Below are 72089 nucleotides of genomic sequence, written 5' to 3' on the forward strand. Positions count from 1 at the left end.
TTGGCAACACAACTACAAAAATACAGTAATCAAGGAAGAAAGGAATAAAATATACCTGTGTATTACAAAGCTTAAAGTTCAGAATTACAACCCAATCCTATTCCACACACTTAAGAATGATCCAAAGCTCTTTTAAATCTTGGAAAAACTGTTTTAATAAACTTTTTCTCTTACTCCAAGATTAGGAGCGTAAAACCACCTTTATATAGACCAACCAAGTGGTCAAAAACATTTAATAAAGGAGCCAAGGTAGTTAGGATCATTTAAAGAATATTCAAAACCACTTAACAGAATTCTGTTAAGGTTTTCAGAAAAACAATCGGTTGTTTTTTCGAAACAATCGATTGATTTGGTTTGACAGCAAAGTCAACCAAGTCAAACAACTTTCAACCTTTCTCAAAAACCTCTAAGAGCAAAACAATATGTTGTTTCGAAAAACAACCTGTTGAAATTTTGACAGCTTTTTAGAAAACACATCTTTTTAAAAGGTTAAAGATTCAAATGAACTTGGATCATCTTAAGGAGTGAATTAACAAGTTTCAAATAACTAGACAATACACACACACACCCAACAACAAGGTCTTCAAGCTTTCCTGATATGAATCCAATAGCAAAGAAGAGATGATTCTTTGATATTCTATGGACTCAACTTGAGTTGGAGATAGCTTAGGCACTTATAATAGAATTGTATCAAGGTTCTATGTTTCAAGAACTCACCAAGACTTGCACCAAACACCAAACTCATATGGAGGAGCCATCTATTGTCAATTGAACCGAACAAATTGTGTAAAAATGAAATTGCACCGATTGAAACTCTTAAGAAAGCATAAGAACCGAACAGAATATGAATAGAAGCTACAGAACCGAATCAAAACAGAAACAAATGAAAACAGCCGAACATAAGTGCAAGAAAAGGAAGATGAACTGAACAAAAGAAGCTAAGACATGTTTATGCTTTTTATGATAATGGAGATGAAAGGAAGAAGAACTTATGGAGATGGATGCTTTGGTTTGATGATCACGCCACTTAGAGGATGAAGACTCCAAGATGAGTGAGCTAGTGCCGCCACTTGAGAGAACCAAATGCACTCAAGATAAGACAAGGTGAAGGAGAAGCAAGCTCTCACAAATTCTCTCTCAAATTGAGTAGAGTTTCTCTATTACTAATTTCGAATCTGAATTTTACAAGGTAAGCACCTTTATTTATAGCCTAAGAGTTACTGAAATGAAGAGCTAATTAAATTCAAAATTCCCCCGAAATGACATAAAAGTGGCGCCAATCCTAGAGCATGAGGAAGGTGTGACTTCCTCTCTTAGTTTGGCACCTCCCTATTACGCCTACACCCCTCTACTAAGCTCACACTCCCCAAGCCTCCTACTATTTTCCTAAACTAAAGACCTAAAGATGCTTTTACAAAAGAGGTTTCTTATGTTTCCCTCTAAGCACCTTCAAACAAAGATATTACAAAAAGAGAAAACAACCTCCCATTATTTCCTAATGCTTTGAATTGACTTCTTGTAAGCCTTTGAGGTGGGCTACCAACTCCATGAGCGTCTAGCACTTGATCCTCTTCCTCTTCTTGTCCTTGAGTATTGGCCTTCATTTGGTCTTGAACTTGATCTCCATCATTTCCTCTTGGATTTGGAGATATTATGAGTATATCATCAAAATAAACAACAACAAATTTACCAATGAAAGGTCTCAAAACATGATGCATGAGGCGCATGAAAGTACTTGGAGCATTAGTTAAGCCAAAGGGCATAACTAACCACTCATATAAGCCAAAGTTGGTCTTAAAAGCCGTCTTCCATTCATCACCCGATTTGATATGGATTTGATTGTAGCCGCTTTTAAGATCAATCTTTGTAAAGATTTTTGAACCATGCAATTCATCCAACAAATCATCAAGCCTAGGTATGGGATGCCTATACTTAATTGTAATGTTATTGATAGCCCTACAATCCGAACATATTCTCCATGTGCCTTCTTTCTTAGGGACAAGGATAATAGGCATAGTACAAGGGCTCATGCTATCTTGGACCTAACCTTTTTCAATCAAAGCCTCTATTTGTTTGCGAATTTCCTTGGTTTCACTTGGATTGGTTCTATAGGTCGGACGATTTGGCAAGGAAGATCCCGGAATCAAATCGATTTGGTGTTCAATCCCTCTCAAAGGTGGAAGGCCTTTTGGAGGATCTTGAAACAGATCTTGAGACTCCTTTACCAAATTATCCAAGTCATGAGAACTATCAACAAGTGGTTATAACTTAAGAGGTCTAGGGATAGCTAAGAAGATAGGATTGTGAGCCACTATTTCCCTTTGAACCTCCTGCCTAGACACAAGAAGTGTAGGCTTCAGACTTTTTTTTTAATCTTTTTCACCCTCCCTCTTTTTCTTCATAATGATTTGGTCCTCATGGACTTCTCTTGGAGAGAGAGATTTTAAAGTAACCTTGTGACCATGGAAATCAAAAGAAAGTTTGTTGGTAAAGCCATCATGAAAACTTTTCTATCATATTGCCAAGGCCTTCCCAAAAGAACATGGGTTGCTTCCATGGGCACAACATCACATAATACCTCATCTTTGTATTTTCCAATGGAGAAATGGATGAGGACTTGTTTATTCACAACTATTTCTCCTACTTCACTAAGCCATTGCAATTTGTAGCGCTTTATATGAGAGATAGTAGGCAATCCAAGTTTATCTACTACTCTTGTACTAGCCACATTAGCACAACCCCCATCCACTATTAATGAACAAATGTTGTTTTGAATAAGACATCTTGTATGAAAAATATTTTCCCTTTGACTTTCATCAAAAGGTTGTGAAACTTGTCCAAGAAGTCTTCTCACAACTAACAAATCTCCTTCAAGTGGACTCTCACTCTCATGCTCACTAGACGCCCTAGAAGGTGAAGAATGCCTAGGTGAATCTGAATCATGCTCACTCATGACAATGCCATTATGCACAAACATATTCCTTTTAGAAGGACAATTAGCCACAATGCGACCATAACCCATACACTTAAAGCATTTCTTACTAGACGATTTAGTTGGGGATTTAGGCCTAGAAGTAGAAGGCTTAGATTCCTTTAGTTTGAAAGAAGAATCTTTGGAAGGAAATTTAGAAAAAGACTTTTTGTTCTTCCAAGAATTGTTGTAGTAACCATCATTGAGAGCATTTTTTAAAGAATTTTTCTTAGCAAGTTGGGCTTCCACCTTCATTGCAAGATGAACTAAAGAACCCAATGATGAATGTTGAACCAAGTGGTGTTCAATGTTTTGAAGAATCCAAATCCTTTGAAGGATGTAGAAGCCTCTGCTTTGCTTGGTGTTGCTGTGCTGGTTTAAGCTTTGTTCTGGGGTAGTTTAATATTGTAATCCACCCTTAGATTAAATCTCAAGCAATTAGCATCTCAATCTTTATCATAGTAAAATGTTTTTCAAACTAAGTTGAAACAACCGATTGTTTTGTCGAAACAACCGATTGTTTTGTCGAAACAACCGATTGTTTTGTCGAAACAACCGATTGTTTATACTTAGGTGTTTTGAGAAAGTTTAAAAACTGTTTTTGAATGGTGAAATCTGTTAAGTAACAAAACAACCGATTGATTCGAGGAAACAATCGATTGTTTGTTTTGAAACCATAACAGAAAAACTGTTTTCTTTGACTGAGCTTTAAATGCTTTAACTGAATACGCTCCAGTCATTAAATGTTTTGACCAATCTATTTTAAATGCAATTAAGAGTTTGTTAAGATTTGATAACAAACTATATCCTTGAATATATTCTGAAAAACTGTTTTTAAGGATTAAGAATCTTGAGACAAAGTTTTTAACTAAGAGTTTTTCAAAGAGTTCTGAGATTGCTTAAGAGTTGAGAGATTGATCAAGGTGCTGGAATAGGATTCTACTTGTATTGATTTCAGATATTCATTTGTAACAAGTGTAATCTTTGTAAACTGCTGAACAATTTGTTTGTGTGTTTTGCTGAGATTGGCTGTGTGTTCTTGAGGTGTTCAAGATCAACAATCTTAGTGTTGGCCAAGGAGAGTGTGTTTCTTGAGGTTTTCAAGGTCATTCTCTTGGTTGTTGTGTAAGTGATCAAGGTGTGATTACTTAGTGGATTTCCTCAGGGTTCTGAGAAGACTGGATGTAGCTCTGGGTTTGGAGTGAACCAGTATAAACAACTGTGTACAATTTCTCTATCCCTATCTCTTTAAATTCAGTTTTGTCTTTTTGAGACTGGTATAAACAACCGATTGTTTCGCTAAAACAACCGATTGTTTTTCCAACTTTGTGCTTTTGCTGTTTGTTTTGGAAAAACTGAATCTTTAATCAAGGTTCTTCCAAAGAATTTCCATTCTAAGTTTAAAAGTTTTCAAAAATCCTCCTTAAACAATTCACCCCCCTCTCGTTTAAGGCCATATATTCGAACAATGAATACTCTTGTAACTCAACAACATCTTGAATATCCTTCCTTAGACCACTCACAAATCTAGCAATCATAGCTTCATCACTTTCTTTCAAATCAACTTTAAGCAAAAGCATTTCTAATTCCTTATAATAAGCATCCACACTTAGCGTGCCTTGTTGAAACTGTTGGAGTCTCAACATGAGGTCTTTCCTAAAGTGTGGTGGCACAAACCTACGGCGTATTTGATCCTTTAAAGAGTCCCAAGAGTCCACGGGAGGACCCTTGTGATAGATAATGTCCTTTACAACACCATGCCACCATTTCATGGCATAATCACTAAATTCTAAGGTGGCTAGCTTATATTTGTGCTCATCTAAGATCTCATGGAGGTCAAAAATCTGTTCACATTTAGTCTCCCAATCTAGATACACATTAGGATCACTATCCCCATTGAAACTAGGAATTTTCACCCAAGGTAGCTTGGCCTTTGCATCATGGTAATGGCCATCTTCACGTTTATCTTCATGAGCATAAGGTGGCCTATAGCCATGAAAGTTGGGTTGAGGTCTCCTTCTTCTATGTTCTTCTTCACGTCCATGATCATTGGAAGAGCCTCTTGATGAAGGTCTATGAGAATGCCGTGAACCATGGTGAGAATGAGACGGTCTAGCTTGCTGCACTTCAAGGCTTTGCAATCTTTCCTCCAACCGTCTAATAGCTTCATCTTTTTGTGTATTAGCTTCATCTTTTTGTGTAAGGGCTCGCTTGGCCTCCTTTAATTCACCAAGGACAGAAGCTTTGCTAGGAGAATGCTTGCTGTAATACTCATCATTGGAATAAGCAGCCATTTGGAAAAGAAAACAGCAAACAACAAAACAGCAAACAGAGTTAAGAAAACAAAGTTAGCTAAAATAATTTGGAACCAATTGCCGAAGTGAAATGGCACTGAAAAAATCACTCTCAAAGAAAGAATACTCTCTGCACCAAGCTTATCTTGAGGCCTTAGTAATCCTCAAATGAAAGATGCCAAAGCAAGAGCACACAATCTTCAAAGCACTTCACCACAAAACCAAGGAATAATGAAAGACAAGCAAGAAAAGGTATAAGCAATAAAAGGCTATAACAAAAGGAATACTAGATGTATGACAAACTCAAAGAGTAATGAACAAAAGACAAGCAAGAAAATAAGGTACTCAATGAAAAAGAAGGCACACAAAAGATACCTAAAGAAAAGTACTAGAGTAGATGAAGAAAACAAAAACAGAACTACTGGAAAATATTTTTTTTATGCAAACTGTGCTTGATGTTCACTGATTTAACTGGAACGATATAAAGCGAAATGGATTATGAAATTCTAACCACAGAAACTTCAAGATCTTAGCTCAACAATGGCACTGGAATTACTCAAAAATAGTAAGCCAATTAATTGAGATAAAGTTTACAAAATCGCTGTCAGATTACCGTATTTTTTTTTTTGGCTGAATTGCACACTTTTTGTTTTTGATTTATCATTTCTTTTGTACTTTGAATTTTGAAGTACTTCTTTTTTCTACTGTTTTATAACACTTTGAAGAACACAAATCCAGAATTTCAGAAATTTCCAGTGAGTAAATCAATTGCAATAAATCGAAACAGTAAGCACATTTTCAGAAAAAACAGAGGAATCCTAACAGGAATGAAAAACAAAATTAAGAACTAGCAAAGACATAATGGAAAATGATGTATAGGAACTTGTATAGATCTAAAATAAAAGTATGAACTCAATACTAAAACAGAAAATGCACAAAAGATCAAGTATCAAACTCAGAAAACTGTATTACACCAAAGCAAGAAACAAAAAATTCAATAAAAGTACTACAAGAAGTGATGACATTCTTTGGAAAAACATGACTATGACAAAACTTGTATGGATTCAAAAAGGAAAATACACAAACATATGATAGGCACAATTAAGAAAACAGCAATAAAACTCAAAATAAGCCTAAAAACAGAAATGTAAACAACAAGAATTATAGAGCTCTTGAATTAAAGTGCAACACAACTCAAAATTAAACAAGAACACACCTAAACTCTAGATACCACATGATATGAATCCAATAGCAAAGAAGAGATGATTCTTTGACATTCTATGGACTCAACTTGAGTTGGAGATAGCTTAGGCACTTATAATAGAATTGTATCAAGGTTCTATGTTTCAAGAACTCACCAAGACTTGCACCAAACACCAAACTCATATGGAGGAGCCATCTATTGTCAATTGAACCGAACAAATTGTGTAAAAATGCAATTGCACCGATTGAAACTCTTAAGAAAGCATAAGAACCGAACAAAATATGAATAGAAGCTACAGAACCGAATCAAAACAGAAACAAATGAAAACAGCCGAACATAAGTGCAAGAAAAGGAAGATGAACCGAACAAAAGAAGCTAAGACATGTTTATGCTTTGTATGATAATGGAGATGAAAGGAAGAAGAACTTATGGAGATGGATGCTCACGCCACTTAGAGGATGAAGACTCCAAGATGAGTGAGCTAGTGCCGCCACTTGAGAGAACCAAATGCACTCAAGATAAGACAAGGTAAAGGAGAAGCAAGCTCTCTCAAATTCTCTCTCAAATTGAGTAGAGTTTCTCTATTACTAATTTCCAATATGAATTTTACAAGGTAAGCACCTTTATTTATAGCCTAAGAGGTGTTGAAATGAAGAGCTAATTAAATTCGAAATCCCCCCCAAATGACATAAAAGTGGCGCCAATCCTAGAGCATGAGGAAGATGTGACTTCCTCTCTTAGTTTGGCACCTTCCTATTACGCCTACACCCCTCTACTAAGCTCACACTCCCCAAGCCTCCTACTATTTTCCTAAACTAAAGACCTAAAGATGCTTTTACAAAAGAGGTTTCTTATGTTTCCCTCTAAGCACCTTCAAACAAAGATATTACAAAAAGAGAGAACAACCTCCCATTATTTCCTAATGCTTTGAATTGACTTCTTGTAAGCCTTTGAGGTGGGCTACCAACTCCATGAGCGTCTAGCACTTGAGCCTCTTCCTCTTCTTGTCCTTGAGTATTGGCCTCCATTTGGTCTTGAACTTGATCTCCATCATTTCCTCTTGGATTTGGAGATATTAAAGCATCTTGTTCAACAGAACCAACCTGGTTCACTTGCACTTGATTGTTAGAACTGCTAACATTTTTCAAAAGGTCTGAGAGAATCTTATATTGATGTTGAGTGATGCGAAAATCTCCTCCACTATTCTGTTTATTCTGATCTTGATTTTTAGAACTTTCTTCTTGTATGGCAGTGGTGATGTTGTTGAATTAAGGAGCCTTACCATACTGGGACTTATATCCAGGAGGATACCCATGTTTCTTGTAGCAAATATCAATAGTATGACTAGTTCTATTGTAGTAAGTACAAAACCTTTTACCATTGCTAAAATTTGGTCCTTTGTTATCTTGGTTAGGAAAACCATTTTTTTTAAAGCAAACATTTTCGGTGTGACCCAGTTTACCACAAAATGAAAAGGTAGTGTTATTGGTGTGAGTGACAGGGGAAACATTTCTTATATTAGCAACAGGAACATTACTATTAAACCGGTGTTCTTGTTGAACAACTAGAGAAATATTTTTGGTAATATCAAGGACAAGTTCCATGAGAAGAACATGAGCTTTTATATTGTTATATTGATCATTAAGGCCACGTAAAAACTGCATTGCCTGATCCTCTCTTTTTCTTTGGGCAGTAATAGAAGGCACATTGCAAGAACATATAGGATCAGGCCTAAAGTTTAGTGAAATAGTCGGAAACAGAAAGATCACCTTGATTGAGAGAGGAGACGTTCATCTGAAGATCAGAGATACGAGATAAATCCCCTTGTGAAAAATGAGCTTTGAGATCATTCCAGATGTCTAGTTCTTTATCCATCCATAGGATGCTCTGGCGCATATGAACAGAGACCGAATGCACAAGCCAAGATGCCACCATGTTGTTGCAACGCGTCCAGGATGAGAATGAAGGATCGGTCTCTAGAGGTCGGGTAGTAGTACCATTGATGAACTCAACCTTGTTCTTTGCGCTTAATGCAGTGATGACCGAACGACTCCAAGAATGGTAATTGGTTGAATCAAGAACAAGAGACACAAGAGGAGTTGCGGGGTTTTCACTGTGATGTAGATACATGAAATTGTGGGTAGGATTTTCTCCTTGAGCATTGTTCTTGCTTTGATTAGAATTGGAAGTTCCACTTTGATTAAGGTTTTCAGCAGTCACTAAAACATGAAATCACAAACTGCGAAAGAAGAAAAAGCTGTCAAAGAAGAAAAACAGAAAAACGTAAAGTAAAGAAAATGAAAGAAAATAAATCTTGATAGAACAAATGAACGAATTCAGAGCACGCAACAGAGCTCTTCACGATGAAGAGCTCTGATACCATCTTAGAAAAACCAACAAGACTCTGTAATATTTATAGAAACAATAAGAAATGTTAAACCTTGGGTGGAGAAGAGAATCGTAAAAGGAAAAAACAATTGTGGAAGATGAAAGAACAGGAAAATATTATTGAGTAGTGAAAAAAATCATCATTTACAAAAAACCAAAAACCCAAAAACCCAGTTTTGATATAAAAGAATAAATACAATTTAAAATAAATATTTAGAATGAAAAATGTTGGTAATTTAATTTACTCATATTAGGTCAAAAATAAAATAAAGAAAAGACTGTGTTAATATCATTTAAAACAAATATTTTTTTCTTTAGTATCACAAAACAAAATACTGTGTGTTGAAAAAAAGAACATATCAAACATGTTTAAAATGGTTAAGAGTACGTATTTTTATAAATTCCAATTAAGAAAGACTTTGAGTCGAAGTCACAGACAAAATAAGTCATTCTCCTCCAATCGTGAGTTTTTCTTGGTCTTCGTATGGTTGCTTTTTCTTGTTTGCTCCTTCGCTCAACTCATTTTGATCCTCGCAAATTCTCATTTCCACGATCATCGCTTCACTCATTTCGACGTCGGTGTGAGTGCTTTCAAATCAGTATCTATTAGTCTTCTTTCTTGTTCTCATGTTTAACTGTGTTCACCGCTAAATCGGTGTTGCTGATTGTCTTTCGCTGATTGAGGGATTGGAAATTTTTGCATTAATAGCTATACTATTGCTAAATTGCTAACTTATTTGTGTTAATACTTTTCATCTGAGTAATTAATTAGTTTTAGTAGCATCCGAGTTCGTCTGCCTCACACTAATGAGAAAGTCTGAAGAATATTTTGTAATCGCTGATTGTCACTATCAGTGCTTCAAAACTAGCTACCTTCATTCTTATGATGTATTTCTTATTTAGATTAACTTAGTAAATAATTCTCTGAGCTACTATGTGAAATTCTTTGGTTTGGTCCACAAGCTAAAAGAATTTGTGATTGGCTTCTTGACCACTTATAAATTTTTTAGAATTGAGTCGTTAGGTTTCTTTTAAAACTCACAAATTATCATTTTTTGTCCTTTTGAAGCTGCCATGTATTTACTCTAGGGACCAAATTACAATAATTTTGCAGTTCATTGAAATTGTTCTGAAGGTGAGTTCATTTTCTGCGAATCACAAAAGCTTCAAGCTGTAAAAACTATTTAATCTGAATCTGAAAAGGGGATTTATTTGTGATGGTGAGTTCATTAGATAACTGTTGTCCATTTAGCCATTAAGACATGTATTGACCTTTTATGTCAATAGTTAGAAAGATATTCCCGTTTAAGATCTTTAAGTTCCCTTTAAGCTTTTGTTAGGAAGATATTCTAGTTTAATCTGAATATTTTATTCATATTCCAGCAGGTGCATACAAACCATGCTTGGGTAAGTGGTTAGAAAGATATGCACGGCTTTTTCCTCCATTCTTCTTACTTCTTTTGAATTGTAGAACTCTTTGATGGACATTTCCTCCCATCATTTGGTGTTTTAAAAATTCAAAAGAGATCTTTATACAAAATTCGCAGGTTATAGGAGAAATTCTTGTAGTGTTGGGATAATCACGTGGACGCCATTTAAGGCGCTAGCCAGTGGCAATTGGCCTGATCAATTTCTTGGCCATCTTTACTATTTGGAAATGAAGTTATGTTGGGATAATCACATGGACGCCATTTCCGGTTGTGTAACAACTAACAATAGTCATTATAGTGATTTCAATAAAAAAAATTATTTATTAATTTCTTATGTACTAGTGGCTGGTTTGCATACAATTATTTATACAAATTTAATTGCATCTCACTTTTTCATACTTGTATAGTTATACTCAAAACATCAATCAGGGTTGACAATATAAGAACTTTGTTTCAGGTTTCTAAAATTTCCAATTTTGCTTCTTGTTTGGTAATTCTTAAAACTATGTCTGCCACTCAAGTAGACGAGCAAGTTTCTTTGAAACTTCTGGTAAACAAAGAGACCAACAAAGTCATACTTGCAGAAGCAGGGAAGGACTTTGTGGATGTTCTATTTAGCTTTTTAACAATGCCTTTAGGAACTATCGCCAGACTGGTGCAGAAGTCAGATATGGGACAGGTTGGAGTTCGTTGTTTAAGCTCATTGTATGGAAGTGTGACAAATCTTCACGACAGTCTGTTGACAGTGACACACAAAGAAAAGCTGTTGCAACCTGGAAACTCATCGGAAGAATACTGTAGGAGTATAAAACTTAACATTGATGATACTGAGCCCTTGAAGCACTTCCTCTGTATGAATTTCCCTACATGCCGTAAGGACCTTTTGAGCACTTTCAAAAATGAAAGATGCAATTGTGGGAATCTTTTGGCCCGTTTAGTTTCTGTCAAAAGTGGCAAAGTCTACAATGGATTTGTGAATGAGGTTGCTACTTTTATTGTCACGGACGATCTGGTTGTCATTCCGAATGCAGTGGATACAAGCTTTGGTGTCTTGCAGAAATTTGGAGTGAAAAGCTTGAGTTCAGTACAGGAGATGTCTGTGAATGTCACGAAGAGCAAGGTTATTTGTCATTGCCATTTCTCCATTAACTGAAAGCTGGTTGATTCCTTATTATTACTAGCCCTGTACACGTAACATTTTGCCAATTTTTCTTTTTCAATTCATTTATTACTTAATTCCTCGCTACAAAGTGATTGATTGTCCCTTTTACAGGTACTGGATCTGCTAAAATGTTCATTATTGTCAAAGTCAACTTTGACAGATTTGTTCTTAGTACAGAAACCATTGCTCAATAACTCAAGTTTTTATCCTTCTATGGTTGAAAACAGTAGTACTATGACTGCAACCCAAATCAAAGTGAAAGTAGTTATGAGAAAATCAGATGGCAAGGTAATGTTTGCTCAAGGGGATGAAGAATTTGTAGACTTCCTTTTTAGTTTTCTAACTTTCCCCTTGGGAGGAGTTGTTCGGATGTTGGAAGGATATTCTTCTATAGGCAGCATTGATGGATTGTACAATAGCATTATTGGTATAAATGAAAACAAATATTTGACAGCAAAGGAAGTGAAGAACAGGCTTATTGATCCTGTCCTTGCCCCACAGTATAAATTAAGCATGCAGATGTTTCCAATTAATGAACAGGACACACAATATAAATGTGATCGTGACCGAAATCATTTCTATATAGCTAATCGAGACGAGAGTTCTGATATCAATACTGGAACTTCTAGAGTCCTTAAATTAGTACCACTCAAGTCATCTGGTGGAATTAAAGGTTATTTCAAGGGTCCAGCAATGTTTATGGCTACGGATGACTTGGTTATAGAACGAATGTCACCCACTTCAGCTGTAGATTTACTCAACCGTTTAAAGACACGTCTTAATGATGTTGAGGAAAAGGTTGTCACCATTGGCATCAAGGAGGTAAGATGCAGTTTAAAATTTTAGCTTCCCTGTTTTATTATGCCTTTGTTATCAGCTAGAGACAGCTATACTGATTTTTAATAGATTATATATGTAGCAGTTACTCATTTTACAATGTTTCCTTGGTGCAGGGTCTTGGCATATTGAAAGCATCTTTAACCTCAAGATCGGCCCTAACTAATGGTCTCAGCCACTTATTGTTGTTACCTGAACTTATGGAGCAGAAATGGTATCGATAATATGATTTTGTTGTTTATGTGAATACAGCAGAACTTATGAGGAGTTGAACTTTAATTGATACTCTACTTTCTAAGGGATTAGTCTCACGGTTTTCCACTGTGAGAATATCGCTTTCAGTAAGAAATGTTGAAAAGAATTATTTTGTTGCATTTCTTAAAATCTTGCTTTATCGTCTATTTTTTTTCTATATTCCTTTCGGTTAATATTACATTTTTTGTCTGTTATACTTAGATGAACAGAAATGATCTGCCAGAGCGTTCTGTGTTTACCTTTCTATTTTGAAGCATACTTAATCATTAGAAAATTTCTCATGTTCAAGTTGATAATTTATAGTCTTTCATCTTGCTCGGTGTTTGATGTCAAAAGAACAATTTTATATACTCCTACAACCTATTATTTCATTTATTTAATAATAAAGAATTGCGCTTACAATCTGAATACTTTTTCTTTTAACTATAACATGTATGTGAAAGTTGATTGACTTTTTATAATAATTAATTTAAAACACATTAAGTATGAACACTGATTGAATAATAATGTAATTTTTTACGTAAACAGTAAATAACAACTATTTTTTTTTTTATTGAAAAAGCGTGATTACCAAATTTAATCGAATTTCAATATTTATATACGAGACATTTCATTTAACAAATTATTGTCCCACGTCCTCAAGTTCTGGCTTTCTCCCTATCCTTGAACGAAGTTGGGGAAGATATCAAGGAAAGAAACAGCGCTCTCAGCATTTTTTTTTCCACCCTAGCCCGAACGAACTTGCATTCTCTTGAAACCAAGAAAGCTTCTTGGTATGCGGTGTTTGGTTTCTTGATCATATTTCCGGTATTTTCCTGTTGTTTTCTGACGTATGAAAATGTTATTTAATATTAAGAACCAGTTTTGGCACAATACCAATTACTTATATGTGTATGGCATGTCGTTGAACTCTAATTAAAGAACTAAGAATGAACCTTATCTTTCTCACTTTTATTTTTTCTTGTTCTTGAACTATGCTTCTTTTTTTGCTAGTTGGTACCATGTCAGACGAAGTTCCATTGCTACTTCTGGTGAACACAAAGGCCAACGAAGTCATATGTGCAGGGGCAAATAAGGAATTTATGGATGTTCTTTGTAGCTTCTTAACTATGCCTTTAGGAACCATCGCCAGGCTTGTGCAGGAGAAGTCACATCGGGGTCCAGTTCAAGTTGGTTGTCTAGACTCACTCTTGAAAAGTGTAACTAGTAACAAACAGTATTTGTGGTCAGACACATGCAAAGAAATGCTACTGAGGCCAAGGAACTCATCAGAACATCATTGCAGGAGTCTTAAACTTAACATTGATGACACTGATCCCACAAGCTGCTTTGTCTGTCCGGATTTCCATGATTGTGGAATGAACATGTTGAGTACCTTTACAGATCAGAAATGCCAATGCGGAAAGATTATGGACCATTCAGTTTTATTTAAAAGTAAAGAAGCCTACGAAGGATTTTTTTATGGTGGTATTACTTTTATCATCTCAGATCATCTGCAAATCGTTGCAAACACATTCTATGAAGACCTTGAATCCTTAGCGATTGTCTTGGAGAGTTTCTCCGATAAATTCTCAGGGATTTCGTTAGAGCTATTTTCTGTGAAAGTCAACAGGATGCAGGTTACTTTTCATTTTCTGTTTTGCATCAATTAGCTGTTGGTTGTTTATTACTAGTACTTTCTCTAGACATGTACTAGCTGTAAAATTTTCTTTTTTTATCAACTTCCTCCCTATATTATGTTATTCGCTTTTCCTTGTACAGGTAATTGATCTACTTAAGAGCCTTTTATTGTCCAAGACATGTCTGACGGATTTCTTCTATATGCATACACCACTCCAGACGATCTCAACTTTTTCTCTTCCTGAAATTGCACACACTAGTACATTCCAAATGAAAGTGAAGATAGTGTTGATAAAATCAAGTAGGAAGATATTGTATGCTGAAGGGCAAAAAGATTTTGTCGACTTCCTTTGGAGTTTTCTCACTTTACCTTTGGGAGGAGTAGTGCGTATGCTTAGAGGACATTCTTCTTTGGGGAGCGTCGATGTTTTGTACAGATCCTTAAATAGTCTAAATGAAAACAAATATTTTATATCAAGGAAAGATAAATACAAACTTGTTGATCCTGAGGTTGCCCCACTGTTCCAAACAAGCATATGCAAGAAGATGTTACCAATTTCTGAACAGGCTTCGCCATATTATTACTGTGATCCTGGTACTGAAAATATTTCGCATTTGCAATTCCAGTTGATTGAGGATCATGAAGATAGGGATGATGATGATGATAAAAATTATCAGCAGATGAAGTTAGTAGACCCAAAGTCACCATCTGCAGGACTATTAAAAACTCGTCGCAACTTTCCAGCGACGATTGTTACTGATGACTTGTTTTTGGCACCAACGTCTCGGGATCCAGGTGATTCTATGGTCGATCGTTTAGAGATACCTCATAATAACGTGATTGTAAAAGAAGTCACCATTGGCGTTCGGGAGGTAAGAAACTTCAAAACTATTGCTAATTTACTGCTTTGTCTTGCTTTTGTGTTCATGCTAGTCTGATTTTTCTGTAATATTATGTTTGTTATTCATCCTACAATGCTGCCATGGAACAACTGCAGGGTCATGGCATATTGATGGCCTCCTTAACCTCAAATTCAGCCCTCACAAATGGTCTCAGCCACTTGATAGATGATATTTTTGAGGAAAATGGTTGTTAAGCCGTGTTGTGTCACTAAGACAACTTTTAGGAAATTATATTTGTAATTGTAATAGAAGCTTTTCTTCAAGTTGTCGCAATGTCACTCAGAATTATGAATGAACTTTCACATACCTTTCCCTTTGCTATAGAAATATTATCAGCTCAACATGTATCAAAATATAATTTCTTCTGTTGTGACTGACTTGGAAATTGGGGGAAATTGCTCAAATAGGCCAATCTTACATATTTGCTAAGTGCATGCCTACCTAAATGAGATTGGTATATCAATCAAGCCAACTTTTCTGTGGTTTAAATTCTGGCTTTATTCTGTTGTATAATGAGTTCAGTGTCATGTTTATATATATACATATTTATGATAATGACTATGGACAAAATGAATAAAAAATTAAAGGAAGGATCGCAATTTTTCATGATTTTAAAATGTACTAATGTAGAAGTGACTTTTCCATGGAACACTCATAACTTTTAAAATATAAAATATGACTATATATATATTTTAAAAAAATATTAAAAATTATTTTAATTAACTTATTTTTAAAATTATTTATAAATGATAGTGTGGAGTAATCTAAGGTTTAAGTGCTAGGAAAGGATGAGTCATCCATTAGACAATGACAATGAGTGTAGTCGCCTATTAGGCGAAGAATGTTTCGGTCATAAGGTGTCACCTTTACTAAGCGTAGGGAGATTGGTGGGAATAACAATTTTGTCATCAAAATTTAGGTTACAATATATATATTTTTTTTTGGCTTGCATTACTTTTGTTCTCCACTTCAATCTCCTTATATCTGCACTTGGACACTAGTATCTCCATATCTTCATCTTTTTCGTGCTAGACACTTAAAATAAAAAAATTAATTTGTAATCTTCCAATTTTTTTTTGTTTTGAATCTATTTAAGAAACTAATTGGAAAGTATTTTTAATATGTATTAGTAAAAACAAATCAAAATATAATAAAAAAATAATTTCATTCTAGATAATGTGTAATAAGAAAACAAGGTACCACTAGCGCAGAAATGCTAATCAAATGCGGCTATTTTACATTTACAAATGCGGCCATAGAGCTGCATTTGATCAAAACGCATTCGTAAATCAGAGAGATACAAATGCAGCTATAGAGCCGCATTTGTAAATGCGATTTACGAATGCGGATATTTCAAATAGCCGCATTTGTATATTCTTCTGAATGAGTTGAGAGTTTAAGGGGTTTAAGATTTACGAATGCGGCTTTGGTAATAGCCGCATTCGTAAATCACATTTACAAATGCGGTTATTTACCAAAGCCACATTTGTAAATCTTGTTTTTTGATTTACAAATGCGGCTTTGGTAAATAACCGCATTTGTAAATAGTGTTTTTTTTTAAAGTGCAATTTGTATTGTCCCTAAACGATATAAATTAACCTGCATAATGATCAAACCCAGCCAGACAAATACAAAAATATAGAGATAAATTGAGAGAATCAAAATGTACATTTACAAGTAATCAAACATAATAAAACCTACACTATTGATTAACTATGGTAGAGTTATAAAAATTTATGAAATAGGTGGACCAAGAATCTCTGACATATGAAATGCCTTCCGAATTCATTGGTGTTTCGTCCGTGAATAACTGCATTGCAAAATATAGTTGACATAAATTAGTTTTTAGATATATATATATATATATATATATGTTCAAGAATTATAAAAATGATTTAACATATCATGTTATTACCTCTTTCCAACCAGTTTTAACACCTAGTCTTATAATGGTAATCATCCATTGTAATAGCCACACTCAAAGCTTCCTGGTTGTTTATTACACTATAATTCAATAAAAAGTAATATGTTAGTATATTGATAAACAATGATAATAGAGAAAGAAAAAAAATTACAAACCTTTATTCTTATGTAGTTCAAATTATTTGAACTGGATCGACCTTTTAGGATGTTATATCCACGACATGAACTGGTTAATACAAAAAACGTTGTTAGTAGATGGTTAATTAGTAAAATACAAAGTTAAGTTTATAGTGTACTTACGTATCAATGATATCCTTAAATTTTGTGGGAATCTTCTTGTGTAGGGAACAAAACCACACAGCAGTCTTATCAACCATTGATAAGACAAGCAACTGCCAATGATGCCTATATCATCCATAAAAGAGTTAGTAAATATTTAAAACATGAAATAGTAATAATTGATGACATATAATTAAACTTACTCATTAGTATAAGGGCATAAATAAATTTGTTTTCCCTCTTTTTCCAGGGTGTTAGTGATGTATGTTTGAGTCTCAGTGGACTTTGATCCAACAGGATTAGTATATGCAGGATCTAAGAATCCATACACATTTTTCTTCCCCTCAGTGAGACGGACTCCATGCAAAAACCTACAAGTTATTAGTTAAAGCATAATCAGTAATAATTTAACATAAAGTAAATTGAATAATAGGTAAAGATACTTACATCATAAAAAATTGAATTATACTTATATTGAGCTCCTGATTCCCAAATATAAATTCTGATAAATCTGTGTTGTACATCATTTGTGGCAATTCAGTGTTTATTTGAAAAAAGGTATCATCCCACGGAACTGGAAAAGATTCATTACCAATCTGACTAGCAATGAGACCTAATGAAGTTATAGGATTGTCAATTGGAACCTCACGCTTCTTCTTCCGACTTGGTGGTCGAAAAGGTTTATACAACATATAGAACATTTGTATTAAATTATATGTAATATATAAATATAGATAAAAAATAATATAATGAATTGAAATTATTACATGAGGTTCGGGCATAAATTGAATGAGGTCTCTGGGCCAAGCAACGAATGTCTGAAATGCATCGGCCACAGTGGTTACCTCATCTGAAGGTAGTGGAACACGAGCATCAGGAAATCGTACTTTTTCAACTGTTACCTTCGCCACATCAGGGGAGAGAGGAACGTTAAGTAAGGTGGTGGCGTCTTGATAGACTTTTTCAAGGGCCACCACCCGAGGAAGTTTGCCGTTCACTACCAGTAGCTCACAATCCTTCGTCTGCCCATTGATATCATCCCCTGATGTTGGAGGAGCCGCACAACTCCCCTTTGTGCTCTTGGGAGTGGGACTAACAAGGGGTTCAATCGGCTCAACACAAAGTTGTTGCGATAGAAACTCTTGTCGCATTCGATCATTCTCCTTTTTCATCTCTAGCCACATCAAATCGGTCTCCTTTCTAATCTCCTCCATTAATTCTTCATGTATATTAGTCTTCATTTGAGTTTCGTTCTCTTTGGAGGAGGAGGATGACTATCGTTCTGAAATAACAAAATATAGTTTAATTTTGACCCCTTGTCCAGCTGCACGAACACGACCACAGTGCTTAGGTCGTCCAATTGCTTCAACCAGGATATCGTGACGACCTTCAACAACAAATTTACCGTCGGATTCCAAGGAATCCTGCAAGAGTACACAAAAATCATATTTTAAAGAATTAATATAATTAATGCTTTAAAATAAATGAAAATAACAAAAATAGCTTACAATTTTTTCGATGATAACCCTGGATTGCTCAGAACTTGGTGCACCCGAATTTTTAATTCGACCCTCTTCCATTTTACATGGCGAAAAGGTGGTGATGGAGGAGAAGTGACCCCTGTTTCCACATTCTCAGACAACGTCCCCTGTTTAGATTGATCATTTTCCACCATCAGTGCTTGTTCAAGTTTTCGATACCCCGAACGAGACATAACGTGCGGGGTAACATTCTTCAAAGCTATCTCTTTTCAATTTATTCAATTTGTTTCTATTTAAAGTAGATTGAGAGATATGTGCAGTTCATTAGAAAAGATATTCACAAGATTTATTTGAACAAACTATTTCAAATCTTTTTTTTATCAATGTTTTAATAAATACATGAATTCAGAAGATTTCATTTAACAATTATAATCAAAACTTGTTATTCGTTCCACAATTAGTTAGACTGTCTATCCTGAATTCAATTATAAATGCTTGAAGGGTCTACTATATACTGCAACTATACAAATCATGGTTAAAACCAAGTAACACATTCAATATGGATTTGTTATGCACTAAACGAAGCTTATCACACCATCTAATGAATATATGTTATAAATGTTTAGACCATCTATGAATACTAACACTATAGAAACATTGCTCAAATGTTTCAATATTTAAGTCATTCAGTCATTTTTTGTTATGATCAAAACATAAGAACATAAGTGCACTCATCTTTTCTTTGTTAAGGGACTAGACAAATTGTCTTATGTATTCGTCTAACCATCTAGTGCACTAATTTATCGTGTAGTGCAATTGATTGACCATTTGATGAGTTGCTCTTACGAGACAACAAATTTAGTTGACTTTGATAATTTATTTTTAGGCTTAAAGTCATTGAATCTTACATAGATAACATCTTCAACGGTCATAGTTGGGCCGCCTTGAGTCAAGTTTATTTGTGCCCACCTTGGTCTGAGTCCCATTGGTTCCAAATCAGGTTGAGTCGAGTTAAGCGTATCTCAGACCATGTTGAGTCAGACCCACCTTAGGTTAAGTTTACTTAGGCCTACCTCGGCTCAAGTTGAGTCTAGCCACCTCGAGTTGAGTTGATTCAGGATCACCTCGGGTTGAGTTGACTCAAACCCACCTCAGATCAGGTTAATTAGAGCCAACCTTGGCTAGTCAAGTTTGGCCCACCTTGGACCAAGTAGAGTCGGGCACACATAAGGGCGAGTCTAGTCCGGTCCACATCGAGCCAAGTCGTGTTGGATACACAACTACTCAAGTAGAGTCAACCCTTAATTGGACCTAGTCGAGTTGGGCCACATTAGACTAAGTGAGTCACAAATCATCGAGTAGAGTAGAGTCAAGCCCACTTCAAGTTGATTCGAGTTGGGCTTATGTCGGGCATGTTAATTTAGATTGAGATAGGGCCGACCAAGGTTAAATCCATGTCAGACAATGACGGGTCAAGCCAAACCCAAGTTAGGTTGGGTTGGCCTAGTCAAACAAGTTAAATTGGACCTTAACCTTCCAATTAATTTTGAAAATAGCAAAAATTAATTTAAGGACCAATTTATAATTAATGTAAAATATTTAAAGATCAAATTTGAAATTCATAATATTTTAAGGATCATGCAATAATTGAAGTCGGGTGGTGAGTCAAACTCATTTTGGCTCTAACCTTAACCCACTTTATGTGCTTTGAGGGTTGAGTCTTTTTCAACTCACTCATTTTAATGATCCAATATAAGAAGGTTTATTTTAGGAGTGAGTTGGGGTTGGGATTGACCTATGAGTCATGGTTCAAATTAACAATTATACTAAAATTAATGTTGTGAAGCAAAGAATGCCTATATATATGTATATATATATATGTGTATATATATATGTATATATGTATATATATATATATATATATGTGTGTGTGTATATATAGAGAGAGAGAGAGCGCGCTAAAGGAGAATGAGCCAAGTTAAAGACAAAATGAAAATACAAAGTTTGATTTTTTCTCATGAAACTCACTTAAGCAAGCAATACTTCGCTTGAACGAAATGTCACTTAATTCAAGTCCAATTGGATTAAATAGAAGGCATGAGGCTTAACCCTAAACATCATTGAGAGGATATGGAGAGATAAGAAAACCCTAGAGGAGCAGCCATCACGGAGAAACACCTTGGATCTTCTTTTCTTGTTTTCTATGCTTGTAATGGTCAATATGAGTGGCTACTTCTTTTCTTTGGGATTGGGAGTAATTTGTTCAAACTCTTATGTATTGAGGTGATATTTACTTACAATATTCAGTTATTGATTGATGATTGTCATTATCATTTTATTCTCAAAAGCTTGAAACTATTCATGATTATGATCCTTAGATTTGACTGAAAAGTACTTATGAGTATCTGACCTAAATGATAATGCTTAACATATTTGAATGCTAGGAATAAATTTGAAATGTTAATTATTTTATAACATGTTTGTAATGATAAGAATTTTTTATAAATATGTGAGGAATCGATATTTAGGAGACTCTCTTAATAATTTTGTATCTAAGAAATCAATATGAATGATTTTTATATGTGCATCAATGTCAATCAAGATGGAATATTGTTATATGTTTTCATTCATTGAAGCTACAAACGAGTGAATCCTACTATTAGGATTTTAAATAATTATTCCTTATGGGTTCGATATTCGTTCTTAGGTTCAAATTATTACTTCTGACATGATACACTTGTCGTAAAAGAGTCATAAAAAATATAGACAAATTTCAATTTCTTAAACCCTATTTAATGATATTATTTCAAAATATAACTTTACTAAAAAATTAAATATTATTCCCAATAAATACGATGAAGGTAAATTAAAAAAAAAACTCTTTATTATAAAAAATAAAAATATTAAGTAAATTTAATTACTATTTTTAATAAGTAATCAAAATAGTTAGTTTCACTTAAATTGTGTATAATAATATTAGCTAATAACTTCACCTCGCGCACACTCATTTTTAGTTATTAAATTGTGTATAATAATCAAAATTAGTTTTGAATGATGATCATTTCAATAGTGAAGAAAGTAAGTGAGAGCATGAAAGTAAGAGTAATGGTGATAGTTTAAAGGAAGACGTGAAACTTTATAACGATGTTGAGAATAATGTGACGGGGTAATGATGCTAGAATGAAGTAGAAAATTCACAAGCAAATGAAGTTGAAAGAAGAAAAAGGAGGAAACTAACTTGATGGAAGGATTTGTGAGTGGTGATGAGTTGAGTGAAAAAGAAGTAAAGGTCTACGTGGTACAAGAAATTATGAGTGATGATCCCACTTTGTTTCTTGATTTGTGAAATGGTTGAAGAGTATGAACAATGAAATAAGCTCAATAGAAAATAATAAAATTTGGGAGCTCATGGATATGGCATCTAAAGCAAAATGAGTAAAATGGATTTTCAAGACAAAATTGAGTGAGTTGATGAAGTTAATAAGTATAAAGCACAATTGGTGGTCATAGGGTAATTTCAACACTATTAGAAAATTATTAAATAGAAATTAATTTTAGAGATAAAAAATAATTAGTTACTGTATTGACTAAATTAGATAATATTTTAAAGACTAAAAAAATTATTGGTATCTAAATTAGTTTTTATTATTGATAAATAATTTTTAAATTGGTATTTAATTAAGTACAAAGATTTTAGTTATCAACTTTAGAATCTAAATAATTGGTATGTGAATGGTGATTATGCAGGGAACGCCAATACCATATGTCTTTATCTAAATAATTGGTATTGTACAAGATTGTGTGACTCCTAAACCCTAAACATTTAGATGATCATCAAATTTACCACGAGAAGAAGAAACAAATAGATAATCAACCGTATTTCATAAGTGACATTATTGGGTCTAAAGAGGTTAGGATTCTTAGAAGAAAATCCAAAAGATGTATTTACGAAATCCTTGCTAAGATCAAAGGTTAAGATGATGTTTAGAGGAGGTTAATTTTTATTTTTTTTTTGAAGAAAAAGAAAGTTGAGAGGAATTATACTTTTGAATATTACTTAGAGAAGTTAGACACTGTTTGTTCTATTTTTTTTTTGATCAGCAAAGAATTAATAAATAAAAGAGGGACACTTCAGCGGTGTCCCAACCCGTATACATAAAACCAAACACCAGGGAGCACATATAGGCTCACACAAACCTGCTTAAACTAGATACTCTTCCTATAAATTTTAAAAGCTAAACCCATTTCCAGCTGAGAACCATTATGCTAGAAGACCAAAAGGCTAATGGCTTCAAAGATTGATGGAGCAGAGGGCCAATTTCTCCCATTCCAAATACCAGGAAACACCACCGATGCCAATGAGTAGAGTGAAAACAGCAGCTGACCAAGCCAAGATGTGTTGGTCAACAACACTCTTCACACTCCACTTATGAAAACTATACGCACCAAAACCAACTGCAGGTCAACTGCAGGTCGCACTCCAGGTCAACTACCTCAATGCTCAAGGCTGTCCAGTAGGCTACTGCAGATTAGGAGTCATTATTGATGTGCCTCGCTCAATTCACGCTTTGCTTCACAACACTAGCAGCGCATACTCCCAATGCCATTATACACTAGGCCAACCGAACCACAGTACCAGACTTGGCAGCAACATAAAATGTTCCACCATCAGCCCTTACCACACCAACCTACAGCAGTACCACTCAAGGCCAGACAACACCTTCACGGCTCAGAAGAGCAGGCAGATTCAAGATTGGAAACTATGGTCTTCCCCCTGGAAACAAGAACCACAGTGGCTGCCTTCCAACTGCCTCCCCTCTAAAGAGAAATCAGGTGCACTGCACACTACAGGTGGAGAAAAAACCAACAACATCAAAATTTCCCCCTTCACCTTACACCCCATTCTGGACAGATTTACTCCTCCTTGCCACTAGCTGGACCAACCTATTAGAAAACCAGTCCATACAGGGCCTCTCTACTGCTGGTTCAAAAGCCTACCAGACTCCCTCAACACCATCAAGAGCCAGAACAGTCACTTCACCATAACACCTTCCATTACCTGCAACACCTACTCCTTTAGCACACCTGCAACCTGCGTTCTCTCCAGCCCCAACACCGGTGATCCTCTTGCACCAGACAACCCCTTTGAAGGCTTTCTGCCAAGCCGCTCTTCTGCTCTTGATGACAACTCCTCTATTTTACCTCTGTTCCTGCAACACCTAAGGCCTCTCCTCAAGAAAAACCTTTCCAGCAACCCGTTACTTAAAGCTTTTGATACAGATAAGTGGATTTAGGACCCAATCAGCCATAGAATAGTTACAACGGTGACCTTTATGCTTTAACCATTGCCATGATTTGAGTTGAGCCAACAAGAAAGTCTCTTCCGCATCAACAACACCTTGTTTGAACACAACAACATTCCTATGCTCCCAAATACTCCTCACTACACATGCCCAAACTCCTTTCCACAAGAGATTTTGCTTACTACTCAATTGAGGCAAGCAGAAATTTTCAAAGTGCATCAAAGGAACATTGTGCTGCACAAACGAGATGTCAATCCATTTAAAACACAGCGTCCATACTTTCAGGGCGAAGGGACATTCTAAGAAGATATGATGGCACGATTCCTCCTTTGCTTGACATAGCTCACATAAGATTGTGTTTAACAACACTCCTCTCCTCCTCAAACCAACTCTAGTTGGGATTCTACCTAGGAGGACTCTCCAAGCTGTGGTTATTGTATTGGGGAAAGCTTTGATTCTCCACAGATACTCAAACACTTCCTGGTGCGGACTTCTGACCTGTTTAGCTAGGCATTCAAATGCAGAATGCACAGAGAAGGACCCCGATCCATCACACCCCCACGTCAGGACATCCTTTTGATCCCTTAGCAGGCTAACTCGGGATAAATGTTGGACAAGGTTATTTTCCAACGGGATTTCCCACTCAAACCTATCCCTTCTCCACCTTAAATTCCACCTCCATGCGGCACCTACCCATTCCCCAACCTCACTCACCATTAGACCCTGGTCTAAGGATAATGAGAACAGTCTAGGGAAGAGGGATTTGAGATTCATACTGCCAATCCACACATCCTCCCAGAAGTTCACTTTCTCACCTCCTCCTACCTTCCATACTAACTGATTTTGGACCCACCCTCCTCCTTCTCCCTCTGTACATACTTTCTGCAAATCTCTCCACCACCATGATTGGAATTTGACTGGACCAAGCGAACGATCGAAATTCATCCCATACTTTGAGACCAATAAGTCTTTCCACCTCCCATTTTCTTCGGACACAATCTGCCATCTCCACTTGGCTAGGAGGGCATAGTTGAACTTCTGAATATCTCTGATCCCTAACCCACCCTCCTCCTTCGGTTTGCACACATCTTCCCAGCTGACCCAAGATATCGGCTTCTTCTCCTTCCCCCATCCCCACAAAAACCTCTGTTGAATGTTGATTATGCTTTTATATATAGATTCTGGTGCTTTGAAGATGGATAGGTAGAATAGCGGGATCGCTGAGATAACCGATTTGATTAGACATATTATTCCTGCCATTGACAAAAAAACGATATTTCCAAACATTGAGTCTAGCTTTGAGTTTGGTTAACACAGGTTCCCAAAACTTCACCTTCCTTGGGTTCCCCCCCACTTCTAATCCCAAGTATTTAAACGGGACTCCCATCTGGGCACAACTCAGAGTCTTTGCATAACTTATCAAAGCGAAGCTATCCACATTTACACCTGCAATCTTTGACTTATGGAAATTTATCTTTAAACCTGATGCTAGTTCAAACCCCCTTAGAATCGCCTTCACAACAACCACGTTGCTATGAGTCGCTTCACATAGAAAGAGGGTATCATCTGCAAATTGCAAGATACTGAGCTCCTCCTCTCCTCTACCAAACTTAACACCTGATAGCAGATTGGCCTTATTTGCTTGTCTGACTAACCCAGCGAGGCCTTCTGCAACCACAATGAAGAGGAACGGAGCAAGCGGGTCACCCTGCCTCAAACCTCTTGAAGGTTTGAATTCCTCCGTTGGGCTCCCATTGACTAATACAGACATTGTGGCCGATTCCATACAACCTCGCATCCACATCACCCACTTGTTGTGAAAACTCATCTTATAGAGCATATCATACAGAAACTCCCACCTCACCGAGTCGTAAGCTTTTTCGAAGTCCACCTTCAAGCATAGCCCACTCCTCCCACTCCTTCTAAGATCTTCTACCACCTCATTGGCCATGAGCACAGTGTCCAAAATCCTTATTCCCTTTAAGAAAGCAGACTGATTTTCATCAACAATAGAGTTCAACACTTTCTTTATTCTATCAGCCAACACCTTTGCAATAACTTTGTATATAACCCCCACTAGGGAGATGGGTCGGTATTGCTCCAACGAAGAGGGATCCTTCACTTTTGGTACCAGTGCTATGAAGGACGCATTACATCCCTTAGGTATAGATCCTGTTTCATGGAATAAGGCCAAGGCCTTAACAAACTCATCTTTTATAAACTCCCAACTTTTCCTAATAAAGTTAAAGTTGAATCCATCGGGTTCAGGGCTCTTTGATCCTTCACATTGCCACACCGCTTCCTTGACTTCATCCTCCTTAAAGTCGGAGATAAGAAACAAGTTGTATTCTGGGGAGAGTGTTTTAAACTCAACTGCATCAAGCCTTACCCCAAAATCCCTCGTTGCTTTGAACCTAGTCTCAAACAATTTCTTTACTTCTGCTCGAACCGTACATGGCTCCTCACACCACTGACCCCCAACCTCCACTCCTTTCACTTCATTTCTAAGCCTTCTCCATCGTAAGGAGGAATGGAAAAATTTGGTGCACGAATCTCCATGCTTGAACCAACTAACTCTTGCTTTTTGACTAATGAGAGAATCAATCTTTCTGTCTACCTCCCCTAGCTGGTTCAGTAATTCCAATCTTACCACCCTCCCACTTTCCACCGAACCTCCATCCAAATCTTGGTTGTCAAAAGCCTCAATTTGGCACAAAATACCTCAAGTTGCCGAACACGTCTCTATTCCAAACTTTTAAATCCCCTTTGAGTAACTTCAGCTTATCCTTGATGTTCAAGATAACATTCCTTTGGGTTGAGTAGGATTGCCACTTATCCTTCACCATCCCATTAAAACCTTTCTCCATATGCCAGGCATCAATGGTTCGAAAAGGTTTAGGACCCCAGTCCTTATCCAAGGTCTTCACCACCAAAGCACAGTGATCAGACACTTCCCTCTGTTGGACATATTGTTTGCATTTTGGCCATATATTCAACCACTCCTCAGAGACAAGGATTCTATCAAGTCTGCTCTTAGCCGACCCATTTTCTTTAAACCACGTGTAAGTTTTCCCTACAATAGGAAGATCCAAGAGCATATTAGATACAATAAACCTATTGAATCCATTAATCTCGCTAGTATGGCCACTTGAAGTAACACCCCAACTACTAACACCTTTCCTTTCTCGTTTGCTTCTTACAGCATTAAAATCCCCACAGAGACACCAAACCAACTCCTGTGACGCCCCTTTAATTCCCGTAATCTCCTCCCAGAGCATCTTCTTTTCTCTTAGGCTGCAAGCTGAGTATATGTTTGCAATAACACACATTCGTGAGGACCTTAGGTGCTGACCATAGATAACTATGAACCCCTTCCCCATCACATGACTATCGTAGCGGAACATATCTTTGTGCCACATGGACAACAAGCTTCCACCTCCATTGTCACCTTCATAATGAATCCACCCGATTCTATTATTCCCCCACAAAGCAAAACACCTAGCATCACTGAACCCCTTCAGCTTCGTTTCTTGAATGCATACAAACTCTGCTCCTTCTCTTGAAATCAGATTTTTCAAATATCTGGTCTTTGTTCCTCCCCCCAATCCTCGTATATTCAAGCTAACGATTAGCATAAGAGACCTTTTATAACACCCTCTTCAATCTTCTGTGCAAATTCTACATCTCTCACTTCCATACTCTGATATTCCTGCACAACCTCTTCTTCGATCCTTCGACATACAATTCCCATATGTTTACCCAGCTCCCATAGCTTTACTGGTTCCTCCGTAACATCTGGATCCCGGAGCCTTGAGTTACAATTAATTATATCCCCATCAGAAATTGTTGCAGATAACGTTCCTGCTTTAGAGGAGGCAGATTTCCTAACCTGAGAGGACCTTGCTCTTATTCTAACTGACCTCCGTGGATGGGTACTTGGTTCACCCACTTCCCACATCCCCTTCGTTCTCAGCTTACGCCTAGGAGATGGGTTCCTGTTTCCACGACCCCCTTTTCCGGCCTCAGCGCCACGTATTTCCATGCCATTACTTTTCTCCAACTCCCGCACCTCCATAACTTCTTCTTGGTTATTCTGGTATGCGCGGGATTTTCCCCCTTCATGTTTCGACCTATCTCCCATACTTAGGGGTTCTCCAATACTTTCTTCCTCACGGACCAGCGAAAGAGACAGCCCTTTGCCATATTGGGCCGTCAGGTTTACTTCTTGACCCAGAGAGAAAATGGGCTCGAGTTGGGGCTCTCCAAAACCTTCATCCTCATGGGCCAGCAACTGGGACTGTCCTTTGCCAATTTGGGCCATCGGGTTTCCTTCTTGACCCATAGAGAATATGGGCTCGAGCTGGGTAGAACTTAATTCCTCATCCACCACTAACTTGGCCAAGTCAGCCTGATAAAAGGGATTACTGTAAAAAGCTGCAGATCCGTGATTTATGGTGTTCAGAAACACAGCTTCTTCAGTGACCTTTTGGTATACTCTTTCCACATCGGTGAAACTTTTAGCACTGATCCTCTGACAATCTGATCCCTTAAAACTAGCTTCCTCAAATACCAACCCTTTTGTCGTTTGCTCTTTGCACTCACCGTTGCCCTCCACCTCCCTTCCGATTAAGTCATCTTCTCCGTTCTCTTCGCCACCGAGCACCTCCCCTCTAGGCCACTCTCCTCCCCAACCCCGATCATTTCCTTCCTCTTCGCAACTATTCACTGAAGATGTGTCCTCTACATAGGTTTCCAACGAGGAGACGCTATCCGAGGAACCAAAGCCGCCATAGTTGCACCTGCTTGAACCTCTATTCCCACATGTTACTTCTTCTTCTATACAAATGTTGTAGATTTTATTATTGATCTTCATATCAGCCACCATCCTTACATTCTGGTTCTTTAGCATCCTGACTTGGAGACTAGCGTACTCCAAATTCTCCCACAGAAGAGTGGATTTGCCAATGGACACTATCGTTGCCTTATCTCCCACCACTTTAGAAAAGCATTCCTTGTTCCAGAGAGTAAGGGGTAGACCATAACACCTTACCCACACAATTTTATGGCTCGCTACACGATTTTCCGACCATGGTTCGATGTTGGAGAAAACACTCTCGAACCACTCCTTATTAAGCTTTATAAGGGCCTGCATACTCTCCCCTTCCCTTGGCATTAGCAAAGCTAGATTGTCTCCTAACGAGCGCAAATAAACCATGCTCAATCCACCTTTCAGGAACTCTTCACGTAACTGGTCAAAATCCAGTTTTGCACAAAACTGGCCGATAACACTTGACTCCATCCACGGTAATACCTGTTTTTGTGCTGAAAACATTGGTCCCTTCCACACCTTTTGGGGTCCTCCTTTTACTACATCAGCATATGACTCCTCCCCTTTCTTTCTCACCCAAACCTCCTTCCTCCTCTCCCTCCCTCCTTCCAGCAGTCCTTCCCCTCCCCTCCTCCTAGACCCAGAACAAGGCACCATCGGAGGGGTCTTGAAGACCCTAGGCGACACTCTGCTAGTGATAGGGTCAAGCCTCCGATATCTCAGAATATTGACAAAGAGCTTCACGTTCCCTATATATATTTGGTCTAACTCCTTCTCCAATCTTGCCATGTTTCCCACTTCGAAGAACCGGACAAAACCAAATCTCCTGCCCCTCTTGTTTAGCTTTCAAGCAATGAAAACTTCTTTCACTCCTGCCCATTTTTGGAAGATCTTGAACATGTCCAACTCACAAAATCCGTTCGGAAAATTGGAGAAAAAGAATGTTGTAAAATCGCCTGAGTCGTGCTTGATTTTGTCTAGGTTTGTTCTAATTATCTTAACAATTTTTATTTTAAACGGTTTTTTTATCTCCCTCCAATAGGATCTATTGATAAAGGTTTACACTGTATCGTGAGTACGCAGGGTCGGTATATATACCATTTAATATTAATAAAAGTGGTTTCTTTTATATTATTATTGTGTTTCTTTAATATTATTATTATAATAATAGCTGCAATCATCTCATTTTAATAGTTAAAAGGACTTATTTTAATACTAAAATTAACTTAGAAACGCATCCGAGACCATTTCCTTTTAACAAATTCTTGTACGTACTCAAGTTCTGGCTCTCCGCTCTCCGACGAAGTTGCAGAAGATATCACGAAAACGAACAGCGTTTTTGGCCTTTGTTGTGCCATTTCGGAAACTTGCATTCTCCTGCACCAAGAAACGGAGGACCTTTCTTGGTTTCTCGTGTTTGATTTCTTGATCTTTTCCGGTATTTTTACTTTTTGTTTTCTGACGTAAAAATAGTATGCAATATTAAGAACCTGCTTCTTGCACAAGAACACTTCTTATATGTGTATGCATGTCAGGTCATTGAACTCTGATGATACAACTACGAACCTTCTTATCTTTTACCTTTTTATTATCTCTAGCTCTTGAACTGTGGTTCTTGTTTTGCTAGTTGCTACAATGTCAGACGAAGTGCCATTGATACTTATGGTGGAGAAAAAGACACACAGTGTCATATGTGCAGGGGCAAATAAAGAATTTCTGGATGTTCTTTATAGCTTCTTAACCATGCCTTTAGGAACCATCGCCAGGCTAGTGCAGCAGGACTCACTTCGGGGTCCAGTTCAAGTTGGTTCTCTAAACACACTCTATGAAAGTGTCGTAAACCTTAACAAAGAGTATTTGTGTTCAGACACATGCAAAGAAATGCTAGTGAGGCCAAGGAACTCAGCAGAACATCATTGCAGGAGTCTTAAACTTAACATTGATGACACTGATCCCACAAGCTACTTTATCTGTCCGAACTTCCATGAATGTGGCATAAACATGCTGAGTACCTTTAAAAATCAAAGATGCGAATGCGGGAATATTATGGACCATATTCTTCCATTCCAAAGTCAAGAAGCCTACCAAGGATTTTTACGTGATGGTACTACTTTTATCATCACAGATAATCTGCATCTCGTTCCTAACATAATGTATGAAGACATTCAATCCTTAAGGAGTTTCTTCGACTCATTCTTAAAGAGGAATGAAGGAGATGGCGTGCTTTCATTAGAAATCATTGATATGAACGTAAACAAGAGACAGGTTATTTTTCATTTCCTGATTTGCATTACTTGGTTATTGGCCCTTTATTATCACCTGCAAAATTTTCTTTTTAAATTCATTTACTAATCATTTTCTCCTATATTATGTTACTCACTGTAATTTCTACAGATACTGGATCTACTTAAGTGTTCTTTATTGTCCAAGACAGCTCTGTCACATTTTTTCTTTGTAAACAAACCAATTTTGGAGGGTTTAAGTTATCCTGTTTCTTTCGTTGGATACCCTTGTACTCTCCAAATCAAAGTGAAGATAGTTGTGAGAAAATCAAATAGGAAGATATTATATGCTGAGGGTGCAGAAGATTTTGCCGAGTTCCTTTCGGGTATTCTCACTTTACCATTGGGAGGAGTAGTGCGATTGTTGAGAGCATATTCTTCTATTGGGTGTGTTGATAATTTATATAATAGCATAGATGGTCTAATTGAAGAGAAATTTTTCGTATCAAAGGAAGATAAATGCCGGCTTTTGTATCCTAACGTTGCCCAACACTTCCAATCAAACATATGCAAGCAGATGTTTCCAATTTGTGAACATACTTCAACATTTTATTGTGATGAAAACCATAAGATGAAGTTAGTAGACCCAAAGTCATCTTCTGAAGGATTTTTCAAAGTTCATGCCAACCTACCAGCAATGTTCATAGTTACTGATGACTTGGTTGTAGCACCAGCGTCTCTGATGTCAGGTTATGCGTTAGTCAAACGCTTAAAGATATCACTTAGGGACGTGATTGAAAAAAATGTGACCATTGGCATTAAGGAGGTAAGAAGGTTCAAAACTAAAGCTCTTGTGTTCTGCTAGTTTGATTTTTCTGACATATTAGTTATTCATTCGAGATTGTTTCCACTGTACAACTGCAGGGTTTTGGCATATTGAAAGCATCTTTAACCTCAAGATCAGCTCTCACAAATGGTCTCTGGCACTTGCTAGCTAATTTTAATGAGGAAAATGGTTTTGTTATCCCTGTGTGGTGCAAATTAAATATGTAATTGTAACAGAAGCTTTTCTTGTAGTTCTTCCAATGGCATTCTTCATGTAGTGGTTCTAGACCATTCAGAATTATGAATATTCAGATACTTTCACGTTTCCAATGCAAATATTATTGGTTCTATAGTGATTAAGCTAGCTTTTCTGTTTCAGTTTAAATTCTGGCTTTGTGTTTAAGATCTTTCAGTTTAAATTTCTGGCTATTTTGTTTTAAATTTCATTTTTATTAATAATAATTTTAATTTACTTAGACGTTTATAATTTCGTTTGTATTTATTAATTTTGATATTATAATTTCCTATGCAAATATTATTGGTTCTATAGTGATTAAGCTAGCTTTTCTGTTTCAGTTTAAATTCTGGCTTTGTGTTTAAGATCTTTCAGTTTAAATTTCTGGCTATTTTGTTTTAAATTTCATTTTTATTAATAATAATTTTAATTTACTTAGACGTTTATAATTTCGTTTGTATTTATTAATTTTGATATTATAATTTTAAATGATTGTGAAATCATTTGTTTTCTATTGTATTAAAAAAAAAATCTCTAAAAAATTATGAAATTTACTTATATGTTTAGAATTATTAGTTATAAATAACAAAATTACACGTGATTTAAAAAATAACAATTATTTTTTCACCTGCACAAATTTTAAAATAATATGGACTAATTTTATTCATAATATATAAATATATTTTTTCATTGATATTTTTTATCTATAAAATGATAAATATATAATTTTTAAATAAAAATTGTGGGTAATAATTTTATTTAAATAATACTTTATAAATAAAAATGTAATTATTTTAAAAAAATAATAAAAAAGTTATTGATCATAATATATCTATATCTAATTATCTTATCTATTAAAAAATTAAATATTTTACTAAATTGAATTATTCATTTAAAAATATTCTTATTGTTTTAATTAATATTTAATGTTTTAAAAATATTCTTATTGTTTTAAAAATATTTAATAATACTTAATATTTAATAATATTTAATAATGTTAGTAATTTTTATAATAGTTGGTATTATTAATATTATTAAGTATTATTAAATATTAATAATATTATTAAATATTAATAATATTAATAATATTATTAAATATTAATAATATTATTAAATATTATTAAATATTAATAATATTATTAAATATTATTAAATATTATTAAATATTAATAATATTATTAAATATTAATAATATTATTAAATATTAATAATATTATTAAATATTATTAAATATTAATAATATTATTAAATATTATTAATATTATTAAATATTATTAATGTTATTCCATATTATTAATATTATTAAATATTATTAATGTTATTAAATATTATTAATGTTATTCCATATTATTAATATTATTAAATATTATTAATGTTATTCCATATTATTAATATTATTAAATATTATTAAAGTTATTAAATATTATTAATGTTATTAAATATTATTAATATTAATAAATATTTTTAATATTATTAAATATTATTAATATAATACTAATTATATTATTATATTAATATTATTGATTTTATAATATTAAAATATGTTATTTTTATTAGTTATGATTATCATTTTTTATTATTATTATTATTTATGAATATTATTTATGATTTTATAATTAATTATATTTTAATAATATTATGTATATAATTATTATGATAATAGTTGGTAGGTAATAGAAATCTGTAGGTAAAATTTCGTAGGTAATAAAATCTGTGCATAATTGTTAGTAGGTAATGTTGTATTTACCTACGGATTCAGATATGTAGGTAATATTCGTAGGTAAATATGGTTTGTAGGTAATGATAAATTTACCTACGAATTAATTCATGGATAAAAATCCATAAATAATACTGATATTTTTAGTTAACTTTCTAATTTATTAAAATGGGACGTATATGGCTCCAAAGTAATGTATTCAGATCACTATAGTCTTGCTTTATATATAATCTTCTTCTCTCATGATCTCTCAAGCATGTTTTTTTCATAGTCTTTAATTTTCTTTTTTCATCCGGAATAAAATTTTGTTAACTTTCTTTTTATCTTTTAATAAGAAGAAACTCAAATTATTCATCTCCCACTATTTTAACATTAAAAAGACTAAAAAATGTGAAATCATGTTAAAAGTAATATTTTGAAACATGATTTTAAATACTTTTTGTCTTCAGTATAATTTTTTTTTTTTTTAAATTCTAGGAACACATGAGGTTGAGAACCTTCGACCTAAACACCTTAATAAAAAGTTAAGAAAGGATTAGAAATAAGATCATACACAATATAAGAACATTAATTATGAAAGTTGTGTTAATGCAGGTCATAAACATAATTCAACTCATTCCTATAAATATGTTAATCAACACCATGAAAATATACGTATTTATTAGAATTTATCACACTCAATTATCAAAAATCGAGAGTTAACTTGAACGTTGGAGGATCTTTTGCAAGTACTCTGAAATTCCAACTAACTAGAACCAAGATCCACAAGCGAACGACACCAACACGTAACAGGTTACAACTCAATTATAACGGAGTGGGAGGAGAAATTCCCGACCCAAGCAAGAAAAATTGGTGTCCACCGTGGGATCGAGAATGATAAAGAGCTTTATGGTAATTACAAGAAATATGACGAACGATTCATGAGTCAATGTAAATGACCCCATGGTCGTCCTCCTAACCTTTCAAAGGGAGATGGTTGACATGAAGCAACGAAATGAAAAAGAATTTTGGATCCTAAAGTAAGAGACTAGGAGATGAGGAGGAAGTTCATCTATGGGTCACAAGCGACACCCCGAAATGAATCCAACTACAACAACCCGAAAAATCACCATTAGGTTATGTAAATTTTTTTTCTGATATTTAGTTTTGAAGGTTATTAACTGTTTATCTGTGCGCTAACAAAATATCAGAAGTTCAATGTTTTGCTCAAAGTTATATTGTAGGAACTGCTACAGATTTAATCAGGTACAACACAAGAATCAGGGATTTGTCTTCATCAAATAGGGGGAGATTGTTGAACCAAGCGGTGTTCAAGTTTTGAAGAATCCAAACCCTTTGAAGGATGTTGAAACCTTGGTTGTGCTTGATGTTGCTGTGCTGGTTTAGCTTAGTTATGGGGTAGTTTATATGTTGTAATCCACCCTTTGATTAAATCTAAAGCATTAGCATTCTCAATCTTTGTGAAAGTAAAATGTTTTAAAACTAAGTTAAAACAACCGATTGTTTATACTTAGGTGTTTTGAGAAAAAGATTGAAAACTGTTTTTTAATGGTTGAATTGTTAAGTACCAAAACAACCGATTGATTCGAGGAAACAACCGATTGATTCGAGGAAACAACCGATTGTTTGTTTTGGGACCATAACAGAAAAATTGTTTTCTGTTTGACTGAGCTTTAAATGATTTAACTGCTTACGCTTCAGTCATTAAATGCTTTGACCAATCTTTTAATGCAATTTAAGAGTTTGTTAAGATTTGATAACAAACTACATCTTTGAATATATATTCAGAAAAACAGATTTGAGATTGATAAGTGTCTAATTTCAGTAATATTTCATATTAAAATATAGACACTTATGAGAATTTATTGCTAATTTACATATAAAATAATCCCTAATTTATGAATTTATACCTTTTTACATTTTTATGATCTTTATTTGAATAAGAGTATTTTATTCTCAAATTTGGTGTTAATTGCATATTTTTAGGGACGATTGAAGATTTGGAATAAAGGAGAATAATTTGAGCTAAAAAGATAAAGTTGGAAGGTCCCAGAATGAAAAAAGATGCAAATAAAGATTGGGCCTTTTTTATGTTTTATCACTTAGCCCATTAGTGCGACACAGCAAGCCACCTAACCCTAGAAAATTAGGATAAATAGGGGACTAAAGGTTCAACCCTAGGTGCCAGATTGAGAGGAAAATGTTGAACCTTGTGATGTTCAATGTTTTGAAGAATCCAAATCCTTTGAAGGATGTTGAAGCCTCTGTTTTGCTTGTTGTTGTTGTGCTGGTTTAAGCTTTGTTCTGGGGTAGTTTATATGTTGTAATCCACCTTTGTATTAAATCTCAAGCAATTAGCATCTCAATCTTTATAAAAGTAAAATTTTTTTCAAACTAAGTTGAAACAACCGACTGTTTTGTCGAAACAACCGATTGTTTATACTTAGATGTTTTGAGAAAGATTGAAAAATGTTTTTGAAAGGTTGAAACTGTTAAGTACCAAAACAACCGATTGATTCGAGGAAACAACCGATTGTTTGTTTTGGAACCATAACAGAAAAACTGTTTTGTGTTTGACTGAGCTTTAAATGCTTTAACTGAATACGCTCCAGTCATTAAATGATTTGACCAATCTTTTAATGCAATTTAAGAGTTTGTTAAGATTTGATAACAAACTACATCTTTGAATATATTAAGAAAAACAGATTTGAGAATTAAGATAATCTTTTGACAAAGTTTTTCAAAAGAGTTTTTCAAAGTGCTGAGATTGCTTAAGAGTTTGTGATTGATCAAGGTGCTGGAATAGGATTCTACTTGTATTGATTTCAGACATTCATCTGTAACAAGTGTAATCTTTGTAATCTGTTGAACAATTCGTTTCTGTGTTTGCTGAGATTGGTTGTGTGTTCTTGAGGTGTTCAAGATCAGCAATCTTAGTGTTGGCCAAGGAGAGTGTGTTTCTTGAGGTGTTCAAGGTCATTCTCTTGGTTGTTGTGTAAGTGATCAAGTGGTGATTGCTTAGTGGTTATCCTCAGGGTTTCTGAGAAGACTGGATGTAGCTCTGGTTTGGAGTGAACCAGTATAAACAACTGTGTACAATCTCTCTATCTCTATCTCTTTAAATTCAGTTTATTAGTTGTTTGCTGGTATAAACAACCGATTGTTTCACTAAAACAACCAATTGTTTTTTCTGGTACTACAGTTTTTGCTTGTTGTTTTGGCTAACTGAATTGCTGAATCAATTGGTTTCTGAGATAAATTCATTCTAGCTTTGAAAAGTTTGCGAAAACCCCTTTCAACAATTCACCCCTCCCCCCCCCCCCCCCCCTCTAGTTTAAAGCCATCTTTTCTAACAGAAAACACCATAGAGTGAATTGTAACCCAATTAGGAGAATGAAAGGTGTTAGAAGTATGCATGGCTAATTCTATCCTTTGGGGTTGTGAGTAATCTGCTCAAACTCTTATGTATTGAGGTGATATCTTATATATTAATATTCAGTTCTTGGTTGATTATTGGTATTGTTGTTTTACTTTTAACTTTCCGTGACATTGAGAATCTTAAATCTGACCGGGAGGTATTTTTAGGGTTCGGACCTAAACAACAATACTTAACATATTTGAGTGCTAGGAATAGACTTGAAATGTTAATTGCTATTAAACGTCTGAGCTTCGTTCTAAGTTGTTCTTATAATTATGTGAGGGATCGATAGTTAGGGGACATTCTTAAGGATTTTATATGCGAGGAATCGATATAAATGATTTTTCTACGGGCATCAATTTCAATCAAAGAACTTAATATTGACATGCTAATCAAAATACTTGAGAGTGAGAGAGATGAAACTAATCCTTATTTTTGCAATTGAAACAACTAATTCTTTGTCTGTTTTCTTATTGATCAGTGTCACCGCAATTAATTCAAAACTCTTTTAATTGTTGTTCTGTTTTTATATTTAGCGATTATTGTACTCGATAATTCACTGTTCTTTGTGGGATCGATATCCGTCCTTAGGGACAATTATTACTTTTCCTAAGAGTTTTTTGAGTTTTTCAAAGAACTTAGATTGCTAAGAGTTTGTGATTGATCAAAGTGTATGGAATAGGATTCTGCTTGTATTGATTTCAGATTATCTTCTGTAACAAGTGTAATCCTTGTACTCTGTTGAACAAGTATTCGTTTATGTGTTTTGCTGAGATTGGTTGTGTGTTCTTGAGGGGATCAAGATCAGCAATCTTAGTGTTGGTGTGTTGACCAAGGAGAGTGTGTTTCTTGAGGTGTTCAAGGTCATTCTCTTGGTTGTTGTGTAAATGATCAAGGTGTGATTTCTTAGTGGATTTCCTCAGGGTTCTGAGAAGACTGGATGTAGCTCTGGGTTTGGAGTGAACCAGTATAAACAACTGTGTACAATCTCTCTATCTCTCACTCTTTAAATTCAGTTTATTTTGTTGTTTACTAGTATAAACAACCGATTGTTTCTACGAAACAACCGATTGTTTTTCTGGTACTACAGCTTTTGCTTGCTGTTTTGGCGAACTGAATTTCTGAATCAATTGTTTCCTGAGATAAATTCATTCTAGTTTTGAAAAGTTTGCGAAAACCCTCTTTAAACAATTCACTCCCCTCTAGTTTAAAACGAACAAAAAGGTTTCCCGAGGCGTGAGTAATCACTGTCCGTAAGAACTTATCCGCGGTGTATTCCGCAAGTCCCCCAGGATACAACAGGAACTTCCCGGTAATTTCCGAGGATCAGAACTAGCAAGTTTCTCTTCTAAAAGAGTAATATCAAATAGAACCCAGAAATATTATAATATTAAAATAAAGAGGAGAGAGAAAGTGAAAAATGGAAATGGGGGAAAGGAGAAGATGGTTCGGAGGAAGAAGATGAAGAGGTGTGTGGGAGAGATGCGATTTCTGAATGAGGGAAACCCTTGCTTATATAGGGAAAAAGGTAGCAGCCCAAACGGCCACAACCCACGTTCCAGCAGCCATTGGTGGCGCGATTTCAGGTTCCAACGGCACCACTTCTTCAACCTCTGAAAAACCAGCAAAGCAGAGGCGGAACAACTTCTCCACTGCAGCAACGATTCCGAAAGACCAGGTGAAGCAGAACGTGCACTTGCAACGGTAACATTTCAGTTTTGGATTTCGCAACAAAAATCTCAATGCGTTTGATTTTAGGGTTTTCTCGCATGCCCTGTTTTTATTTGCAATATTAGGTTCTGTTTTACAACAATCCCCCACATATTGCAAAAGATAAAACATAGAGATAGAGAAAGAAAAGAATATTCTGGGTTCATCTAAGATGTAATGCATCAGATCTGGTATAGCAAGCTATATGAACCAGTCTTAGATTGATGAACGTAACACATAGTGTAGTTGGTATAGCAAGCTATATGAACCAAGACACTTAGTATGTGTTAGAGGTTTATCAGTCACAATACACCCCCACATTACTTGCTGTTATCGCTGTGTTGCGCTACTAGGCCATGCGCGTGCCCGGTATTCATGAGTGCTCTAGAGATCTTGCCAAGATCTCATGCAAGCGGCCCCACTTGACACTCATATAGGTGATTTCATCAAGTGTATGCTACAAATCATACACCACCCATAAGGGATATGAAAATCATTAGAACTTTGTAAATCGTTAAAACTCTCTTACTTCTGAATTTTAACCACAAAGTTTATCCTCTCGATAATGTAGTATCTAGCACTTTCACACACACCATAGGAATGGACAAACTTGATTTAAAATCAATATTAGTGCTAGCAGAACTAACAAGTGACTTGTTTTTACCCATATGAACCTTATTCATGGGATCTCCAATCACAAAGGTTGGGTTTCCATCTCTTGTTTGTTTGCAAGTGGCTTAAGTCTCATTCCCCTCGATGTTTCTAAAATCATTTTTCTCCCTAGGGGTTTTGTCAGAGGATCTGCCAGATTCCGTTCTGACTTGACATAGTCAATAGAAATCGTTCCACTCTTTAACAGCTGTTTCACCAAATTGTGTCTCAATTGTATATGTCTATTCTTTCCATTATAGCTTTTATTTTTAGCTATAGCTATTGCTGATTGGCAATCACAATGCATTGATACAGATGGGGTTGGTTTCATTCCTAAAGGAATGTTTGCTAAGAAGTTTTTCAACCACTCAGCTTCACTACCAGCCATTTCTAGAGCAACAAACTCAGATTCCATTGTTGATCTTGCAATAATAGTTTGTCTGGCTGATCTCCATGTAACTGCACCACCCCCAAGTGTAAATACATAACCACTAGTGGATTTTGTCTCATCTGAATCAGAGATCCAATTAGCATCACTGTACCCTTCTAGCACAGCGGGAAATCCACTATATTCAATGGCATAATCCATTGTACCTCTCAAGTATTTCATGAGTCTCGCAAGTGCTTCCCAATGATCCTGACTAGGACATTGAGTGTATCTACTCAATCTACCTACTGCATAAGCAATATCTAGTCTAGAAAAGCTCATTAAATGCAATAAGCTCCCAATTATTTGGGCATACTGAGTTTGAGAAATAGATTCTCCTTTGTTCTTCTTTAATTTAGAGTTAGCATCATAAGGGGTAATCACTGACTTAAAGTCATAGTAACCAAACTTCTTTAGAAGTTTCTCAGTGTATTTTTCTTGGGATAGTAATATACTATCTCCCTTCCTTATGATTTTAACTCCTAGAATCACACTTGCTTCACCCATGTCTTTCATCTCAAACTTAGATCCAAGAAATAATTTTGTTTTAAAAACTATATCATTGCATGTACCAAAAATTAGCATGTCATCCACATACAAACATATAATGACATATTCACCATTCTCAGATCTAGAATACACACATTTATCAGCATCATTGGTAGAAAAACCTTCACAAAGTAAAACATTATCAAGTTTTTCATGCCATTGTTTTGGTGCTTGTTTCAAACCATACAAAGATTTTAAAAGTTTGCATACTTTTTCCTTTTGACCTAGGACTACACAACCTTCAGGTTGAGTCATATAAATTTCCTCTTCTAATTCACCATTCAGAAAAGCTGTTTTAACATCCATTTGGTGAATTACTAACTTATGGATAGATGCTAAGGCTAGCAATACACGAATAGAGGAAATCCTAGTAACAGGTGCAAAAGTATCAAAGTAATCTATGTTATGTTTTTGAGTAAACCCTTTAGCAACTAATCTTGCCTTATATTTCTCTATGGATCCATCAGGATGATACTTCTTCTTAAAGATCCACTTACAACCAATGGGTTTTGCTCCTTTAGGCAGATCTACTAAGGTCCACGTATTATTTTTCTTAATTGATTCAAGCTCTGTTTTAATGGCCTTATCCCAATGTTTAGCATCAGGAGCACTAGTAGCTTGTACAAAACTTATTGGATCATTCTCAACTAGATAAGTATAAAAGTCATTTCCAAAAGATGTTTCCTTTCTCTGTCTTTTACTTCTTCTAACATCCTCACTCAAGGTATCACTAACACTATCTATAGGTTGTTCAGATGTACCACTACTCTTTAGCGGAAAGATGTGTTCAAAGAACTCAGCGTTTTTTGTCTCTACTATAGTGTTGCGTTCAATTATGTCACTATTAAGAACTAGAAACCTATAGGCAGCACTATGTTCTGCATATCCTAAGAACATACAATCAGATGTTTTAGAGCCTATTTTCCTTTTCTTAGGATCAGGTAACATCACTTTAGCTAAACTCCCCCACACTCTTAGGTATTTCAAATTAGGTTGATAACCTTTCCACAATTCATAGGGTGTTTTACCAGTTTTCCTATGTGGTATCCTATTTTGTAAAAAACACGCAGTAAGCAGAGATTCACCCCATAAGTTATCAGGAGCATTAGAACTAATAAGCATGGCATTCATCATTTCTTTAAGAGTCCTATTTTTCCTTTCAGTTACTCCATTAGACTCAGGTGAATATGGTGGGGTTACTTCATGAATAATACCTTCTTTTACACAATAGTCATTAAATAAAACATATTCACCACCTCTATCTGATCTAATTCTCTTAATTTTCTTATTAAGTTGATTTTCTACTTCCGCTTTGTAAGTTAAAAACATGTCAAAAGCTTCATCCTTATGTTTAATTAAATACACTTTCGTGTATCTAGAAAAATCATCTATAAAGGTTACAAAATAATTTTTACCACCTCTAGACATGGTTTGTTTTAAATCAGCAAGGTCGGTATGAATTAAACCAAGAATTTCAGTTTGACGTTCTACAGAGTGACATGTTTTCTTCGTTATTTTAGATTCTACGCATACATCACATTTACTACTTTCTTTGTCATGCATGTTGATTAATCCTAGTCGTTGCAATTTTATAACATACGAAGAATTCACATGTCCTAATCTAACATGCCATATATCATACGAGTCAACAATATAAGCAGAAGATGTAGATTCATTCATAATTTCATAAATGTTTAATACAAAAAGGCCTTGATCACAATATCCCTTTCCCACAAAAACATTGTTTTTTGTCATAACAATCTTATCAGATTCAAATGACACTTTAACCCCAACTTTGCTTAGTAATGCCACAGAGACCAAATTAACTCTAATTGATGGTACATGTAGCACATCATTCAAAGCTAGAGTTTTACCAGATGTGAGCTTCAGAAGAACTTTTCCTTTTCCTAGGACAGGAGTTGTCCTGGAGTCACCGAGATATACTTGTTCTTCTCCATCCCCCACACTTGTGTAGGAGGTGAACACATTTCTGTTTGCACAGATGTGTCTGGTAGCCCCAGAGTCTACCACCCATTTGCTCACATTTGTCACAAGGTTTACTTGTGAAACGACTGCCACAATAGTATCTTCCCCTTCGGCTAGATTTGCCTTAGGAGGATAGTCGTTTTTAGCCCTATGTCTGCACTGAGGTGCATGATGGCCTGGCTTTCCACAGACAAAGCAATTACCCTTTTTCTTGAAAGTGGGGTTAGTTCCACTGGGACGAGAGAATTTGTTATTAGGTTTCTTTTTGTGATCAAATTTTTTCTCGTACCTTTTTGGAGCTGGTTTGTCTTCTATCACGTTTGCTTTGGCAGACAAAGCTTTGGCCTTTGCAGCAGCGCACTCCTTCCTGTTTGTGTCTTCAATGATGATGTGGGTGATCAAATCTGATAGAGACATCTGTTTCTGTCTGTGCTTCAGTTGTTGTTTGTAATCCGTCCAAGACTGCGGAAGCTTTTCGATCAAGAGTTCAGACACGAATTCATCTGGCAATTTTATGCTTTCAGTTTTGATATCTTCAATCAGCTTGTGATATTCGTTTATTTGGATTTTGATGTCTTTGCCTTCGATCATCTCCCAGCGGTAGTATTTTGCAATTACGAACCTTTGTCTGACGATGTCTTCGGTAGTATATTTGAGGATAAGAGAATCCCAAATATCTTTCGCATTCTTATAAGAAGCATAAACATCGAACAGATCGTTAGATAACACACTGAGTAAAGTGTGACAGCATACCTTATTCGCATGGATCCAGTCGTCAACTTGTTTCGCAGCCGTGGTTGAGTCGGGTTTGGCAGTTGTAAGTGCATGAGCAACTCCGTACATGTCCAATAGGGTGGACACGCGTTCTTGCCAACGTCGGAAGTTCTGACCGGTGAAGACTTCAATTTTGGAGACGTCCGGAAAAGGTTTCGCAAAAATGGTTTGCGTTGCGGAAACAACATTTGATGTTTCCGGAGCAGTGTTGTCGTTGTTGTTCGGATTTTCAGCCATAAGTCCTTACGAGTGTAGTAATATAGGCTTTAAAACGAACAAAAAGGTTTCCCAAGGCGTGAGTAATCACTGTCCGTAAGAACTTATCCGCGGTGTATTCCGCAAGTCCCCCAGGATACAACAGGAACTTCCCGGTAATTTCCGAGGATCAGAACTAGCAAGTTTCTCTTCTAAAAGAGTAATATCAAATAGAACCCAGAAATATTATAATATTAAAATAAAGAGGAGAGAGAAAGTGAAAATTGGAAATGGGGGAAAGGAGAAGATGGTTCGGAGGAAGAAGATGAAGAGGTGTGTGGGAGAGATGCGATTTCTGAATGAGGGAAACCCTTGCTTATATAGGGAAAAAGGTAGCAGCCCAAACGGCCACAACCCACGTTCCAGCAGCCATTGGTGGCGCGATTTCAGGTTCCAACGGCACCACTTCTTCAACCTCCGAAAAACCAGCAAAGCAGAGGCGGAACGACTTCTCCACTGCAGCAACGATTCTGAAAGACCAGGTGAAGCAGAACGTGCACTTGCAACGGTAACATTTCAGTTTTGGATTTCGCAACAAAAATCTCAATGCGTTTGATTTTAGGGTTTTCTCGCATGCCCTGTTTTTATTTGCAATATTAGGTTCTGTTTTACAACAGTTTAAAGCTATCTTTTCTAACATATGGCATGGGTGAACCCGTGCATGAATAACCTTCCATCGATTAGGGTGTACTTACTTGAATTTTTCTTCACTTTTCGAGCTTCTGCAGGATCTAGTGGGAGTATTTCGTCGGTCAAATAATGCTGGTAAGTTGTCATCCAAGTTGCTCCTTCTTCGACGTGATGAACCTGTGACATTACCACTCCAACAACCGGGTACCTGCTTATTCTAGGTGTTTTCACCGTCTCCTATGTTAATGATCGGTGACTCCTCCTCATCCCTTCCGATGTGTGTACATGCTGGATCTCTACCATTTTGTCTGTGATTGTTCGAGGTGTCTTCAGGTTTTCCTGAATCACCGTCCTTTGTCGGCCCCCTTTGCCCGAACTAGCGAGTTTGGCAAGCAAGTCAACTCGGGCATTTTGCTCCCTGGGTACATGGACTAGCTCGAACACATCAAACGATTCTTTCAGTACCTGGACATATTCCAAGTATGCAGCCATTTGAGGATCTTTAGCTTGGTACGCCCCCGTGACCTGTCCTGTCACTAACAAAGAATCACTTTTCGCCAGCAATCCTCTCGCCCCCATCTCCTTTGCTAGCAGCATTCCTGCGATTAGTGCCTTGTACTCTGCTTGGTTGCTACTAGCTTTGAAAGCGAAACGGAGAGTCTGCTCGATTAGCAACCCATCCGGACCTTCCAAAATGACGCCTGCCCCACTACCTTGTTGGTTTGACGAACCATCTACAGAGAGTACCCACCTGAAATCTGCCCCTTCTTGATGGGTGACTGCGGAGGAGAGTTCTACTACGAAGTCGGCATAGATCTGGCCCTTGAGAGGGACCCTGGGTTCATAATGTATGTCAAACTCAGAGAGTTCTACCACCCAGTGTGCCATTCTTCCCGCCACATATGGTTTCTATAAGACCTTGCGGATCGAAAGGTCCGTCATTATCATGATTGTGAAACTTTGAAATTAATGACGAAGCCTTCTGGCTGAAAATACTACTGCCAAAGCCGCTTTCTCTAGGGTCTGGTATCTTACTTTGGGCCCCTGCAACACCTTACTGACGAAATAAATTGGTCTTTGTACCTGGTTCTGCTCTTGTAACAGGACCAAGCTGATAGGTTTCTCCGTGACCGTGAAATACAAGTGGAGTGGGGTACTTAGCTTGGGTTTGCACAAAACCGAAGGGCTGGCTAGGTACTTTTTCAAATTCTCAAAAGCTTCTTCACATTCGCGGGTCCACACGAACATGTTGTTCCTTCTCAGGCACTGAAAATAAGGATGACCCTTGTCTCCTCCGGCCGACACGAACCTGGACAGAGCAGCCATGCGCCCTGTTAGTTGTTGTACTTCTTTCAACGAGATGGGGCTTCTCATATTTATTATGGCAGCACACTTCTCGGGGTTTGCCTCGATTCCTCGCTCAATGAGTAGGAAACCTAGGAACTTCCCTGCCTTTACTCCAAACACCCACTTCTCTGGGTTCAATTTAACCTGTACTTCGCTATTGTAGTGAATAGCTCCTCCAAGTCGGTTGTGTGTTGTTCCTTTTTCTGGGTAGTGACCACCATGTCGTCCACATACACTTGGACCTTCCGTCCCAATATCGGAGCCAATACTCTGTCCATTAGACTTTGGTAGGTGGCCCCTACGTTCTTTAGCCCAAAAGGCATGGCTTTATAGAAATAACAGGATGATTCAGTCATAAATGTTGTCTTAGACTCGTCCCTGGGGTGCATCATGATCTGGTTGTAGCCAGAGAAGGCATCCAGGAAGTTAAGCAATCTGCACCCGGAAGCACTGTCTACTAGGGCATCGATACTGGGCAGGGGGTAAGAATCCTTTGGGGGTGTTTTGTTGAGGTCTGTGAAGTCGACACACATTCTTAAGGATTTTATATGCGAGGAATCAATTTCAATTAAAGAACTTAATATTAACATGCTAATCAAAATACATGAGAGTGAGAGAGATGAAACTTAATCCCAATTTTTCCAATTGAAGCAACTAATTCTTTGTTTGTTTTCTTATTGATCAGTGCCAACATAATCACTTCAAACTCTTTTTCTTTGTTCTGTTGTTATATTTAGCGAATATTGTACTCGATAATTCACTGTTCTTTGTGGGATCGATATCCGTCCTTAGGGACAATTATTACTTCTGACAAACGTGGTGCACTTGCCGTAAAAAGTCATCAAGTTTTTGGCGCCGTTGCTGGGGACAGGTTTTGATTTGTTGAGTATAATTTCCTAAATATTGTGAATATTTTAATTGTTTTGATTTGTTTTAATTTTTTATTTTTTTTTACAGATTCTTTTTTATTTTATTTGATTTTATTTTAGTTTGCTGATTTGCTGTTATTATTTTAATTCTTATTTTGATTTTAGTTATTTCTATTTATTTTCAGATTTAGTTTGATTTTTGTTTTGATTTTATTTTATTTTAGTTCTTTTTAGGTTTAGTTACGTAGTTTTATTTAGGTTTAGGTAGTTTTTAATTGTTTTAATTATTTATCTATTACTAGTTTTAGCTTTTATTTTTACGTTAGTTTACGTAGTATCTTTAAAATAAGTTAGTTAGTTGTTTACGTTTTGTTTTATCTGTTTTATTCTATTTTGTTTTTATTTCTAGTATTTATTTTATTCTGTTTTTATTTCTTGATTTTAGTTATTTCTCGTTTTCATTGTTTTCTTCTATTCTGTTTTAGTTTTTATTTTATTTATATATTTTATTTTTATTTTTGTTATATTTTTTATTTTTATTTTTTTCTGAATATCTTTGTTTTATTTTCTTAGTTTCATTTTAGTGTTTTGTTTTTGTTTTATTTTATCTTTAAGTTTTAGTTTGTAGTTTATTGATTTTATTTTAGTTAGCTATTTAAATTCTTGTTTAATTTTGAATTTTTGAATAAAAAAAATTAAATAATAATATAAAATATAAAATTGGGGTTACTACTTGTGATTTTTTCCTTCTAACCCTTGCATTAGTTGTTTTTATATGATATTGAGAAGTCAAGTTTCAGAAGACCACTTGCTATTCGAAAATCAAAGACAAAAGAGAATCAAGAAGATAATAGAGAGTATTCTTCAACATCTTCTTCTTTTTCCATTGATATTTTTCAGGAGAATAACAACATGGCGGGGGAGGAAACACCACCTCCTAGGAGAACTCTTGGAGATTACGCCATACATCAAGGGCCTAGACACTTTTCTAGCATTGCAGTGCCTTCAACTAACAGGGCCTTGGAGATGAAGCCTGCATTCCTTACCCTCATTAGTACCAATCAATTCACGGCGATGGATCATGAGGATCCTCATACACACTTGGCTACTTTTTATGAATTGGTGGGAACTATGGGTTTCCAATCAGGTGATCTTGAGAGTATATACATGCGTTTATTTCCTTTTTCTTTGGCAGGGAAAGCAAAGGAGTGGCTTATATCTCATCCTAATCAGAGTTTAACCAAATGGAAGGATGTGGAGGAAAAAATTTTGCAAAGATTTTTCCCAATCTCTCGCTACTTCAATGCTAAGTCTGAAATATCTATGTTCAGACAAGGGGTAGAAGAGTCTTTCTGTGAGGCATGGGAGAGATTCAAGAGGATGCTGAGAAAATGCCCAAACCATGGGTTTGAAGATATTGCTCAACTGAGCATATTTATTAATGGTCTCAGATCAAATACAAAGATGCTCCTAGATGCCGCGGCTGGTGGCACAATGATGGCTGTTGATGCAGATCAAGCAACGAGGATTATAGAAGCTTTGGCCACAACTGACTATCAAGCTCAACATGATAGACAAAATCATCAAAAAAGAGGAGTATTGGAGTTAAACACTGCAGATGCATTGCTAGCTCAAAACAAAATTCTGACACAGCAACTTGCAACTGACCGCACATATGACCCAATTACCCCAAAAGTTGCATGTTGTTCAATCACTCCAAAGTCAGAATGTACCTCTCAGGTGTGATTTTTGTGGAGGTAATCATCCTAATGGTCACTGTTCTTATCAGAACAACGCATCCGAAGTTGAGGTGAATTATATGGGCAATCAAGGAAGGCAAGGCGGTTTTTCTAACAATTATCCTCAAGGTTGGAAAAATAATCAAAATCAAAATTTTGGATGGAAGCAAGACTATAATTCATCCAACAAGCAAGGGCCTTTCCAACAGCAGCATCAATCGAATTCTCCATCTATTCCTGACAGGATGAATAAAGTGGAAGATGTTTTGTCAAAGATTGTGGGTACACAGGAAAATAGTATGGCTACGATTAGGAGCATGGAAACTCAGATAGGACAGCTAGCTAAACAAATGTCACAACTCACACAAACTGTAGAAGGGAAAATTGGCCAATTCTCAGCTAACACTACCACCAACCCCAAGGAGCAGTGCAATAACATCACTACTGAAGGTGATGAGAAAACTAGAGAAGAAAATGGTGAGATGGTGAAGGTTGAAAAAGAAAAGGAAAAAAATAAGGAAGAGGGAGAAAATTGTGAAATTGTAGAAATCGCAAAAGAAATATCCCAGAGGAACATAAAAAAAGAAAAGGAAGGATTATTTTCTGACAATTTGCTTCCAAAAAATTATTTTGCAGGATGGCCAGAGCAAAAGACATATTTTGATGAAGTTAGAAGGAAGATATGTTGTTTTAAAAATAAATATGGAGAGAAGGAAGCAAGGAGCAGTTTCTCAAAAACTTTGCCAAAGAAATTCAGGGATCCAGGGAGTTTTACTATTTCTGTGTCAATTGGTAATTTATTTGTGTATAATGCTTTATTGGACTTAGGGTCAAGTGTAAATTGGATGCCATTATCCATGTTAAGACAGATAGGTAACTTGGAGGTTAAACCCACCAAGATGCAGTTACAATTGCCTGACAGAACAGTGAAGTATCCCTATGGTGTGGTTGAAGATGTCCTTATGCAAATAGACAAATTCATATTTCCAGTGGATTTTGTTATCCTGGACATGAAAGAAGATGAGGATGTCCCTTTGATTCTCGGCAGACCTTTAATGAAAACTGCTAAAGTCATAGTTGATGTTGACAAGGGAGAAATTCTTGTAAGGTCTCATGATGAAGAGGTAAAATTTAATCTTTTTAATGATGTAACCAAGTGTACTGCAGATGAGACTGGGAAACAAGAGGAAATTCCAAGAAATAGTGAAAAGATGAAGAGTTCAAAGTCAAAGGAGAAAGTTATACGTCATGAAAAGTTAGAGGCAAAAGGAGACAATCAAGGAAAGCTAGTGGAAGGAGAGGAGTATCGTCCAGGACAACCTATCATGCTCAACGCAGGTAGGGGTAGAGGAAGGAAGAAAACAAGAAAATTATGGGTCATCAAGGAATTGAAGAAGGACGGAAAAATTGAAGTTGAAGAGCCATATTCAAGACGGATAAAAGTGATAACAAAAGCACGGGTGGAACAAGATAAATATCCTCCTTGAAATAAACAGGCGTCAAGCTAGATGACGATAAATGAGCGCTTACTGGGAGGCAACCCAGTCCACATTTTAGTTTTATGTTGTTACCTTTGTTTATTTTATTTTTCAAAAAAAAATAAAAAAATAAAAAAATTTGTATGCCTCCTAATCATTTTGCAGGTTATGTATTTTGACCTGAGGACAGGTTCTATTAGTCAAGGGGGCAGATCCAGCAAATGAAGCAAGACTATAGATAAAATTTTTTAACAAAAAGTTGGATGACTTCTTAAGAAGAAAGGATTGAGCAAAAATATGGTTCTATCTCTCTAATTCTCTTTTCTTTTCAATTATTTAAATTTTATTTTCTGTTTAGTTTTTATTTATTTTATTTTATTTTTCGGTTATTTTTTTTTTATTTGTTTTTTTTTTTAGTTTGTTTTAATTGCTTATTTTGTGTTTTGAATAAATTTGTTGTTTTTGTTAGTTTGTTAGTTTTAGGTTTTGAATTATCTTTCTTGAATAAATTTTCAGTTTTAATTTGTTTGCTTTCTAGTTTATTTTTCTCAAATAAAAAAAAGAACTAGAATATTAATTTTAAATTGTGGAAAAAAGAATTTGTGTTTAGATATTAAACAGTGAGATGAATTAGACACAGGTTAGAAAAGAAAATATGATTGAATCCCTATTCAAATGTAGTTAAAATTATGATACATGAAAATTTAACAGGATGATTTATTAGGACAAATAATGACAAGACAAAAAGGAATGAGACCATTTAAACCAAGTGAGTGTGTGAACCTTAAACAGTTTTGAGAGTTTTACTGATGAATTGACAGTTGTGGTTGCTTAATTTTTATTTTTGTTGCATCATAAAAGATCATGAAGATGATTGAGGCATTTGTTTGTGTTAATTAGGAGCCAGGGCCAAAAAGCCAACCTTTATATTAGAATTTCAATTTTTTTATATCCCCTTTGGGCTAAGAAATTTTTTGTTAATATTGCACCTTAACCTTTATTGATATAATTTTCTACCCTTTAGCATGTCTAAGGAAGGAGAACATAGATGCAATACATATAGAAAAGGGAATGGTTGGTTCTGATTTTGAAAGTTCAAAAAGTTGAAAATAGGAAGAATCTTTTCCTATTATTGAAAAAAAAACAGAAACAGAAGAAGAAAAAGAAATAAAAAAAAAGATAGAAAAAAAATTTCATGAAAATCATGAAAAGAAAGAAAATGAGGAAAAAGGTGACATCGAAAGAAAGTGGTAATTAGTTAACATATATGTTCTCTATAATTGAATTGTAGGTATGTTCTTCTTCTTTAAGATGTGCATTTTGTTATCTAAGAAAAACCAATATTTTTTGGAAGCCCAACCTCATTCCAACCCTGTAAAAGACCTCAAGATTCATGTTTCTAATATGTTTGTGATTTGAAGATTAAATGAAAAGCAACTGTGATTTGTTATGATTCAGTGAAAATAGAGAGAAACACTTACCCGTGAGCATATGAGAAGATATTCCTTGATGAATTTTCATTTATTTGTTTTGATTTTATCCTGGAAATTGATTGTGTCTATAATTTTCTATATTTGAAATTGGAAGCATCATAAGTTTCTAATTTGATTTGTTGTTTAGTGAATTAAGCTGTTTGATATTTAAATTCAAATATATTCATTTACTTTGCTTGAGGACAAGCAAGATTTTAAGTTGGGGAGAGTGATAAGTGTCTAATTTCAGTAATATTTCATATTAAAATATAGGCACTTATGAGGATTTATTGCTAATTTACATATAAAATAATCCCTAATTTATGAATTTGTACATTTTTACATTTTTTATGATCTTTATTTGAATAAGAGTATTTTATTCTCAAATTTGGTGTTAATTGCAGATTTTTAAGGAAGATTGGAGATTTGGATTAAAGATGAATGATTTGAGCTAAAAAGATAAAGATAGAAGGTCCCAGAATGGAAAAAGATGCAAAGAAAGATTGGGCCTTTTTTATGTTTTATCATTTAGCCCATTAGCGCGACATAGGAAACAACCTAACCCTAGAAAACTAGGATAAATAGAGGGCTAGAGGCTCAACCTTAGGGTGCCAGATTGAGAGGAAAACACCATAGAGTGAATTGTAACCCAATTGGGAGAATGGAAGGTGATAGAAGTATGCGTGGCTAATTCTAACCCTTTGGGATTGGGAGTAATCTGCTCAAACTCTTATGTATTGAAGTGATATTTTATATATTAATATTCAGTTCTTGATTGATTATTGGTATTGTTGTTTTACTTTTAATTTCCCGTGACAAATTGAGAATCTTAAATCTGACCGGGAGGTATTTTTAGGGTTTGGACCTAAACAACAATACTTAACATATTTGAGTGCTAGGAATAGACTTGAAATGTTAATTGCTATTAAACGTCTGAGCTTCGTTCTAAGTTGTTCTTGTAAGTATGCGTAGGGAACATTCTTAAGGATTTTATATGCGAGGAATCGATATAAATGATTTTTATACGGGCATCAATTTCAATTAAAGAACTTAATATTAATATATAAAATATCACCTCAATACATAAGAGTTTGAGCAGATTACTCCCAATCCCAAAGGGTTAGAATTAGCCACGCATACTTCTATCACCTTCCATTCTCCCAATTGGGTTACAATTCACTCTATGGTGTTTTCCTCTCAATCTGGCACCCTAAGGTTGAGCCTCTAGCCCTCTATTTATCCTAGTTTTCTAGGGTTAGGTTGTTTCCTATGTCGCGCTAATGGGCTAAATGATAAAACATAAAAAAGGCCCAATCTTTCTTTGCATCTTTTTCCATTCTGGGACCTTCTATCTTTATCTTTTTAGCTCAAATCATTCATCTTTAATCCAAATCTCCAATCTTCCTTAAAAATCTGCAATTAACACCAAATTTGAGAATAAAATACTCTTATTCAAATAAAGATCATAAAAAATGTAAAAAGGTATAAATTCATAAATTAGGGATTATTTTATATGTAAATTAGCAATAAATCCTCATAAGTGCCTATATTTTAATATGAAATATTACTGAAATTAGACACTTATCAACACACATTCGCCACTTCCTGTTAGCTTTCTTTACTAGCACCACGTTGGTAAGTCATTCAGGGTACTGGATTTCTTTGATGTGGCCAGCTTTCAACAACTTCGTTGTCTCTTCCCGAATGACTTGTCGCTTCTCTTCGTTAAATTTTCGTCTTCTTTGGTGGACGGGTCGAACGCTAGGGTCCATGGTGAGGCGATGACACAGAATATCAGGGTCAATTCCGGGCATGTCGGTCACGGACCATGCGAAGGCGTCGAGATGTTTCACTATGACATCGGAGATTTGGTCCCGCAACTCTATGCACAAGGATTTCCCAAGTTTAAACATCTTTCCCCCGATCTCCCTTTCTTCTACCCCTTTGGCAAGCTCGGGTCGGTTTTCCCGGACGATCTCTTCTCAGGTCACTCCATCTTCCTTTGGTGGTCTGGACGTGACGGAGAATATTCCTCCCCTTGTTTTTAGGTTGTTTTTGTAACACCTCTTAGCTTCTTCCTAATCGAACTCAATGGTGATTACTGCTCCCTTAAGGGAGGGCAACTTCACTTTCATGTGTCTAGTGGACGGGACTGCCTTCAACCTATTTAAAGCTGGTCTTCCCAATAGTATGTTGTAAGTTGAGGGAGCATCGATAACGAGGTACCTGATTTTGGTGGTGCGTGAAGATAGGTTGTCTGTGAAGGTGGTACTTAGTTCAATTTACCCATGGACCTCTACCTCGTTTCCGGTAAATCCGTACAAACGTCTGGCATAGGGTTTCAGTTGGTCCACGGACAACTGTAGACGATTGAAGGTTGTTAAGAACATGAGATCGGCTGAACTTCCTTGATCTACAAGGACATGGCGTACCCTTCTCCCAGCGGCGATTAGGGAAATCACCATCGGGTCGTTATCGTGTGGCACAACGCCTTGGAGATCGGCTTCCGTGAAGGTGAGGTCAACGTCGGGAGCGAGATCTGTCTGTTGTGTTTCTACTGCTGCCTGGGAGGCATATCCCTCTCTTGGGAAACCCCCCGAGATAGTGTTTACCTCTCCATGAATAGGAACCTCGTGCCCCTGATCCGCTCCTGTAGCCACCAATGTTTAATCGTCCATTTCTTCTTGCAGGTAGTCCTTCAGGAACCCGCTCTTTACTAACTCGTCTAGTTGATAGGCCATAGCTAGACAGTTTCGTATATGGTGGTCATTCGCCTGATGGAATTCACACCAAGCGTTCTTATTGGCCTCATTTTCCTGTCAGTCTTTGTTGGTACCTTCAACCTTGCCGCTATGTTGGGAATGGTGATCAACTCTTTGAGCTCCACCCGAAAGTTATGCTTTGGGGGAGGATCTCGTCTGGTTCGTGCCCCCCTCGGGGTCCGTTCATAGGGTTTCTCCAGTCCCTTCTTCTCTGTTGTTGCTTCGTGAACTCTCATAGGCAGGGGTCAGGTGGTTGCCCTTGGTCGGACAGGGGGCACGAGACCCTACTTCTGTGTTACACGATCATTTGCGACAATGTGGGCTAATGCGCGGCGTCGAATCTCTGTGAACGTCCTCGGGTAGACCCTCAGTAATGATTCGCTGAAGGGTCCTAGTAGCATTCCTTTGAAAAAGGTATGAACTATCATGGCCTCATCGGTGGGCTTCAGGCGGACCACTAGAATCACAAATCTGTTCAGGTAATCCTTCATGGATTCCCCCGGTACTGCTTAACATCAAAAACATCATAGGAGAGTCGGGCGGGGGCCTTATTGACAAGGTACTGTTCCCTAAACAGTGTGGCAAATTGATCAAAACTAGTAATGTGTCTGTCGGGGAGGCTGATGAACCATTCTAATGTTGCGCCCGATAGGGTGCTCATCAACATCTTACAGTAGACGACGTCAGATCCGCCACTGAGCATCACCTGGGTGTGGAATGCTATAAGGTGGGCCTCCGGGTCTTCAGCTCCCATAAAGGAGACCTTCGGACCTAGAGACGTTGTTGGCAGCCCAGCATTCATGATCGCTCGCGAGAACGGCATAGGACGTGCCCTAAGCGGTACCGGTGGTGCACACTCGTCCGTCGTGCGTTCCCCCACATGTTGTAGGCCTCTCCGTAATTCCTCATTGGCTCTACGCAATTCCGTGTTGTCTGCTCGAGAAGCCGCTACTTCTGCTTGGAGAGCGCGCATTGTATCCAAGACCTGCTGTGTGGTCACATTATCCCCTTCGGGGGTGCCCTCCCCATATCTAGTCGTCGCTCGTCTCGTACTTCTCATGTTGTTTGGTTAAGACTCCTTCCATGATTATGAGTGGGATCTTATTTTAACAGGCCCCACGGTGGGTGCCAAATGTTCTCGCCGGTTGACTCCAACGACTGCCTTTGCCCTTCTATCATTGCCTGAGAACTGTGCCTTCTCCGTTAAGAAACTTCACACCTGCAAAGACAAAAGGGGCGCCTTAACGGCCGTTTGCACTCCAACGCTCAAGTCAGTATTAGGGCAAAGAACACCAAGTGTATAAAATAGCTTTAGACTCAAAAGCTGCATACCTTCCTAGGGTTCTTAGCACCCTTTATATAGGTTGAAACTAGGGTTTACCTCTGTTCTGTTACCACTGTCTAGGGTTCCTCTGGAAGTGTCCCTGTGCCGCTATTGTGTAATCTTAGCGTATCAGGCACATGAACTTCATTTAACTGAAGTGCAAATGAATAATCAGAGTGGCCGCCTAGGTCCCAACCTGGTGCTCCTAAGATCCATCGCCATCTGTTTTGTGGGTGCCCTAAGTATCCTCGTGCCATGCATGTAGCTTCACTGGAAACCCTAATTCTACCGGACCCTTGCGCCCCTTAAGGTTGTGCATGATGTTGCGCCTTCATGCGTCATGCACCCCACATGCATGGGTCTCCCGTGCCTTAGGCTTCCCATTTATCTTTAACTGTTATCTTAACGAGATTCTAGGGCCCACCTTACGGGCTTTCACTTCATCCTGATGGCCGATGTCCGATCTTATCCCTCTACTGGTGAGGTCCGATACAGGTCTCTGATATCAGACCTAGGGTAGCAATCTCATAGACTGACCGACTTCTGGATATGCATTTGGGTCCCACTTCGCATGACCCCCTTCTATTGTCAAGTACCGGAGCGTGATGTTTGAGGTCAACCTCTGAAATCAATGACCGAGAACTGATCGGGACAGGGATAAATTCTTAGATTTTATGCTAACACACCGAGGCATAAAAGCTAACTCAGACAAGTGTGGACAGTCGCCAAAATGAGTAGCCCAATTAACATGAAATAAGTCCAAAGGCTTATCGGCAACCTCACTCTACTCTCTCTCTTATCTAGACTTGCCATAAAACAAAACCAATCATTCAGCTGATAAAGAAGAAGATGAAATTCGAGTGGACTCCTCGATGTGAAGAGGTCTTATGTGAAGTTAAAAATCTTTTAGCATGCCATCCACTAATCCAAAGACCGACAACCTAACACCCCATCATTGTAAGCTTCAACCAAAGACATCATGGCAGCATTGGTGCAAGAGATAAACATTTATGAGGTTATTATTATTTATTCAATCTTTTATTATAAATTTTATATATTATATGTCCAAATATATTATATTAGTTTTTTCTATATAGTTTTTTAAAACAAAAAATATGAATATCATGTTCTACAAAGAATTAAGAAGAATTCTTGAAAAGTAACATATATTTTCTACTTAGAGAATATAAATTTACTCAATTTTATTATAATTTAATAAATAAATTTATTAACAAAAAATTTACTTTTAATAAATTACATGAAAACTCATATAAATTCTTAGCACTAATTTTTGTTTCGTCTTTCACTTAAGAAAATTTGTATTGTTATAAAAATATGATAATATAAATTAGTGTTTTCTTTTTGTAGAATATATATGCGTATATATATATATATATATATATATATATATAAATATTAAAATTTTGTAACGATACTATGTAAATTTACCTCATACATTAAATCAATAAAATTATAATTATGATAAATTTATAATGTAATATCGATAGTAAAAAAACCAAGAAACTTGTAAAGATATTTAAAAATGAAATATATAAAAATAAAAATAAATCATATACAGTATCGTTAAAATATTAAAGATTTTACTTATGCATCTATTTGATGTATAAACAAGTTGCAGTTTTTGTATATATGATTAGTTTTAATCTTGAGAATCTAATATTTGTTTTGAAATTAAATACTTAACAAATTGAAAATTTCAATTTTAGTCTCTTTTATACCTGCTTCAGTTTTACTTCTTATAGCATGCCAATAATGTTAATTATGTGAAGAGCTTTTCAAATAAAGGTGAATAAATGAGATTTAATTTTTATCCAAAATATGTACATGAAGATTTTATTTCTTATAGTACTATAAAAAAAATCAATTTCTATATACTCTATTTTTTAAAATAATTAAAATGTAAGCAATTTGACTACATTTGGTTTAGAATTGTACATATTTTTAACAAACATATCATAAATTTGTGTCAAAATGAAACCATTCTTTGAGCTTAACTAACTGCAACTACTTAAATTATATGAAAATAAAATGAATTATTTAACATAAGATAAATTTATTTAATAAATCAAATAATAAATTAATTTATTAAATAAATATTATTATGATATTGTTTTCATAATTATGCTGCAGGTTAATTTTAGATTACGTAAACACTAATAATTTAAGCTATTAATGACTTAAAAAATTTATTTCTTCTATAATTTTATTACCTGCTTAAGATTTTAATTTTGTATATGGTTCTAATGACCTTATTAAAAATACTCCTTAATCTTATAAACATATATATATATATATATATATAACTTTAAAGTATTTGAAAAATAAACAAATATAAAATGACAATGGTATATGTACTTAATGCTATTTATTATTTATTCATTATACAACTATTCCCTTGTTCATGGATATATATTAAATTTTTATGTCAAAAGGTGAAATTTTATTATTATTATGATTATTATTATTTATTAATAAATAATTTTTAAAATCATACTTAATAAAACATTAACCTACAATATAAACAAAATTAATATTATAAAATAAATTTATAAAATTCAAATTAAAATGGTATAAATTTAATTTTGAATTTAATTGTGTTTATTGAAAGTTGCTAACAAAATAAGTAACAATAAATTTATTCAACCAGGTGTTGCTTAAAGAATGGGAGAAGGAGTTTCACGGATATTATGTCACTCCAACAAGAGAGAATCCGTGATTTGCATCCAAACTAGTAATTGACATTTAGCATATGTTATATGTGATACTATTTTTTGAACTCATAATATATAATGTTTTTAATATAAAAAATATATTTTTTAAAATAATATTTAAAAGTATCCTATAAATACAACTTTTAATTTTAATATAATAAAACTAATATATTTTAATTTAAAAATAATAATAATAATAAAATGAATGATTTTTGTTTGTATTTATGTGCTAACTCACCTTCTTATTCTCTTTAAAATCCATCTATTCTCTCGTTCTAACAACTTCATCCATCATAAAATTACACCACACTTCTTTTGCTTTATCTTTCCTTCTCTCCTCTTCCATTTACAATTTCACCTTCTCTCTCTCTCTCTCTCCTGACAAATTCACTCTTCGCATCTTCTTCCTCCTTGCGCAATGGATCCAACTCGAGCTTTTGTGAAAAGTGTCAAACGTGTTATCGTCAAGGTTTTTCTCCCTCTCTGTTTAATTGCATGTTTAACAACAACAACATTCACTATCATCTAATCTGTTTCGCATGCATGGAACGAAGAAAACCTAAAAACTGGTATTCTTCTTGCTTTCTAGTTTTTGACACGATGCATGGATGCGAGGACCGATTGCAATGCCAATGTTATTTTCATATGAAAGGAGACGAGATCTACATCCTTTATTTATTTTGGATAGCATACATGTTGTGTGTTATTAATTACTGGTTCTGCTGATCACTGATTAATATCAATCAATCATTTCTTTATTATTAGAAATTAGGTTAACATTGCATTAGAAATCTAAACATGTGTTTTTGATTTCTTAACCAGTAAGAGGTATTGGTTATTTTTGTTGATTAATTAGTATATGATTATCATCAGCGAAGCTAATTTTTGTTGGGTTGTTTTCGAAGGTTGGAACAGCCGTGGTTACTCGTAGTGATGGAAGATTAGCATTGGGAAGACTTGGGGCTCTCTGCGAACAGGTGTAACATTTGTCATCCTGTCAAACCAGAATACCATTTCTATAATCTATTTTCTATGCACTTCAATTATCCTCTCGTTTTTTTATGAAAATTAACATCGTATTCAAAATCACAAACTTCAAAATAGTAAAGGCAGAATTTAATAATTTAAACACATATGACAATCTTTACTATTGTAAACAAAAAATTTGGTGTATATAAATTGAATGCCTTAAATATATGGATGTGAAATGAGTAAATTTTTATTTTTATAAAATATTTTCTTTGGTTTTTCATTTCTGTAAAATTTCAATTATTGTTTTTAGCTTTTATAAAACCTATCAATTTTAGTTTTAATCTGTATAAAAAAAAAATTATGGCGTTGTATATATTTTAATCTCATATCACAAAACTAGTAACCATGGTTTAGAATAAATGTTTTTGGTTCCACACTTAAACTAGTGACACATAATATTGCAAAGCAATTATTTTCAAATTTAGAGAGGTAATAAATGCAAAGATTTTTTTTGCAATAATCAAAATCAAAACATATATATGTTAGCTTAAAACATATTTAAACATAAATTAAATTTGTATCACTTATATCAAAATAACTAAAATCCATCAACTCTCAATACATAACTATTTTTTATTGAGTACTCAATAAAAAATTTCCACAAATTGGATAGCTCATAAATTGATTTTTTTTTTTTTTTTTACTTAGGTCTCTCTGTATTAACTCCATCAATTTTAGTCACCATGTACATGTATCACATAATTCGGGACCGAAAGTTGTAAATAACACTGTCCAACAACCTATTATAATAATATTATAATATTTAAATAAAAATAATTAAAATATTAATTTATTTGTTGTTAAGAGTGTTTTTTTTTTAAAGAACACTGTCCATGCTTTCTGCAGTTTCTTCTACGTATGGGTATCAGGACTAACAAAGTCTACATTTGATGTTCTTCACTGATCATATAGTTTTTGTTGTAACTGAAAGCTATGTTTCCTGCAGCTTAAAGAGCTAAATGATAAGGATTATGAGGTTATATTGGTGACTTCAGGTGCAGTTGGTCTTGGCCGACAAAGACTAAGATATCGCAGATTGGTCAATAGCAGGTTTTTGTAATTTCTCTTTCCCCGTTAGTGAATACATGTTTTTCAAAGTCCTGCATCGAGCTTTGCATTAATAGCTAGTGCATACTTTAGTTAAATCAATTTGTAAAATTTGGCAAAAGTTAATAAGTATTTGGTGATGTATGTTCTTGTATCAAGCAGAACAAAAATGTTGCTGTATATTTCTAAAAACTTTCTGTTTGAAGAAGTAATTCATCCCTGTCATTGCTCACTCGGAGCATGCTTCCTTTTTGTAGTTTGTTCTTTTTTTAAATGCTACATGGGCATTAGATCAGTATAGCATTGAGAAGGAACTTGGGCAAACTTTTTCATGTTTCTATTATAATATGAACTAGGTAGAGTTTGAGAGACCGGGGAGGAAAAAATGAGCCTGAAATAAAGGGTTTATTTTTTATGCAGCTTTTCGGATCTTCAAAATCCACAAGGAGATCTTGATGGGAAAGCATGTGCAGCTGTTGGGCAGAGTAGTCTCATGGCTCTTTACGATATCATGTTTAGCCAGGTGGGAACAAGATTAAATTGCACATTCAATATTCCGGAATCTTAAATTTGTATGTTTTGCCATAATACATTAACAGGAATATATTGTATTAATCTAACTGTTTCCTCTAAATTGATGGTGATATGTGATTTGGCTGGGGCAGCTTGATGTAACTTCGTCCCAACTTCTTGTGAACGATGGGTTTTTTAGGGATACAGCTTTCAGAAAACAGTTGTCAGACACTGTGAGCGCATTATTAGATTTAAGGATTATCCCCATTTTCAACGAAAATGATGCTGTTAGTACTAGGAAGGCGTCCTATGAGGTATGCTGCTTTTCCTTACACAAATTTACATTCTGAAAACTTACTCTTTTTTTCCTTAAAAAACACTAGTTTGATTTTCTTGGTCTTGTGCGTTTGATTACCTTTAAGGGCAAGAACTGTCTGCAGGATTCTTCTGGTATCTTCTGGGACAATGACAGTTTGGCAGGTCTATTGGCTCTAGAACTTAAAGCTGACCTCCTTGTTCTATTGAGCGATGTTGAGGGTCTTTATAGTGGCCCTCCATCTGACCCTAAGTCAAAGTTAATTCACACATATGTAAAGGAAAAGCATCAAACTGAAATTACTTTTGGAGAAAAGTCAACATACGGAAGAGGGGGTATGACTGCGAAAGTTAACGCGGCTGTTTGTGCTGCTTTTGCTGGCACACCAGTGATTATTACCAGGTACCTTCGATTTTACTGATATAAGAAAATGTTATTGGCACAAAAACTAATCACTTTTCATTTCACTATATAGATCCAACATACGCAGAGAGACACGGTTTAATTAATTTGTATTTGTTGAGTCTTTAACTATTGGAGAGAGTTGTAAACTACTTAATTCCCTGAATCATAAAATTATGAACAAAGCATCGGGATTAAAATGGTGTGAATTAGAATCTCATACAAACTGGCTTGTAAAGAATTATTATCCTTTCTTGGTTCTGAAACTGCATTATGGATAGCCATCCAGTTGATTTGACAATACCAGATGTTCCCCTTATTTCATGCGATCAAGTCCATTCCATACTCATTTCCCTTGTTTGTTAATTACAAAATGAAAAGAAAAAAACATGCAAAACCACTACATTGTTACTTTCAAGTTCAAGTGTCGAAAATATATCATATGTATATTGTAAGTAATTTTCATTCTTTTACCGATATACATATGAAATATGCATTGATGTCACCTACGCACAAGCATGCGTATGTAATTTTGCATTTTTGCTGACCTCAAATTGCATTTCAACCGCCATGGAAGTGGCTATGCTACAGACAACATCATAAGAGTGCTTCGAGGAGAAAGAGTTGGTACTATCTTCCATAAAGATGCTCATTTGTGGACCAGTATAAAGGAAGTGAGTGCTCATGAAATGGCAGTTTCAGCACGAGATAGTTCTAGACGACTTCAGGTGAGTGAAATTACTTATATAAAATGTGAACAGGTTCACTTTCATGAGTTTCTTTACGTAGCAATTTACCCTATACTAATTTCTTTTTGGTTATTGCCTAGAAAATCAACGCAGTTTGGTAGTCTTGTTTTATTACATAATTGGTGCTTCTGGTTTCAGCTCCTAAATTCTGAAGAAAGAAGCAAAATATTGCTGGCAATAGCTGATGCATTAGAGAAGAATGAAGATAAGATAAGGATGGAGAATGGAGCTGATGTTGCTGATGCAGAGGAGATCGGATATGAGAAACCACTCATATCACGTTTAACCCTGAGACCCGAGAAGGTAAGGAACTTAATACTGAAATGAAAAGTTAAAAGAAAACTTGCGCAGCTTTATATAATCAGATTTTGTGAAGTTTGCTCTTTGATAGAACATGATTTTGTTTTGACCTTGGATTTTGTATTTTTTCAGATCTCTAGTCTTGTGAAGTCTGTTCGCATTCTGGCTGACATGGAAGAACCCATTGGTCAGATTTTAAAGAGAACTGAGGTCAAACCCGTGTAATTATTTTAATACAGTACATAAGTAACAAGATGAAATTGGTTGTGTTGATTTAATATTCAACAGTTATTTCCTTTTAGACGTATTATCTTTCAAACAGTTAACTTTTGTAATTATTCAATAGCAAATTCTAAAAAATGTTATTAGACCATGTCATCCTACTGCTCAACATTCATTTTTGCAATTCTGATTACTTCTCTGTGTCCAGCTTGCAGACAAACTCGTCCTGGATAAAATATCATGTCCTTTAGGTGTTCTCCTGGTAATATTTGAATCTCGACCGGATGCCCTTGTTCAGGTTAGCAGACCCTATTCCTTCTTAATTCTAATTCATCGTACATCTTCAATAAAAATGCCAGAGATATGAGCAAGTAGAGATTTAAAATTTATCTCTAGTGATACTACTGATAAAGTAAGTTTTAAAAATTTGTTTCGTGCATTGAATCTTGAACTTTGTTGAAATGGATTAACAGATAGCTGCATTGGCAGTTCGAAGTGGAAATGGTTTACTTCTTAAAGGAGGAAAGGAAGCCAAACGATCCAATGCAATCTTACACAAGGTTTGTGGAACTTATTATCATAGACCTTTTTTTATCTGATCAATGCTAATAATAATTGTCCACTTTGTTAGGAGAGATTTTTAACTTAGAACTTAAATTAACTCCACAAAAGGGCTCCTAAGGTAAGGACTGACCAAGTTTAATGAGTTCTATTTAAATCATATTTATAGTGAGCGAGAGACTTACCCCAATTATTATCTATAGTGTTCTTAGAATTTAAGCTCAGGGCTTAGTTTAACGTTAGAAAATTACTTAAGAAGGTGAGAATAGTCCAAGTTTTGTATGTTTTATTAAGTCATATTTCTAGTAGATGAAAGACTAAAGTGATCCAATTAAGACTTTCCAATTAAGGCTACCGACTTGATGTGCTGCAATTTGCAAATGCAGATGATCTAACAATATGTCTAACAAGATTATAATTGTTCAAGCTTTATGGTTCTACTTAAGTAAATTTAAGGTTGCAATTAAGACAAACCCAAAGGGGCAACACCTAAAGCAAGCTAGAGATGACTGCAATTAAGACGACTTTTCAACAAGTATTTGTCCATAATTTTAGTTTATAACTATTTATATATTCAATTTCATCATTATTGTAGATTATTACTTCAGCTATTCCAAATACAGTGGGTGCGACACTCATTGGGCTTGTGACTTCAAGAGAAGATATTCCAGATCTGCTCAAGGCAAGTAAAATTCATAAATTCATTTGTCTGAAATGAATTTCAACTAATTATACTTTGCCACAGCTTGATGACGTGATAGATCTAGTGGTCCCTAGAGGCAGTAATAAGCTTGTTTCTCAAATCAAGGATGCAACAAAGATTCCTGTTCTTGGTCATGCTGGTAATATATGTATTTACGTTTTCTATCTTTGATTAATGTTACAATGTACAATTTTATCAAGTTGTTATTTTTTTAAATGCAGATGGAATATGTCATGTATATGTTGACAAATCAGCAAATATGGATATGGCAAAGCAGATTATTAGGGATGCAAAGACTGATTACCCTGCAGCTTGCAATGCAATGGTAATTACAGTTTACATCCCCTGGAATGTCTCCTCTAATGCATGTTTATCTGCCTCGTATTTCCGTTTGAGTTTTCTTCATTTGCCATTCATTATGTAAATTGATCTATTGACTCTGCTCATTACAATATTCTGTGCTGATGTTCTTAGGAAACCCTTCTTGTACACGTAGATCTGTCAAGGAATGGTGGACTTGTTGAACTTGTTGCCGAACTCCAACGCGAAGGTTTGACCTTGGTTGTTATGAATAAATTTATGATGAACAAAACATGCACATTCAAGTTGGAATTTTATATTTTCTTTTTTAAAATGCACCTTAGCTTCGTTTTCAACACCCTTTGCACCATGTGAAATTTCTATATTATAAATTTTGCTGATTACTTCTTCTTCTTATTCTTTAAATGTAGTTGATTTTTTTTCCTGAAAACTAGTGAGTACTCTGCATTGAACATCTCTTTTTAAATTTAGTTTGATTTTTGAACATAACTATAACCTAGGAGAGAATGCCTTTAATTTTTCTTAGGTTATAGAGAATGCATTTAAAATCGAAAGAGAAAATATGTATAATGATTAATTAAAAAGAAAACTTCAATTAAAAGGTAAACTGTTGTCATATATATCAAAGATTATCATTTTGTTCTGCCTTATGAGGTATGAGTTTCAAGTTTATGAAAAAATAATTTCATTCTGTTTATTTAAATATATTCTTTCTCCTAAAAAGATTACATGGATTTGTGGTGTTAAACTGGAACACATGCACAAAAGTGATAACATGACTGCTATGATTTAATCAATCTGCAGGCGTTGAATTATATGGTGGACCAAGAGCCAGTGCCTTGTTAAATATTGTTGAAACAAACTCTTACCATACGGAGTATAGCTCACTAGCTTGTACAGTTGAAATTGTTGATGATGTATTTGCTGCCATTGAACACATACATAAACATGGAAGGTAAATTCGGGTTCCCCTGCAAAATCTACATTTTGATTCGCCATATCATAAACCTTGTTAAAATCTATTTCTTTCTTTCCTGTCTCTGCAGTTCACATACAGAATGCATTATTGCAGATGACTGTGAAGTTGCTGAAGCTTTCTTAAGTCAGGTTGACAGGTAAATATTTTGTTTTTCCGGAAACCTTGTTGTCCTTTGCTTCCAGTGCCAAATTCCAAGAAATACCAATGTAATGTGTATCGTGTGGTAGTTTAATTCCAATGCCTGCAGTAATTTGTCTGAACCAGAAACCTCTTCACGTTCTAAAATTTCAATGTGTCATCTATATTAGATACTAAATTTGCCCAGACGTATAATTCTTCATATTTGATGATTTTTATTTGAGTTCCTTCTATATATTCTATAAAAATTTGGGATAAAGTCACCTTTTTTAAAACAATAGAACGTCTTCTTATTACAAAGGCAGTTTAGTTGTAGCTTGTTGTTTCATCTGTATTCGTAGAAATGTTAATATTAATGTAATAAGCATGTTATTATACCTCACTTCTGCTCTACCTCTATTTTTCTGTGATAAAAAAGAAAAGGAAACGAATAATTTATTAATACAAAACCATTAAAGGAACAGAATCTGTGGCTTTCTTCTCGTTATACACAGCCTTTTTAGTCCGTATGTAGATCACAACCGAGTTTGATATCAATTGAGAAACATTCAAACACTTGATACCAAATTACTAAAGTATCCTATCAAGTATCCAATACTAGTATATATAAGACTTAGGCACTGAATAATAGCCATGTCCCTACCAAAATACCATGCCATATTTTTCATTTAGACATAATAGAATTAATGTTTCATTGTGTTTCTATGCATAACTATTCTATAAATTAGTCTAGTTATAGACTTGATGTTGCTAACTGAGGAATACGCATTTTTGCCTGGTGCACAAACAGTGCTGCTGTATTCCACAATGCAAGTACAAGGTTTTGTGATGGAGCTCGATTTGGCCTTGGTGCAGAGGTAATGTACTTTCCATAAACATACTGTAACAATAGCGGCATGCTCATTCATATTTTCTCATGTATTCCTGGTTTTATTGTTGATCAGGTTGGAATAAGCACAAGCCGAATTCATGCCAGAGGTCCTGTCGGGGTTGAAGGGTTGTTAACAAATAGATGGTATGGAATTCTTCAATGCCTTACGTTTTTGCTTCTATTCTAAGAAAATACACATGAACTGAACAAACATTTTCAATTATTCATGAATTTGCTAGAAATTATTCTTGAACATTTTTGTATGTTCATATTTCTAGAAATATAGTTTTAAAACTTGTACTCTTTCAAGATCTTTCTTCATTAATTTTCTATCGAAATAAATTATGCTAGACTAAATCATACACTATAATGCAGGATATTGAGAGGAAGCGGGAATGTGGTAAATGGTGATCGAGGGATCACGTATACGTACAAGAATCTACCAATAAAAGCATAAATGCAGCCAGAGATTGGTAAGAATTATCGTCATTCAGCTCATTAAACCAGCAGCAATTTTTTCTGTTATATTTTTCTCGTACAGAAGTTTCTGCTGCGGTCCGAGCAGTGTATACTTTCCATTTACCCCTTTCCAGATTTTTTTTTTCCCTACCTGGAACATGCTCAGGGGAAATAAAATAACTGCACGAATGATTAGGTTATGTAATCGGGATTTTTTTTATTGAAGTACTACTTGAGAGTTTGAAACAGCAATGCAGTGACAAATAGGATTATAGTTTATATATTTATTGTTTTTTGAAGCGGTGCATATCCTTTGGAACTTGGATGATCATATATTTATTTTCTTCTAAATAATCTAACTTACATTATTAATAAACATTGGTGTCACACTTCACGGTTCTTCACTACAAAGTTTAGATTGCATTATGGATGAATTAAAAGATGCAACTCAACTCAATTTCTAAACGACGATGCATCAAGAAAATATCGATCCGAACTAATAAACCCTTAACATGAAGAAGGGTCAGAGAAGCTCAAGATGTGCTGATATGAGGATTTGAATAGGTCAGAAGCCTATGTTACTTGAAACACTTTAATATAGATAGATGCTTTTTAAGTAAAACAGTTAAGAGTTGAAATGCTGTCGTGGTTATTTGATAACTGGACAAAAATGTGTGTACAAGTCAAGGAAATGTAATTCCTAATATTGTAAAGTTGTAATTATCTTTTTGATAGCTTGAGCAAATAAAGGGGAATCGTATGTGCAATCTCATTAATGAGATACATTATATAATTGCAATATATTGTTTGACGCTTTTTGCAAGAGTAAGCAACTTGATCACATAAAACATACTTATAATATATTAATAGTTGGCTAGTTGCACAAGAGAGTTTTCAGTTTCTTTTCACTAAAGATATGTCCAAAATTTTCATACTCAGACTAAACAATATGGTCCATGGAATCTATAAAGAGAGCTTGTTTGATACAGCTACAACTTTCCTTCTAGAAATAAACGTAGATTCAAGTCATGGAAATGATGAATATATAAAGTAACCCTCAATAATGTGTTAGATTGAAGATGGAAGTAGTGTTTTTGAGCTAGATATTATCTGATGGAACCGTGTCAGATCAGAGTTTGGCAATATTTGGAAATTATATTGCTGCTAAGAAAAGAGTTTGTTAGAATTAACCATGTGTCAGTTGGCAATGCTACGGTGGGGTGGTGATAGGATTTATACAGGCATAACTCCAAAAACAGCCAATATAAAACTTCTCCTTGCTTTGAACATTGCAAGTTTTTATGTGAATCTATTTTTAATAAACAAAGGTGTGAAGTGTAGATTTTCAATCAAAATTGATTTTTTTTTCGTCAATAATTATTTTTAATAAAATTGACACGCAGAGCAAAACGTCAAAATGTAATAAAAAAACAAATATATTCACGAGGGTCAAACAATAATTAAAGACTAACATCAAAGGTAGAAGCATATTATTGTTGTAAAACAATAATTTTGACCATAGAACTGCAGAACAGAGTAAAAAAAATATTCTGGGTGTGTTTAATTCCTTTCTTACTTTTTTTTCCAAGACAATTGTAGACTTCTCAACAATCAAATTCTCATCCTAAATATGGAGGTGAGTAGTTTGCATAAAATCATAGGTATAATCTTAATGATTTCATTTACTCCAAAATGAAATTCTCTCATAACTCTACTAAATTTGGCAATGTTTCCAAAATACCTGTTTTAAAAGTCTAAAGAAATAGAAATAGTGTTGGGAGATGTTTTCTCATCCCAAATCTATTTCGTTTTGATAATTGTTTCAAAACAACACAAACAGTTGAGAAATATTTTCTCATCTTATGTTTTCACTCAATTTTCCAAGCTCTGCTCTTATCTCTTTGTTTTGCACACTACCATCCACCAGCTATTTAAGCAACCTTCTTTAGTTGTAATCTGAAAACCAAATAGTTCTTGAAAACATAAATCAAACACACCCTTAAAGTACTCTATCACAATTTTATCTTTTTTATAAACACTACAAAAGGTGTTTTCAATGGTAAACATTATTCCACAATTGGTATATGTACTTGTTTGTTGATAATCCAAATTGTAAATTTCTGCTATCGATTCGTAGAGAAAGTCGAGACCTTTTCTTTCTGGTTATAATTTTATCTTTAGAATCCGGAGATTCATCAGAAATAATATGCATTTCATATTTCTCAATCCCATAATTCTTCGAGACTTTTGTAAGGACTACAAACAAACCTTCCATTGCATTCCATGTATCTGGAAGACACAATGGAGCCATAATCTCAGGTTCCCAAACTCTTGAACCTGGCTTTGTCCTAAAAGGCCAATGCTTCTTTGACAAAATAATTTATCATCAAATTTCATTCAACCATCCCCAGTTTCACTATCATTGCATACACAGCTTTAGAATCAAAAACCATACTAGGTATAAATCAATGTAGCCAAAGCTGCAGGTTCTCAAGAGTCCTAGCTTGCCATTGCCTTTGAGACATCTTCAGGAGGAGCAAAGTCACTGGTCGTGTATGGTTATAAAAATTCAAGGCTCAACCAGTGGAAATTCATTACTCATAACAGAAATATACAACACCAAATGAAGTTTTAGATTTATCTTCCTTTCTAGCATTCTGAAGTTTTCTTTATAATCAAACAGTAAATGAAATACGTATTGTTAACTAGTAAGTGCTCTCAAGTATGCCAAAAGCAGAATTTAATTAGACTTTACTAATAATATAAAGGTATTTTGTAACGTATTCCAATCATAGATTGTCATAAGATTGTTGATTTATTACTCTGAAATTAGAATGATGTCTACTTATTTAACTATAAAAAATTTAAACTGATACTGCATGAAAATTGAAGTTGCCAAAAGCATGATCAGAAAAAAACTGAGGTCAATAGGTTAAGAATTCGTCCAAATTTTTACCACAACTTTGATGTCATGAACATCTCACACACACTCACTACGCTTTACAACCCCAGTGGAAATAGTGTTTTCAGGGCCTCCCCTACCTGCATCAAATGCAAACCTCCTGGCATCAAGAAAAAACCAGAACAAACAAAACCAATTATCCTCACCCCCAACCTCAAAAACTAGTATTAACAGACAAAAAGTTGATGGGGATTCTAAGCTTGTTGAATTCTGGATTAATAAACAAATTACCTCTTTCTCATTATCATATACCTTAGCACAATCTATATGCCTGCATCCAGCAATTTAGAACAATTTAAACCAAAGCATATATTAGCAGATGAAGCTGCTCCTCTTGTTACCAACTCTATCTCAATTAAACCAAGAAATTAAGACATTGAATACAAAGAAACCACCTTGACTGCAGCCATAACAGCTTCACCCACAACACATGGAGCAGCTTTCCATGTTCCAAGACCAACTGAAGGAATCTTTGCTCCAGTGCTCAGATCAAAATATTGAGGCCCTTTTGTAGTTTCTTTGGCCATGAATCTCCTGCATATGAATCAAAAGATGGTAGTTAATTCGTGAATTGTATAATGAATAGAAAAGTTTATAGTTTGAATACTAAATCGTTTCGTAAATAGTAAGATTCATAAATATTTAAAAAATATAACATATAAATATATAAAAATATAATTAATAATCATAATTATGTGTGGTTGTATTTATTATTATATTAGATTAATATTATAATGATTAAATTAGAATGGGTTACGTGGTTCAACTCCTTTATTAAATGAAAAAAAATAGAATTTTATAAAACTAATTAAGTAACCCAATCCGATTCCAACCTCAATCCATAATAAAACTCAAGTCGTGATACGATTTACACGATACTGAAATAAACACAAATAGCCTTCATAGATACTTACTACCATGATCAAAAGGATTAAGGATTAAACTTTAATAAAAGATAATTAATAAAGTAACAAACGTAAACAGATTTGAAACCCAAAGGAAGAAATCTATACCTTTTGGAATCAAATTGCTTAATATTTTTGTCTTTTCGTATTGGCATGGGAGTGCAATTAGTAATAATGGGGTGCAGAACAAAAAGCCAGAAATGTTTTGACTATTGTATGAGTTATAATGAATGTGAGAAAAACGGAGAATGTACAGTTGTGATTATTTGGGTCTTCTAATTAATGAGTGTACTAATAATTCTCTTTATAGCGTCTGGTATATTAATAATTAATAATGTTATATATTTAACATTTATCCGTAGAATACTTGCATAAATAAATTACTCAAATGGTGACTTATTCGTTAATGAAACTATTTAAGCAAAAGAAAGGTCCATGAGTAATAGATTAAAATATAAATAAATCGAACTAGTTAAATTCAATTTAATTTCATTATTTTATTTTATTTTATTTTTTGAATTTAAAACTGATTATCATCTTCCGTAAAAGTAATTAAGAATAATTTAGAAAATGTAGTTTTCTTTTTCTATATATAAAATCAAGCAAATTAAATAAACTTAAACTTTTTAGTCGGCTCTTTTACTTCCCTTTAAATTTAATTAAAATCGGAGAAAAATAAATTTATAATAAATATGACATGTATTATAAATAAATTGTAACTTTGGAGAACACTGATTCGACATATATAATACCAATTAGTTAACAAAATATTTTGACCCATTTAAGAAATAAAATAAAAAAGCTAAAAAGAAATTTAACTAAACTTAAAAGTTAAAATACGTATTTTAAAAATTATATTATATTAGCAAATTAATTTAATTTTATGTAAAATGCTTTGGCATATAAGATATAATATTTTCATGTAATAAATATCTTATTATAATTATTTTATTTTTAAATATAAGTATTATTTCATAAAAGCACAGCATTCCATAAACATTCAAACCGAACCGGTCGCAAGCTTAAAAGACCGGACGAAACCCATTTATGGGAAACTAATCTTCAAAATGAAATAAGTAATTTTTGTTTGTGATTATGTTTGGAGCATAAAACCGCATATATTGCTAAAAATTGATCAAACTTCCTTGTACCCACAACAAAAGGGTAAAATATAGAGGAATTACAAGCATGAATCATGATGATTATGCAGGAAAACCCTGATGACCTGTATATTCATCTGCCTAATCTATAAATAGCAGTGAATATTTTGAACTTGAATCACAACAATAAAAGGTAAAGATTGCATGGGAGAACCACCCAAAGTATATTGATTGATGGTTTTAAGCATTCAAGTTTTTTAAATTTATTAGTCTACACCACCAGTAACTCTCATCATGATACAGGATAGAACATGATTGTACACCAAAAAATAACGGCCTCTGTCAACATTTCACAATCTTTAAGACTAACCATTCTTCCAAAATCATTTCTCAATGAAGTTCTTCAGGTTCTTCAACCACATTACATATTCCTTGTTGTCTTTAGCAAACATGTATTCCTGCAAGAAGTTGGTTGTGCTGGGCTTGATCCCTCTGATCTCAAGATACTT

General features: G+C 35.0%; 5 protein-coding genes, 1 long non-coding RNA gene and 1 pseudogene across 10 annotated transcripts in view; 4 read left to right on the plus strand and 3 right to left on the minus strand.

Annotated features, from left to right (window-relative positions):
- Positions 1-9268: 9268 nt before the first annotated feature.
- On the plus strand, positions 9269-12670 carry LOC137824614 (uncharacterized). The gene is made up of 4 exons (XM_068630281.2): positions 9269-9438; positions 10745-11407; positions 11561-12271; positions 12403-12670. The coding sequence occupies exons 2-4, from the start codon at positions 10793-10795 to the stop codon at positions 12508-12510; spliced, it is 1434 nt and encodes a 477-aa protein (XP_068486382.2). The 5' UTR covers positions 9269-9438; positions 10745-10792; the 3' UTR covers positions 12511-12670.
- A 715-nt stretch (positions 12671-13385) lies between these two features.
- On the plus strand, positions 13386-15537 carry LOC150025432 (uncharacterized). The gene is made up of 3 exons (XM_090294438.1): positions 13386-14160; positions 14303-15034; positions 15160-15537. The coding sequence occupies exons 1-3, from the start codon at positions 13516-13518 to the stop codon at positions 15256-15258; spliced, it is 1476 nt and encodes a 491-aa protein (XP_090150564.1). The 5' UTR covers positions 13386-13515; the 3' UTR covers positions 15259-15537.
- A 14970-nt stretch (positions 15538-30507) lies between these two features.
- On the plus strand, positions 30508-32247 carry LOC137824615 (uncharacterized). The gene is made up of 3 exons (XM_068630282.2): positions 30508-31143; positions 31273-31926; positions 32025-32247. The coding sequence occupies exons 1-3, from the start codon at positions 30514-30516 to the stop codon at positions 32151-32153; spliced, it is 1413 nt and encodes a 470-aa protein (XP_068486383.1). The 5' UTR covers positions 30508-30513; the 3' UTR covers positions 32154-32247.
- Positions 32248-47796: 15549 nt separating this feature from the next.
- Positions 47797-47902, minus strand: LOC137827357 (small nucleolar RNA R71; annotated as a pseudogene).
- A 10383-nt stretch (positions 47903-58285) lies between these two features.
- On the plus strand, positions 58286-66907 carry LOC137826719 (delta-1-pyrroline-5-carboxylate synthase). Of its 3 annotated transcripts, none has more exons than XM_068632810.2 (20): positions 58286-58469; positions 58906-58977; positions 59979-60082; positions 60500-60602; positions 60745-60906; positions 61015-61310; positions 61888-62038; positions 62198-62362; positions 62492-62569; positions 62790-62879; positions 63055-63141; positions 63738-63824; positions 63888-63984; positions 64067-64170; positions 64320-64395; positions 64971-65121; positions 65213-65281; positions 66074-66140; positions 66228-66298; positions 66530-66907. In XM_068632810.2, the coding sequence occupies exons 1-20, from the start codon at positions 58419-58421 to the stop codon at positions 66609-66611; spliced, it is 2163 nt and encodes a 720-aa protein (XP_068488911.1). In that variant the 5' UTR covers positions 58286-58418; the 3' UTR covers positions 66612-66907. The 3 variants fall into 3 exon arrangements, with proteins under 3 accessions (XP_068488911.1, XP_068488910.1, XP_068488912.1); XM_068632811.2 differs by having other exon boundaries at positions 58324-58469; positions 61033-61310; XM_068632809.2 differs by having other exon boundaries at positions 58323-58469; positions 61033-61310; positions 61888-62362.
- A 1897-nt stretch (positions 66908-68804) lies between these two features.
- LOC137825030 (uncharacterized) lies at positions 68805-70190 on the minus strand. 3 transcript variants are annotated; one of them, XR_016515068.1, is made up of 4 exons: positions 69971-70179; positions 69807-69846; positions 69570-69655; positions 68805-69158 (listed from the first exon to the last, which is right to left on the minus strand). It is a non-coding gene; the product is annotated as an uncharacterized LOC137825030 (long non-coding RNA). The 3 variants fall into 3 exon arrangements; XR_011083285.2 differs by having other exon boundaries at positions 68977-69655; positions 69971-70190; XR_011083286.2 differs by having other exon boundaries at positions 68977-69675.
- A 1590-nt stretch (positions 70191-71780) lies between these two features.
- LOC137825781 (uncharacterized protein At2g39795, mitochondrial) overlaps positions 71781-72089 on the minus strand; it is a 2968-nt gene continuing 2659 nt past the window's right edge. The window contains exon 3 of the mRNA XM_068631563.2: positions 71781-72089. This exon is cut by the window's right edge and continues 34 nt beyond it. Within this exon, the coding sequence (XP_068487664.2) occupies positions 71964-72089 (126 nt within the window). The 3' untranslated portion in view covers positions 71781-71963.

The sequence above is a fragment of the Phaseolus vulgaris genome, chromosome 8, assembly GCF_051622355.1.
Source record: "Phaseolus vulgaris cultivar YP4 chromosome 8, ASM5162235v1, whole genome shotgun sequence".
In the NCBI taxonomy this organism is placed as follows: domain Eukaryota; kingdom Viridiplantae; phylum Streptophyta; class Magnoliopsida; order Fabales; family Fabaceae; genus Phaseolus; species Phaseolus vulgaris.

Excerpts from the sequence above, each read along its gene's own strand:
- LOC137824614 (XM_068630281.2), top strand. The coding sequence starts at position 10,793 with ATGTCTGCCACTCAAGTAGACGAGCAAGTTTCTTTGAAACTTCTGGTA. Across the intron at positions 11,408-11,560 it reads TGAATGTCACGAAGAGCAAG|GTACTGGATCTGCTAAAATG; the intron begins GTTATTTGTCAT and ends TCCCTTTTACAG. Across the intron at positions 12,272-12,402 it reads TCACCATTGGCATCAAGGAG|GGTCTTGGCATATTGAAAGC; the intron begins GTAAGATGCAGT and ends TCCTTGGTGCAG.
- LOC150025432 (XM_090294438.1), top strand. The coding sequence starts at position 13,516 with ATGCTTCTTTTTTTGCTAGTTGGTACCATGTCAGACGAAGTTCCATTG. Across the intron at positions 14,161-14,302 it reads TGAAAGTCAACAGGATGCAG|GTAATTGATCTACTTAAGAG; the intron begins GTTACTTTTCAT and ends TTCCTTGTACAG. Across the intron at positions 15,035-15,159 it reads TCACCATTGGCGTTCGGGAG|GGTCATGGCATATTGATGGC; the intron begins GTAAGAAACTTC and ends GAACAACTGCAG.
- LOC137824615 (XM_068630282.2), top strand. The coding sequence starts at position 30,514 with ATGTCAGACGAAGTGCCATTGATACTTATGGTGGAGAAAAAGACACAC. Across the intron at positions 31,144-31,272 it reads TGAACGTAAACAAGAGACAG|ATACTGGATCTACTTAAGTG; the intron begins GTTATTTTTCAT and ends TAATTTCTACAG. Across the intron at positions 31,927-32,024 it reads TGACCATTGGCATTAAGGAG|GGTTTTGGCATATTGAAAGC; the intron begins GTAAGAAGGTTC and ends GTACAACTGCAG.
- LOC137826719 (XM_068632809.2), top strand. The coding sequence starts at position 58,419 with ATGGATCCAACTCGAGCTTTTGTGAAAAGTGTCAAACGTGTTATCGTC. Across the intron at positions 60,603-60,744 it reads ACGATATCATGTTTAGCCAG|CTTGATGTAACTTCGTCCCA; the intron begins GTGGGAACAAGA and ends TGGCTGGGGCAG. Across the intron at positions 62,880-63,054 it reads GACCGGATGCCCTTGTTCAG|ATAGCTGCATTGGCAGTTCG; the intron begins GTTAGCAGACCC and ends ATGGATTAACAG.